This window comes from Rhinolophus sinicus, chromosome 15 (genome assembly GCF_057876585.1).
Source record: "Rhinolophus sinicus isolate RSI-liver-muscle chromosome 15, RSI-T2T, whole genome shotgun sequence".
In the NCBI taxonomy this organism is placed as follows: Eukaryota; Metazoa; Chordata; class Mammalia; order Chiroptera; family Rhinolophidae; genus Rhinolophus; species Rhinolophus sinicus.
The window spans coordinates 85,568,959-85,627,592 of NC_142515.1; the positions used below are offsets into that span (position 1 = coordinate 85,568,959).

The 58,634-nt window shown below is 40.4% G+C and overlaps 3 protein-coding genes and 1 pseudogene across 3 annotated transcripts; all 4 read right to left on the reverse strand.

Annotated features, from left to right (window-relative positions):
* Positions 1-7,288: 7,288 nt before the first annotated feature.
* LOC148755245 (olfactory receptor 7A17-like) lies at positions 7,289-8,236 on the reverse strand. The gene has a single exon (XM_088792669.1). The coding sequence runs from the start codon at positions 8,234-8,236 to the stop codon at positions 7,289-7,291; it is 948 nt and encodes a 315-aa protein (XP_088648795.1).
* Positions 8,237-20,839: 12,603 nt separating this feature from the next.
* On the reverse strand, positions 20,840-21,804 carry LOC148755246 (olfactory receptor 7A17-like; annotated as a pseudogene).
* An 11,086-nt stretch (positions 21,805-32,890) lies between these two features.
* On the reverse strand, positions 32,891-33,838 carry LOC148755247 (olfactory receptor 7A17-like). Its single transcript, XM_088792670.1, has one exon. The coding sequence runs from the start codon at positions 33,836-33,838 to the stop codon at positions 32,891-32,893; it is 948 nt and encodes a 315-aa protein (XP_088648796.1).
* A 7,196-nt stretch (positions 33,839-41,034) lies between these two features.
* On the reverse strand, positions 41,035-47,213 carry LOC141572811 (olfactory receptor 7A17-like). The gene is made up of 2 exons (XM_088792671.1): positions 46,306-47,213; positions 41,035-41,155 (listed from the first exon to the last, which is right to left on the reverse strand). The coding sequence occupies exons 1-2, from the start codon at positions 47,211-47,213 to the stop codon at positions 41,035-41,037; spliced, it is 1,029 nt and encodes a 342-aa protein (XP_088648797.1).
* Between the last annotated feature and the right edge of the window lie 11,421 nt (positions 47,214-58,634).

Below are 58,634 nucleotides of genomic sequence, written 5' to 3' on the forward strand. Positions count from 1 at the left end.
CTTTCACAATTTTTGCTACGATCATTAGTAGAGAAAAGACATATCTTTAAAAACCGAACTTGTATTAGAAAAATGGGCTCAGGGATGGACAGAAGGTGAACCACATTGGGCCTTATTGTCCCTCGTTTGTACTGCTGGTCTGGTGAACACTTTGAGTCTTGCTGAAATCCTCTTGAATCGATGGCCTGAGGGACATTTGTCTTGGGAGCTAAGAGCTGTGCTATACAACACAGCAGCCACTGGTACTTGTGACTATTTCAAAGTTATTATTAAAATTAAATAACACTTAAAATTCAGTTCCCCTGTCATAGTAGCGTCAAGTGTTCAACACAGCAGCTACCACATTAGACTGTGCAGACATAGACTATGTCCCTGCAGAAAGTTCTGTTGGACAGCTTTGCCTTAAAGTTCTTTCTGAAATCTCCAGATGTTGCTGGGCTGTTTCTCCACCACCCTAACCCTACCTCACTGAGCCCTCTCCTCCAATTTTATTACTATTTCAGGAACATTCTTGGTCTCCCCGCAGCTCCACATTGACCTTTGTGAAAACGGGAGCTGTGTTTTAAATCACCATTTACTAAGTGCCACGCAAAGGAACGTGAGGCACATATCACTCAAGTCTGACTGTGACTCCTTGTTTGCTGGCGCCACCCATTCTGCCTATTGAGTCCCAAAGGCCCTCTCGCTGATGATGCAGGAAGACACGGAGCCGCACGCAGACCCGCTGCTAATGAAGCTCTACGTTGGGCTTGCCCTCCATCGAGGCCTGTTTCTCATCTCGGGGTCGCACACGGGTGTTTTTGCCCCATCAGAGCTCCTTCCAGCAACTTGAGGGCAGTAACCCCCTGTATTTCTTCAGTACTTTTCACAAGTTGGTTTAGATGCTTTGTGATTATTGCTTTTATATAATAAGAAATTATACCAATGCGGGGAAAGGACTTTGCCTCAAAATTTTCCTCTGGGAAATCTGAATGTGAATTAAATATTAAATATATTGAAGTTCTTGAATATGTTCCCAAGTCCAACAGTGCTGACAGAGGAAAGTTGATATGAAACAACGCATGCGTAGCATTTCAATGAAGTGTCCTACCCTGTGCTTTGAAATGCTTCCTCGCAGAAACGTAATGCAGAGAAAGCGAATAATACAAATGCCATGTGTTAAATGAAGGTGATGAACATAGAGGTGATCACCGTACTATTCTTTCACTTTTTCTCTATGTTTAAAATTGTCATAATAAAGATGTTGAAAAATTACGTCACACCACCGGTATATCCCGTGAGCTTCAGTAGTTTTTTTTGTTTTTTGTTTTTTTTCAGTGGTTCATTACTTTTTATTGTTTATTGCTAAACAGTAGTCGACTGTATGGATACATCACATTTTGTTTATCTACTCACCAGTTTGTGGACATACAGAGGGTCCCCCAAAAATCTATACATATTAAGAAAGGAAAAAACAGTATTAAAATAGTAACACAATGAATGACACTAGCGCTCATTTGATTAACGCCATCTTTTGAGCGAAGGTCATACTACACGTTGCTACTACAAATCAATTCAACTTCAAAAAGTAATACAGAGATAACATCTCTTAAAATATGTACATTTTTTGGCACCCCTGTTCTCCCCCCAGTATGTATTCTTTGGAGTAACATGAATAAAGCTGCCTTGATTATTCGCATACCAGTTTATACAGGCTTCAACGGTTTTATAAATAAGCTTAAAGCATTAATAGTGTTTTTTTCTAAATGACTGCTAATCTGGCCGCATGTAGTAATGTTATGTTGAGCCTCAGGTTCAATAACTTTCAATAAAACCAGAAACACTAGAATTTTCAGAAAAGGTTTTTCTGGTTAATTTAGCTTTCTGGTGAAGTGAGGGTTTGATGACATGGTATCTTTTTGTTTTGTTTCAGTGTCCCCAAATTCTGCTTTTGCAAGCAAAGTACAATAAGCCTAACAATGTTTCACAGAAAATTAAAGGTTTTGCAGGGTCTCCTGATGACCAAACAGGGAGCTCAGTCCAGGACTGCAGAGAACAATGTCCAGCAGAATGCGATCTCTGGGCTTTGAATCTAGAACACAGCAGGAGGTTGCTTTTCAAGTAATTCCTTATGAGAGTTATTTTTGTAAAACCTGCTCCAAATGATCTCAGAACCATTTCTTTGTGCCTGACTACATGCGAGGCACTTTACATACCTTCATATTCCCCTAGGCTCACAGACTCCTGGCGGACAGATGTCACACCAGTGAAGCTGGTGGCCCTGCACTGCTCTGACCGCACAGCACACGCACCTGCATTGTAATCAGGTCTGTCTTCCAGGTCTGTTCCTTCTATTCTGCTGCTTGGTGCCAACCTGCACATGTAACGGCCTCTCTGAACAGATAATTCTGCAGACTCAGGAGTAAGCGATTTGATTTGTTTTCACAGTCTCCTAGCAGTGCCAGTTGATATGCTACCAAATTCCTACACTAATTTCTGGGAAGCAAGCTGAGTACCACCTATGTACACTTGTTCACCTCCTGAGCAGAATAATAATTGCAGCATTTATTGGGATATAATGTATGACAGATACTATTAAGCTATTTTTAATTATTTTCTCATTCATTCTTCTCAAATATCTATGGAAAAGGTAGTTTTATTATCCACATTTCACAACTGAAAAAACTGAAGTCTCAAGGAAGTGAAGTTGTCCACGGATGCAAAGGTTATTTCTATCGCATATTTTTAAATTGAGGAATATTGTCATTTCCTTTAAATATTGATCAAGAACACTGGTGGTTTAGAAACCAGGTCATTGTAGAAATTGAAGGAATTTATAATAATAATATTATGTTAAAATATTTTTTAAAATATTTTTATTTGCCTTAGCCAGCATCTTACATGAAACTACCTTGACCATGAAAGCCAGTGTTGTCCTTTCCTCAATTACCTCCTTGGATTATGAATTCATCTGGAGCCAAATCTACCAAGAAGAATTCCCAAATTGTGGAGAAAACAAATATACTTCTGTTGAGAAAAATCAAAGCTAGAAGGTTTAGCCATTAAATTGTTTCCCCCATGTCGCCTCAGCTCAAGTGACATCACTGCAGTGACTCAGGAAGGGCAGGCTCCCTTCTTCCGTATCACCCATCACAGGACACCTGTTGCCAAACAGCCAGCCAGGGCCTTGGACGGGACGCCACATAGAGGGAGACTTCGCTGTGTTTTAAGTTCACGTCTGGCTTATGAAGGAAAAAATATCTTCATTCATGAGTGACAAGGTAAACACTTTAGGATCACTTACCCCAAATCTACATTCTGCCGCCGCCCAAGGAAACACGCAAAGTCCCCTTCTACCTGAAGGCTGTGGGCCCCCCAATACTTGGCACTGTTATCCTCGGGTGTAAGTGCTTCTCATGGTTAACTTCTTCCCTGTCTTTGCGTGAAGCACAGTGATGCCAAGTCTCTCTCACAGTCAGAAATTCATGATATCATCCTTTCTTTAAGAATTTCACTCTGGGTGGTGAACACACAATGGGATTTATAGATGATGTAATACAGAATTGTACACGTGAAATCTATGTAACTTTACTAACAATTGTCACCCCAATAAATTTGAATTTAAAAAAAAAGAATTTCAACCGGGGGCCAGTCCGGTGGCTCAGGCGGTTTGAGCTCCGTGCTCCTAACACCACAGGTTGCCGGTTCGATTCCCAAATGGGCCTGCGGGTCTCAACTACAAAGTTGCTGGGTTCGACTCCCAAAAAGGATGGTGGGCTGCACCTCTGCAACTGAAAATGGCAACTAGACCTGGAGCTGAGCTCTCCCCACCACAACTAAGATTGAAAGGATAGCAGCTTGACTTGAAAAAGTCCTCAAAGTACACACTGCTCCCCAATGAAATCCTGTTCCCCTTCCCATATAAAATCTTTTTTTTAAAAAAAAGAATTTCAGCCAATCATATGGGTCTGAAAAATTCTTCCTTTTGCATTGATAGAAAACTGGGACTTTAAGGAAACTGTTCAGGCTGGGAGATCAAAGAGGGGAGATGAGTTCATGGAAGTTTATGAGCCCAATTAGTTGAACTCTGCAGTCCTACCTTCCTTTTCTAAAAAACTCTATGGTTCCTGTCTCCCATTTATATATATATATATATATATATATATATATATATATATATATACATACATACATACATAGATACATGCATACACACATACATATATATAGATAGATAGATACATACACACATATATATATACTATTTTAGAACACGTGGCTCACTGGGTCTCCATGTGTAGGGGCAGGGTGACATTATTAATGAGTCTGTGTGATGGTGTGTGTGTGTGTGTGTGTGTGTGTGTGTGTGTGTTACCTGAAATGAGTCAGGCAAAAAATGTATATATATGTATGTGTACATACACTGCTTACCTGAGAAAGAGTTCTTAGACTCACCAACTATTTCCAAACAGTGTATTTATTCTAACAGCATCCACCTGATTTAGCTTCATCAGCCCATATCACCATCAGTAATTTGGAATTTGGATCAGGTTGATTACATTATTTACAATCACATAACAAAATAATTAATTATATATTGATTACATATATGTTAATTATAAATATTTGTATAATTTATATATGTAATTATCTATAAATATATTTATACATAAATATATATATTCATGCAAAATGTATTCTTAATTTTTGTATGGCTCCTTTAATTCAGCCATGGATGCATTTGAAAGGAGATCAAATATGGAAATATATACTCCATTATTGGAAGAATTAATATTGTTAAAGTGTCCATACTACAGTTAAAGAGAAAATCACAAGCACAAAATGGCATCACTGGTGCTAAAAAGCCATGAGGCCAAACTTTGATTTCATATGGGACCTCTCGGCAGTTTCAACGTCTATTAGAAATGTAATCTTAATCAACCAGTCCTGAATTTTCTGTGAAAGCGCTCGTCACATGGACCCTCTCCATTCCCCATGGAAGGAATAGGGAATCTAGAGGATAAAACCATAGCTGTTCCCTTTCTCCTCCCCAAAACCCAGGTGTAAAATTCATGTTGTCTTTTTTCTTCTTGATAACTCTTCTCCCCACCCTTCTTCAATAAAAACCTTCCATTTTATACAACCACGGGCTGTTCCCTTCTGGTTGCTGGAAGGGACGCTGCCTTATTCATGAATCACTTATAAAGCTAATTACATCTCCAAATGTACTTGGTTGATTTTTGGTGTTTTGATAGGGATTGTATTAAGTCAATAGATTGCTTTGGGTAGTGAGGACATTTTAACGATGTTAATTTCTCCTGTCCGATACCACAATATAAGCTTCCATTTATTGTACATTCTACAATTTCTTTCTTCAGTGTCATGTACTTTTCTGAGTATAGGTCTATTCTCTTCTTGGTCCAATTTATTCTTAGGGATTTTTTTGATGCAATTGTAAATGAGATTGTTTTCTTTATTTCTCTTTCTGATAGTTCAGTATTACTCTATAAAAATTCAACTGATTTCTAAATATTAACTATGCATTTTTCACAAGACTAGAACAAATGATCTTAAAATTGATAAATTAAAAACAAAAGACCATGAATAACAACTTGAACTCTTGAGAAACAGCAAAGTTGGAGATATTATGTTACCTGATGTGAAGCTGTACTACAAGGTTACAGTGATGAAAACAGCACAATACGGGCATGAAAACAGACGCTTAGTTCGATGGAATAGAAAAAAGAGACCGGAAATAACCCACACTTACATGGTCCTTTGTCTATGACAACGAGACAAGAATATACAGTGAGGTAAAGAGAGTCTCTTCAATAAATGGTGTTGGGAAAACTTACATATATGGGAAAATATGAAATTGGAACACCTTCTTACACCATATACAAGAATAAACTCAAAATGGATGAAAGACTTAAATGTAAGTCTTGGAACCATAAAACTCCAAGAAGAAAACACAGGCAGTAATTTCTCTGACATTCCTCTTAGTAATATTTATTTGCTGACATATCTCCTTGGGCTGAGAAACAAAACAAAAAATAAACAAATGGAACTACATCCAACTAAGAGTTTTTGCACAGGAATAAAAACTATCAACATAAAGAAAAGACAACCTACTGATTGGGAGAAGACATTCGCCAATGATACATCGGATAAGGGTTATACACCAAATTTGTAAAGAATACATACAACTCAACCTCAAAACAACTAAAAATCCCATTTAAAAAAGGGCAGAGGACCTGAGTAGATGTTTCTCCAAAGAGGACATTCCGATGGCCAATAAGTATATAAAAAGATGGTCAAGGTCACTAATCATCAAATTAAAACCAAAATGAGATATCAAGTCATCCGTGTCAGAATGGCTGTGGTATATCAACAAGCAACAAGTGCTGGTGAGGATGTGGAGAAAAAAAGAACTCTCATGTACTGCTGGTGGGATTATAATCGGTGCAGCCAATGTGGAACACAGTATGGAGTGTCCTCAAAAAATTAAAAGTAGGACTACTGTATGAGCCAGCAATTCCCCTTCTGAGTAGTTATCCAAAGAAATCCAAAACACTAATTAGGAACAATATATACACCCCTGTGTTCACTGCAGCAGTATGTACAAGAGCCAAATATATAAGCAACCTAAGTGCTCATCAATTGACGACTGGATAAAGAAGATGTGGTACATATATACAATTGATTATTGTATAAAAAAGAATGAAATCTTACCATTAGTGACAACATGTGTAGACATGGAGGGTATTATGCTAAGTAAAACAAGTCAGACAGAGAAAGACAAATACCATATAATTTCACTTATACGTGGAATGTAAAGACAAAAATAAACAAAACGGAAACAGACTCATATTACAGAGAACGAATTCATGGTTGCCAGAGAGGTGAGGGTTGTGGGGCTGGGTAAAAAAAGTGAAAGGATTAAGAAATATAAATTGGTATTTACAAAATAGTCACAGGGATGTAAAGTACAGCATACAGAATATAGTAAATAACATTGCAACAACTACGCATAGTGCCAGGAGATACAGACTAATGGAGGATCACTACATAAATTATATAAATGTCTAACTAGTATAGTGTACACCTGAAACTAATAATAAATAATATTGAATGTCAACTGTAACGGAAAAGAAAACAATTTTTAAAAATTATGTAGGAAGTTGAACACAAACAAATGGAAATTCCAGAATATAAATAAAAGAAGGAAATTCTACAAACACAATCTGATTAAAGAATCATAATGTCTGGTGTTAGAATTGGAGCCATGAAATCAAGGGCACTTTTTCAGTCAGGACGATCCTCCCTTTAGTACTGTCATCTCAAATAATCTTTTCAGAGCTCCCTTTATATCTTTATTCCTGAGACTGTAGATGAAGGGGTTCAGCATGGGTGTGACCACTGTGTACAGGACCGAGGCTGTAGCACTAGAGTGTGCATTGTGGGTAGCAGGAGAGCTGAGGTACACTCCTAGGCTTGTTAAATAAAATAAGGAGACAACCGAGAGGTGAGACGCACAGGTAGAAAATGCTTTATACTTCCCCTGAGCAGATGAAATCGCACGTATGCAGGAAATGATCCTATAGTAAGAGCAAAGGATCCCAGTCAGGGAACCACCACCCACCAGCACAGCTACAAAATATAACACCATGTTGTTTAGAAAGGTGTCAGAGCAGGCAAGTTGGACCATCTGGTTGAGTTCACAGAAAAAGTGGGGGACTTGCAAGTCTGCACAGAAGGACAGTCTCAGCACCATTAGGCTATATAACAAGGAAATCAGGACACTCATGATCCAGGACAACAGAACCAACCGTCCACAGAGTCGGGGGTGCATGATGACCGTGTAGTGCAGGGGGTGACAGATGGCCACGAAGCGGTCATAGGCCATCACAGTCAGGAGGAAGTTATCCAACAATACAAAGAGTAGGAAAAAGTACATCTGTGTGATGCAGCCTCCATAGGTTATGAGTTTGCTCTGCGTCTGGATGTTCACCAGCATCTTAGGGACGGTGGTGGAGGTGAAACAGATGTCCACAAAGGACAGGTTGGAGAGGAAGAAGTACATGGGCGTGTGCAGGTGGGAGTCTGAGCTGACGGCCAGGACGATGAGCAGGTTTCCTAACACAGTGATCAGGTACATGGAGAGGAAAAGCCCAAAGAGGAGGGGCTGCAGGTCTGGCTCCTCTGAAAGTCCCAGGAGAACAAATTCTGAAACTCTTGTAAGATTCTCTGGTTCCATGAGGAAGACGTGACTTCCAAGACAGGAAAATCACAGGAGTAATTTTCATACAAATAGACTTTACTCAGATAGTTCTAATGCTACAATTTATATTTGTAGCCATGTGATTAATTTCAGTATCTTTGTATGGATCTTGTTCCTTGTACGGTTTCCTGCATCATCTCAGATTAGGAATTTTTATCCCCTTCTGCTTCTATCCAAAGGTGTCATATATTCCACAGTTTTCATGAGAAATTTTTGTGTATTTCAGGAATAATAATTGAGTCCTCACCATGTTTTAGGTACTGTCTAGTCTGTGAGTATTGGAGTGCTGTAAAACAACAGTACATACAGGTAAGTGAAAGAAAAATATGCAAGCTAATAATAAAAATATATAACATTTCATATGGTGACACGTCATATAAAGAAGGAAAACAAGTGTAAAACAAGATGGCAACTAGTGTTTTTATTTTGTTTTCCAATGGCATTTCGTTAAATCCTGCAAACGAGGTAACATTTAAACAGAGACCTCAGTGAAGAAAGCACGGAATACACAAGGTAATGTGGACACGTGTGTATCTAGAAGAAAGAATAGCCAGTAAAGGTCCTGGGGTGGAGCAGAAGGAGTTTAGAGATCTGTCCAAAATGAATATCACAATATCTGATGGGCCTTGATTGTAATTCTTTGCAGGTGGCTTCCCAGCAGTGTTTCACACCCAAAAATAATTTTGTGCCTGGGGTACCTGGCATTGCCTGAATGAATATTGATAACACCTACAATCCCCAGGAAAGCACTCACACCCAACCATTATTCAGCCCCCAAGTCAACAGAGAGAAGGTGAGCAAACCTAGTCAAGACCAGCACTTCAACCTGTCTGTGCCTACGATCAACAGCTTCCTACCAGACGGGAATCTGAGTCAGCAGGGCCTGGGGGCTCAGAGAGTCTGCATTTCTAACCAGCGCCCGGGGCTGTTGATGCTGCAGCTCCTGGTGTGTGGCCCCCGCTCTGAGGAGCAGGTGAGGTCCTGTGTCAGAGTCAGGGGCAGACAGTTTCAGGTTTTCTGAATCAAGTATTTCTTTGCATGTATTAATATTTAAAGCAAGTGTGTAGTCACTCATTCCAGAAACTATGATAAATTCTGCATTCATTTCTCTTATATAAGGGCCCCTGAGTGTATAATAGTACACTTTTAAGAGACTTTGTAGTGAGCAGAATAAGGGCCTTCAAAATATATCCACACTCTATATCCGGTGCCTTTGCATTTGATACTTTTATGGCAAGGGAGGATTAGGGTAGAAGATGGGACAGGCTTGCTAACCGGCTGACATTAAGAAGATGACCCAGTGTCATGCAGGTGGGAGGAACGTAACCACAATGGTCCTCTATGTAGAAGCGAGAGACAAGATGTAGAAGCTAAACTGCTGGCTTTGAAGGAGGAGGAATGGCCATGAGCCAGGAAAGGCTGTGGCCAGAATACAACAGAAAGAGGAAGGGAAACAGCATTTCACCTGAGCCTCTAGAAGGAACCCAGCTCTGCAGACATCTTGATATTAGCCCATGAGACTCATTTCGGGCTTCTGACATTTAGAACTTAACTGCAAATATTTGTTTCTGTTAATCAACTAATGCGGGAATATTTTACAGCAGCTAAAGACTCTGATACAGACATTTATTCAATAAAATTTGTTGAAGAAACTGACTTGAAGCCTCTCCATTCATTCATTAGTGTCCCCTGGATGAGGGCATTTGCTTTCAAAACCCACATGAAGTGGAAAAGAACTTTAAATCAAACTGGAGACCTCCCACCCCATTAGCAGGTGCACTGAAGCCCTCATTGCATAAATGTAAACGTGGTTTGAGATGCCTTTGTGGCATTAGATTTAAGGTACAACAGGTGACGTCTATTTCTCCACTGCCGAAGTGTTTTGTTTCAACAAACCTTTGCCTAAAATTTGGTCAATCCTCTATTTATACTCCAATGTATATGACAGAATTTCATTAAAAATATAGAAGACAATGACCACCAGGGGGAAAAGTTCAGTATGGGATAGAAATTCCTACTAACTATTCCAAAATAAAAGTAAACAAATAACAAACAGAAATATATGCAGCCTCACCAGGAATGAAATAATTCAAACTATTTGGTATTCCTCTTTCTATTTATTAAATAAGTTCTTCATGTGAATACCCAGCATGAAAAAAGATACTGCAATGCATTTCTCACAAATGTGTGTTGCAAGATAGTTCCTACCTCCACCGGCCTGGATCTTGTCAGTGAACACAAAACATGCTCAAATATACCCCATCTTAGAATTTTCACTTCAGTGCACCAGCCTCCACACCTAACACTATTTTCCTACTCCCCGAACAGCAAAAATCCTCAGATATGTTTTCATTGTACTGCAACCATTTCATGCATCTCACTCATTTTACAGGGTCACGTAAGGGCACATCCACGCATCACTCGATTTTAAATATGGTCCCTATACGGAAGAGTCAAGGATCCATATTAATGTATTAAATGAATTAGTTATAAATCAATATTATGCAGGGTGTCATGCGGGGTCTCTACTCTCGCTCCCTGCACAAGAACAAAGGACATAGTGAGGCCAAAAAGGAACACCCATGGAGCCACAGATACGGGAGTCGTGCCACTATATTCTCCCTGGCGGCTGGGATGGAGAGTCAGGAAGTAGGAGCCACGCGATCCGCAACCTGCCGTCTGCTTCTCTGCCAACCTACCAACCCCACTTGCTAGCTGCAATCCACCGTACTACCCGCATCTCGCACTTGCTAGCTCAGCCATAATCTGCTGCAAACGTAGCCATGGCGGTTATATTAGGGGCCAATTGCTCACTGGTTACAGGTGACTGCCAACTAGCCACAATTGATGGCCATCCAATCACAGTTAATGGCCATTTACAACGGGAGCCAGCATCTTTCCAAGTGAGGCCGAGGACCTGGAAACTGCACTCCTGGCTCTGTCCCCACACTCAGTTAATAACCCAAGAACAGACACGGAGATCTCTAGTCTCCTGGCAGGGCTGTTAGGGCCACAGTGACTCAGTTAAGTGTTCTCAGCTTCTGACCTCTCTGACCCTTTCCTTCAGTACCTGCTGGGCTCTCAGACTCACCTGGATGGGGTCTCTGAGAGCGAGGACTCTGTGTGGAAGCCAGAATTACTCCCTGGAAGGTTCATGATGGAGACTGAAGCTCTGTCCCCACACGAGACAGCAGGAAGGAGTGAAGCATCAGTTCACAGCCAGCTCAGGAGTCAAACGCAACACCCAGGTCCTGTCCACCAACGTGGTACAAGCTGAGGGACCGCACAGAGGAGCGTTACAGCGCTCTGTGTATCTGCTCATCAGGCACAGTTCCCTCTTCTTATTCCCTCTGCTGAGCATCCGATTTCCCCCGGGGCCTCTGGAATAAGCAGAAAGGAAATTTTTCCTAATGAGTCTCTGATCCCAGGAGACCGGGTTAGAATTCTCTATTTAATTTAGTTTTTATTTCTCCATGTTCATGATCTCCCTGAATTTAAAAGGACATCAGTCTGTGAATCTGCAAGTATCCTGTGCCTGAACCACATTTATTAGAATTACTCAATATGAATATTGAAAGCGTTAAAATATGATAAGTCTTCAAGTTGTGTGTGTTTTTTTTTAATTCAACACAAAAGGTACCAGGCTCCTGAAAAGACAAAGTCATTTAGGAAAGAAATTCTCCCCCAAAATAAATTTTTCATCTTTTAACTTTTTCCTTAAGGCAGCTGTCATATTTTTGTCTTACGAGCATTAGTAGAGAAGAGGCACATATTCAAAAACAGAACTTGTATTAGAAAAATGGTCTCAGGGATGGATAGAAGATGGACTGTATTGGGCCTTATGGTCCCCATTTGTACTGCTGCTGTGGTGAACACTGTGAGTCGTGCTGAAATCCTCTCGTATTTCAATGGCCTGAGGGACGTTTGTCTTGGGAGCTAAGACCTGTGCTGTCCACCTAAGTAGCCACTAGGTATGTGTGACTATTAAAAATTGTAATTAAAATTAAATAACATTTAAAATTCAGTTCCCCAGTCATACCAGCCTCAATACAGCAGCTACCACATTAGACAGGACAGACATAGAATATGTCCCTCGCAGAAAGTTCTGTTGGACAGCTTTGCCTTAATGTCTTTCAAAATCCCCAGGTGTTGACGTGAGCTGTTTCTCCACCACCCTAAGCTGACGTCACTGAGCCCTCTCCTCCAATTTTATTACTATTTCAGGAACATTCTTGCTCTCCCCGCAGCTCCACATTGACCTTTGTGAAAACAGGGCCTGTGTTTAAATCACCATTTACTAAGTGCCACGCAAAGGAACATGAGGCACATGTCACTCAAGTCTGATTGTGACTCCATGTTTGCTGGCGCCACCCATTCTGCCTATTGAGCCCCAAAGGCCCTCTCGCTGGTGATGCAGGAAGACATGGAGCCGCACGCAGACCTGCTGCTAATGAAGCTCTACGTTGGGCTTGCCCTCCATCGAGGCCCGTTTCTCATCTCGGGGTCGCACACGGGTGTTTTTGCCCCATCAGAGCTCCTTCCAGCAACTTGAGGGCAGTAACCCATGTATTTCTCCAGTACTTTTCACAAGTCAAGTGTCGGTTTAGATCCTTTGTGATAATTGCTTTTATATAATACGAAATTTTACCAACACGTGTACTGATCTTTGGATCAAACTTTCCCAAGGGGAAATTTGAATGCAAATTAAATATTAAATATTGGGAAGCTCTTGCCGATGTTCCCAAGTCTGGGAACATAGTGCTGACAGAGGAAAGTTGATAGGAAACAACGCATGCGTAGCATTTCAATGAAGTGTCCTATTGTGTGATTTCAAATGTTTCCTAGTAGAAATGTGATGCAGGTAAAACAAATAATACAAATGTTATGTGTTAAATGTACATGATGAACATAGAGGTGACCACTGTACGAGTCTTTCACTTTTTCTCTATGTTTAAAATAGTCATAGTAAAACTGTTGAAAAAATATGTCATGCCACTGGCATATTGTCAGTTTTGGTGGGTTTTTGTCTTTGTTTCTTTTAGTAGTTCATTTTTTTATTGTTTATTGCTAAATAGTATTTGATTGTATGGATATATCACATTTGGTTTATCTACTCACCAGTTTGTGGACATACAGAGAGGGCCAAAAATATGTACACTCGTTAAGAGAAGAAAAAACTGTATTCAAATAGGAATACAATGAATGACGGTAGTATTCGTTTACTTAACGCCATCTTTTGTGCAAACATCATACTACACATTGCTACTGTAATTCAATTCAACTTTGAAAAGCAATGCATAGATAAAAACTCTTAAAAATGCACATTTTTTGACAACCCCCTCGATACGTATTCTTTGGTGCGACAGGATTAATGTTGCCTTAATTATTCACATCCCAGTTTATGCAGCTTTAATGGTTTATAAATAAGCATAAAACATTACTAATGTTTTTTTTAGTAACTTGTGCTCTGACCACATGCAGTAATTTTATTGTTCAACCTCATGTTTATTGAATTTTAATAAAACCAGAAACCCTAGAATTATCAGAAAAGGTTCTTCTGGGTAATTTAGCTTTCTGGTGAAGTGAGGGTTTGATGACACGGTATCTTTTTGTTTTGTGTCAATGGGTCCCCAAATTCTGCTTTTGCAAGCATAGTACAATAAGCCTAACAATGTTTCACAGAAAATTAAAGGTTTGCAGGGTCTCCCGATGACCAAACAGGGACCTCAGTCCAGGACTACAGAGAACAATGTCCAGCAGAATGCGATCTCTGGGCTTTGAATCTAGAACACAGAATGAGGTTGCTTTTCAAGTAATTCCTTATATGAGGTATTTTTGTAAAATCTGCTCGTAATGATCTCAGAACCATTTCTTTGTCCTGACGACATGCGAGGCACTTTACATACGTTCATACTCTCCTAGGCTCACAGACTCCTGGCGGACAGGTGTCACACCAGTGAAGATGGTGGCCCTGCACTGCTCTGGCCACACAGCACACACTCCTGTGTTGTAATCAGGTCTGTCTTCCAGATCTGTTCCTTCTATTCTGCTGCTTGTTGCCAACCTGCACATGTAACGGCCTCTCTGAACAGCTAATTCTGCAGACTCAAGGAGTAAGTGATTTGGTTTGTTTTCACAGTCTCCTTCCAGGACCAGTTGATATGCTACCAAATTCCTGCACTGATTTCTGGGAAGCAAGCTGATTGCCACCTATGTACAATTGTTCACCTCCTGAGCAGAATAATAATTGCAGCATTTATTGGGACATAATGTATGACATACACCAATAGACTATTTTTAATGCTTTCTCATCAATCTTTTCAAAACATTTGTGGATTAGGTACTATATTCACCCACATTTCACAACTGAGAAAACTGAAGAGTCTCAAAGAAGTGAAGTTGTCCAGGGATGAAAAGATTATTTCTTTCATGTATTTTTTAATTGAGAAATAATTGTCATTTCCTTTACATATTGATCAAGAAAACTGGTGGCTTAGAAGCCAGGTCATTCCAGAAATTGAAAGAATTTACAACAATAATACTATTTAAGAACATTTTAAAAAAATTTTTATTTGCCTTAGTCAGCGGCTGACAAGAAGCTATGTTGACCTTGAAAGCCAGTGTTGTCCTTTCCTCAATCTCTTCCTTGGATCATGAATTCGTTTCGAGCAATGTCTTCCAAGAAAAAATCCCCAAATTGTGAAGAAAACAAATATACTTCTGTTGAGGAAAATCAAAGCTAGAAGGTTTAGCCATTAAAGAGTTTCCCCCATGTCGCCTCAGCTCAAGTGACGTCACTGCAGTGACTCAGGAAGGGGCAGGCTCCCTTCTTCCGTATCACCCATCACAGGACACCTGTTGCCAAACAGCCAGCCAGGGGCTTGGACGGGACGCCACATACGGGGAGACTTCGCTGTGTTCTGAGTTCACATCTGGTTTATGAAGGAATAAAATATCTTAATCCAGGAGTGACAACGTAAACACTTTAGGATCACTTCCTCCAAATCTACATTCTGCCGCAGTCCAAGGAAACACACAAAGTCCCCTTCTACCTCAAGGCTGTGGGTCCCCCAATACTTGGCACAGTTATCACAGGATGTAACTGCTTCTCATGGTTAACTTCTTCCCTGTCTCTGCGTGAAGCACAGTGATGCCACGTCTCTCTCACAGTCACAAATTCATGCTATCATCCTTTCTTGAAGAATTTTGTCCATCATATGGGTCTGCATTAATCCTTCCTTTTGCAAAGAGAACTGGGACTTTAAGGAAACTGATCAGGCGGGAGGTCAAAGGGGGAGGTGAGTTCATGGGAATTTATGAGCCCAGCTAGTAGAGCTCTATAGTCCTCACTTCCTTTTCAAAAAATCTCTATGGTTCCTGTCTCCCTTATGTGTACATCTACCATTTTAGAACACGTGGCTCAGTGGGTCTCCATGTGCAGGTGCAGGGTGGCAGCCATCTTTTTCCTTGTTCTTTCCTTTTCCCAAATAAACTTTTCTGATGATGAACTAATGAGTCAATATTATTTGTCAGCCAACAGCCTTGAGATAAGACTGTTGTTTCCCATATCAGTTTTATATGTTCTTATATGTTGTCAAAAACTATAAACACATTGAAATTAGAACATGAATTACTGGGAATCAAAAATAACACAGGACCAAAACATATGGGAGGTGGTCGTCAACGCCGTGGCTTACGTGCACATCACCCCACCGCAGCCTCTCCAGACGAAAGCTCAGGAAGCCACAGGAGCCACTGCGAAGCCCTCCAAGATCACATGGTCCTCGTGGTGCCACAGTCAAGTCTGAAACAGCAACCTCAGCCAAGACCAAGCTGGGTTGTTGGATCCAAAAGAAGCCCGTGTCTCTGCCATAGAATTTCTGTGGAGCTCAGCCCCTGATCGTGGGCTATGGTGGTGCAGGGCTGGGGACGTGGTTCCCTCAGCAGCAGAGTGATGTTTGGAGATTAATGTTGAAAGGGACCAGCTGAGAAGTCCAGTGAGTCCTGTTTTTGTTACTGCTTCTCCATGACGCTCCCACCTGCCAGAGGTCTCACCTGCCAGCACCTTATCCCAACCCTGAGTCAGAGTTCTCTCAAAAGTCTAAGACTGAGGACTCTGCCTTCACTGGCTCCCTTGGGTCCTCAAAGCACTGACTTGTGGGGGGACACAACCCCAACAAATGGAGGAATTCCTTATAAATGCAAACATCCCTTACACAGGGTACTTGGTGTTTCTTAAAAGTAACCAGCCTAAAATAATCCTTACACCAAATTGCCATATTTTAGGGTGACAAATTCTGTTCCCCTGCAGCTCCTACTCTACACACCTGTTCAGCATGTTACTACACTGAGCGCTGTCCGCAACTGAAACAGGATGGTAAGTATCCATGCAATGTGTTGCATCACGATGTTACCATGGCTACGATGCCACTAGGCGATAGGAGGTTTCAGCAACGTTAATATCACACGGAGCATCATTGTATATGAGGGTCCCTCCTGGACATAAGTGTGAGTATGTGGTGCATGACTGTATTCAGTCATCTCAGAGGTTATGATAAATTCTGTGTTGTTTCGTTTACACGGGAGCCCTTGAGCGTCACGAAATAACACAGTTCTGGAAAAGACTTTGTAGGCAGAATAATGGCCTCCAAAAGATGTCCACATCCTAGTCCCTGGAAACTGTGAATATACGATTTCTTACAGTAAGGGGAGGACTAAGGTAGCCCTTGGAATACGGTTGCAATCAGCAGGCTTTAAGATGTTTGGCCCTGATTATACAGGTGGGACTAATGTAATGACCGCAGCCCTAGGATGTGGAAGAAAAGGAGGAATAGTTGGAATGAGAGGGAGATTGGAAGATGCTCCAAGCTGCTTTAGAGATGGAGAGAGGGCAATGAGGCAAGAAATGCCTGTGGCCATGAGAAAGTGGAACAGGAGAGGAAAGGGACTCTCTCCTGGAGCCTCCAGAAGGAACCAACCTGCAGACATCTTGATTTTAGTCCATGGAGACGTGTTTCAGGGTTCTGAAATCTCAAATGGTAACTGCATGAATTTCTGCTACTGTTGTAATTTATTACGACAGGAATGTAATACATTTATCTAATAAATTTTTTGTTTTGGTAGGAGAGTAAATTTTAGCTTCACGGTTTATTTTATTTGCCTCCCTTGAGTAAGCACATTTGTGTGGAAATCCACCTTAAGCAAAAGAAGACATCTGAAGTTAGTTTGGGGAATTTGTTCCCTTAGCTGCTCCAATGAATTCTCCATTGCATAAAATAAATGTGGTTCTGACTTTGAAGCCTTTGTGCATTAAGATAGGAATGTATTCATTACTAAGATTAAGTTCAAACATTCTATTTTAAATCCATATGCCTAAAGTTCTAAGTCTTCTAGTTTCATGTTAATTTAACCATTCATTCTTTTAAATTCTATTCTCTCCAAATTTCTTTCCTGTTTCCTTTCACATGAAAGTGACATTATTAATGAGTCTGTGTGATGGTGTGTGTGTGTGTGTGTGTGTGTGTGTGATACCTGAAATAGAGTCAAGTAAAAATGTACATATATGTATGTGTACATACACTGCTTACCTGAAAAAGAGTTCTTAGACTCACCAACTATTTCCAAACAGTTTATTTATTCTAACAGCACCCACCTGATTTAGCTTCATCAGCCAATATCACCATCAGAAATGCAGAAATAGGATCAGGGTGATTACATTTTTTACAATCACATAACAAAGCAATTAATTATATATTGATTACTTATATATTAATTATAAATATTTATATAATTTACATATATAATTATCTATTAGTACATTTATAGATAAATATATATATATTCATGCAATAGGTATTCTTAATTTTTGTGTGGCTCTTTTAACTCAGCAATGGATGCATTTTAAAGGAGACTCGTATATGGAAATATATTCTGTGCTCAATTATTGGGAGAATTATTATTGTTTAAATGGCCACAGTATAGCTAGAGAAACTCACAGGCACAAAATGGCATCACTGGTGCTAAACACTCATCAGGACAAATTTAGATTTAATGTGGGACCTAATGGCAGTTTTGCCCTCTATTAGAAATGTAATCTTAATCAACCAGTCTTGAATTTCTGTGAAAGCACTGGTCAAATGGGCCCTCTCCATCACCCATGGAAGGTAGAGGGAATCTGTAGGATCAAAAACCTTGCATTTCCCTTCCTCCTCCCAAAAAAACCCAGGTCTGGAGTTAATCTTTCCTTTTCTGTTGTTAATAGGTCCTTGTCCCACCCTTCTTCCTATGAAAACCTTCCCTTTTGTACAACCACTGGCTGTTCCCTTCTGGTTACTGGAAGGGAACTACCTGAATACGAATCTCTTAATAAAGCCACTTACATGGCTTTATTTGGCCAAATGTACCTCACTAATTTTTGGTGTTTTGATAGGGATTGCTTTAAGTCAACAGATTGCTTTGGGTAGTGAGGACATTTTAACGATGTTAATTTCTCCTCTCCGATGCCACAATATAAGCTTCCATTTATTGTATCTTCTTCAATTTCTTTCTTCAGTGTCATGCACTTTTGTGTGTATAGGTCTACTCCCTCCTGGGTCAAATTTATTCCGAGGTACTCTTTTGATGCAACTGTAAATGAGATTGTTTTCTTTATTTCTCTTTCAGATAGTTCATTATTAGTGTATAAAAATACAACTGCTTTCTAAATATTAACATTGCATTTTTCACAGGACTAGAACAAATAATCTTAAAATTGATATGGTACCACAAAAGACCTTGAATAAACACAGCACTCTTGAGAAAGAACAGAAGAACAAAGAAGAGCACAGTACGTGCATAAAAACAGACACAAAATTCAATGGAATAGAATAAAGAGCTCAGAAATAAACCCACACTTATATGGTCCTTTGTCTATGACAACGAGGCAAGAACATGCAGTGAGGTAAAGACAGTCTCTTCAATAAATGGTGTTGGGAAAACTTACATGTATGGGAAACTATGAAACTGGAACACCTTCTTATACCATATACAAGAATAAACTAAAAATGGATGAAAGACTTAAATGTAAGACTTGGAACCATAAAACTCCTAGAAAAAAACATAGGCAGTAAATTCTCTGACATTGCTCTTAGTAACACTTGTTTTCTGATCTATCTCCTTGGGCAAGGGAAACAAACAAAAAATAAACACATGGAACTACATCAAACTAAAAAAATTTGCACAGCAATGAAAACCATCAACAAAAAGAAAGACAACCTACTGATTGGGTTGGACATTCGCCAGTGATACATCGGATAACGGTTATATCCCAAATTTATAAAGAATACATACAACTCCACATCAAAACAACAAACAATCCCATTTAAAAGGGCAGAGGACTGAACAGACACTTCTCCAAAGAGGACATACCAATGGCCAATAGGTATATAAAAAGATGGTCAAGGTCACTAATCATCAAATTAAAAGCACAATGAGATATCAACTCACACGTGTCACAATGGCTGTTGTACATCAATAAGCACCCAGTGCTGGTCAGGACGTGGAGAAAAATCAAACCCTCGTGTACTGTTGGTGGAATTGTAAACTGGTGCAGCCAATATGGACTATAGTTACTCCACTGCTGAGTAATTATCCAAAGAAAACCAAACACTAATTAGGAAAGATATATACACCCTATGCTACTGCAACACTATTTACAGTAGCTAAAATGTAAGCAACCTAAATGCTCATCAATTGACGACTGCGTGATGAAGATGTGGTACATATATAGAGTGGATTTTACCCAGTCATAAAAAAATCATGAAATCTTACAATTTGTGACAACATGGGTGGACCTGGAGGGTATTATGCTAAGTAAAACAAGTCAGACACAGAGGGTAAGGGGAATGGGGGGTGGGAGATGAGGGTAAGGGGGATCAAATATATGGTGATGGAAGGAGAACTGACTCTGGGTGGTGAACACACAATGGGATTTATAGATGCTGTAATACAGAATTGTACACCTGAAATCTATGTAATTTTACTAACAATTGTCACCCCAATAAACAAACAAACAAACAAACAAACAAACAAAAAACAAGTCAGACAGAGAAAGACAAATAACATATGATCTCGCTTATACGTGAAATGTAAAGACAAAAGTAAACAAAACAAAAACAGACTCACATTTACAGAGAACAAATTGATGGTTGCCAGAAAGGTGAGGGTCGTGGGGCTGGGTAAAAAAGTGAAGGGATTAAGAAATACAAATTGATATTTATAAAATAGTCCCAGGGATGTAGAGCACAGCATACAAAATATAGTAAGTAATATTGCAGCAACTATATACAGTGCCAGGAGGTACAGACTAATGGGGGGGTCACTACATAAATTATATAAATGTCTAACCACTATAGTGCACTCTGAAATTAATATAAAATAACATTGAATGTCAACTATAATGTAAAAAAAAAATAATTAAAAAAAATTATATACAGAAGTTGAACTCAAACAAATTGAAATTCCAGAATATAAATAAAAGAAGAACAAACACAATCTGATTAAAGAATAACAAAGTCTGGTTGTAGAAATGGAGCCATGAAATCACGGGCACTTTTTCAGTCAGGTGATTATCCTATTTGTACTGTCATCTCAAAGGATCTTTGCAGAGCCCCCTTTATATCTTTATTCCTGAGACTGTAGATGAAGGGGTTCAGCATGGGTGTGACCACTGTGTACAGGACCGAGGCTGTAGCACTAGAGTGTGCATTGTGGGCAGCAGGAGAGCTGAGGTACACGCCCAGGAATGTTAAATAAAATAAGGAGACAACCGAGAGGTGAGATGCACAGGTAGAAAATGCTTTATACTTCCCCTGAGGGGATGACATTCCACGTATGGAGGACACTATCCTGTAATAAGAGTAAAGGATTCCAGCCAGGAGACCACCACCCAGTAGCACAGCTACAAAACACATCACCATGTTGTTAAGAAAGGTGTCAGAACAGGCAAGTTGGATCATCTGGTTGAGTTCACAGAAAAAGTTGGGGATTTGCAAGTCTGCACAGAAGGACAGCTTCAGTACCATTAAGCTTTGTAGTAAGGAATTCAGGACACTGATGGTCCAGGACACCAGAACCAACAGTCCACAGAGTCGGGGGTGCATGATGACCGTGTAGTGAAGGGGGTGACCGATGGCCACGAAGCGGTCATAGGCCATCACGGTCAGGAGGAAGTTATCCAACATGCCAAAGACTAGGAAAAAGTACATCTGCGTGATGCAGCCTCCATAGGTTATGACTTTGCTCTGCGTCTGGATGTTCACCAGCATCTTGGGGACGGTGGTGGAGGTGAAACAGATGTCCACAAAGGACAGGTTGGAGAGGAAGAAGTACATGGGCGTGTGCAGGTGGGAGTCTGAGCTGACGGCCAGGACGATGAGCAGGTTTCCTAACACAGTGATCAGGTACATGGAGAGGAAAAGCCCAAAGAGGAGGGGCTGCAGGTCTGGCTCCTCTGAAAGTCCCAGGAGAACAAATTCTGAAACTCTTGTAAGATTCTCTGGTTCCATGAGGAAGAGGTGACTTCCAAGACAGGAAAATCACATGAGTAATTTTCATACAAACTTTACTCAGATTCTTTAATGCTACAGTTTACATTTTGCAGCCAAGTGATTAATTTCAATACTTTTATATGGATCTTATTCCTTCTAGAGCTTTCCTGTGCCATCTCAGATTAGGAATTTTTGTCCGTTCTCCTTCTTTCCAAAGGTGTCATGTATTCTACAGTTCTCATGAGAAATTCTTCATGTATTTCAGGAATATAAATTGAGTGCTCACCATGTTTTAGGTACTGTCTAGTCTGTGAGCACTAGAGTGCTGAAAAACAGAAGTTTACACAGGTCGATGAAAGATAAAACATATGCAAGCTAATAATAAAAGCATATAACATTTCATACGGCGACAGGTCATATGAAGAATAGGAGAGCAGATGGAAAGCAAGGTAGTGACTTGTGTTCTTATTTTTCAAGTTCATTTAGTCAAGTCCTGCAAACAAGGTGACATTTGAACAGAGACTGTAGTGAAGAAAGTGAAGGAGACGCAAGGAAATGTGGGCGTGTGTACTTGGAAGAAGCAAAGACCCTTTGTTGGAGCAGAAGGGCTTTAGTGATCTGTCCAAAGTGAATATCAGAGTATCTGATAGGCCTTGATTATAATTATTTCAGATTATTTCCTGGCAGTGTTTCTCACGCAGAAATGATTTTGTGCCTGGGGTACCTGGCATTCCCTGAAGGAATACTGATAACACCTAAAATCCCCAGGAAAGCACCCATACCAACCATTATTCAGCACCCAAGTCAACAGAGAGAAGGTGAGCAAACCTAGTCAAGACCAGCATTCAACCTGTATGTGCCTACGATCAACAGCCTCCTACCAGACGCGGAATCTGAGTCAGCAGGGCCTGGGGGCTCAGAGAGTATGCATTTCTAACCGGCTCCCAGGGCTGTTGATGCTGCAGCTCCTGGTGTGTGGCCCCTGCTCTGAGGAGCAGGTGAGGTCCTGTGTCAGAGTCAGGGGCAGGCAGTTTCAAGGTTTCTGAATCAAATATTTCTTTGCATGAATTATTAAAGCAATTAGTGTGCTCACTCATTCCAGAAACTGTAATAAATTCTGGGCTCATTTCTCTTATGTGTGGGCCCCTGAGTGACACATAATACTTCCCTTTTTTTTTCTTTGTAAGGATGGTGCACCAGGGATCGAACCGGATATCTTGGTATTATTAGCACAATGCTCTAACTAACTGAGCTAACCGGCCACCCCAATAATACACTATTAACAGACTTTGTAGTGAGCAGAATAAGGACCTCAAAAATATGTCCACACCCCATCTCCAGTGCCTTTGCATTTGATATTTTTATACCAAGGGAGGATTAGGGTAGGAGATGGGACAGGCTTGCTAACCGGCTGACGTTAAGAATATGACCCAGTGTCATCCAGGTGGGAGGAACGTACCCACAATGGTCCTCTAGGTAGAAGCGAGAGACAAGATGAAGAAGCTAAACTGCTGGCTTTGAAGGCGGAGGAATGGCCATGAGCCAGGAAAGGCAGGGGCCAGAATACAGACTGAAATAGGATGGGAAACAGCATTTCACCTGAGCCTCTAGAAGGAACCCAGCTCTGCAGACACCTTGATATAAGCCCCTGAGACTCATTTCGGGTCTCATCCAGAACTGTGAGAGCATATGTTTGTTTGTTTTAATCAACTAGTACGGGAATATTTTACAGCAGCGAAAGACTCTGATACAGACATTTATTCAATATTTGCTGAAGGAACTGAGTTGAAGCCTCTCCAATGATTTATTAGCTTCCCCTGGGCGAGGGCATTTTAGTTTGAAAACCCACATGAAGTAGAAAAGAACTTTTAAATCAAATTGGAGATATTTTACCCCATTAGCAGGTGCCCTGAAGTCCTCATTGCACAAATGTAAACATGGTCTGAAATGCCTTTGTGACATTAAGATTTAAGGTACAACGGGTGACGTTTATTTCTCCACCACCGAAGTGTTTTGTTCTCAGCACTGTGTCGTCTTTGCCTGAAAGTTGGTCAATCCTCAGTTTATACTCCCCAGTGGATGACAGAATTTCATTAAAAATATGGAAGACAATGACCACCAGGGGGAAAAAGCTCAGTGTGGGATAGAAATTCCTAACTGTTCCAAAATAAAAGTAAACAAGTAACAAACCAAAACAATGCACCCTTGCCAGTAATGAAATAATACAAGGAAACTATTTAGTGTTCCGTTTTAGACTTATTACATAATTTTTTCATCTAAGTACCCAGCATGAGAGAAGATACTACAATGTTTATCTCACAAATGTGTGTTGCAAGGTAGTGCCTACCTCCACTGGCCTGGATCTTGTCAGTGAACACAAAACATGCTCAAATGCACCCCATCTTAGAATTTTCACTTCAGTGCACCGGCCTCCGCACCTGAAGCTATTCTCCTACTCCCCGAACAGCAAAACCTTCAGATACGTTTTCATTGTACTGCACCCATTTCATGCATCTCATTCATTCTACAGGGTCACCTAACGGTATTCCCATGCCCATCATTTAATTGTTAAATATGGACTCTGTTTGGAAGATTCAAGCATCCTTATTAATGTATTAAATGAATTAGTTATAAATCTATGTCATGCAGGGTGTCATGCGGAGTCTCTACTCTCGCTCCCTGCACAAGAACGAAGGCCACAGTGAGGCCAAAAAAGAACACCCATGGAGCCACAGATAGGGGAGCCGTACCACTATATTCTCGCTGGCGGCTGGGATGGAGAGACAGGGAGTAGGAGCCATGCGATCTGCAACCTGCCCTCTGCTTCTCTGCCAACCAACCAACCCCACTTGCTAGCTGCAATCCACACTTGCTAGCTCAGCCACCATCCGCTGCTAGCGTAGCCAGGGTGATTATATTAGGGGCCAATGGCTCACTGGTTATAGCTGACAGCCAACTAGCCACAGCTGTGTCCGTCCAATCATAGTTGCTGGCCATTTACTATGGGAGCCAGCACCTTTCCAAGTGAGGCTGAGAGCCTGGAAACTGCACTCCTGGCTCTGTCCCCATAATCAGTTAATAACCCAAGAACAGACACGGTAATCTTTAGTCACCTGGCTGGGCTGATTAGGGTCATAGTGACTCAGTTAAGTGTTCTCAGCTTCTGACCTCTCTGACCCTTTCCTTCAGTACCTGCTGGGCTCTCAGACTCACCTGAATGGGGTCTCTGAGAGCGAGCACTGTGTAACAAAGTCAGAATTACTCCCTGGAAGGTTCATGACGGAGACTGAGCTCTGTCCCCACACGAGACAGCAGGAAGGAGTGAAGCATCAGTTCACAGCCAGCTCAGGAGTCAAACGCAACACCCAGGTCCTGTCCACCAACGTGGTACAAGCTGAGGGACCGCACAGAGGGGCGTTACAGCGCTCTGTGTGTCTGCTCATCAGGCACAGGTCCCTCTTCTTAGTCCCACTGCTGAGCATCCGATTTCCCCCGGGGCCTCTGGAATAAACAGAAAGGAAATTTTTCCTAATGAATCTCTGATCCCAGGAGACCTGGTTAGAAGACAGTGAATTTGGTTTTTATTTCTTCATGTGCTTGATCTCCCTGTTTTAAAAGGACATTAATGTGAGTATCCTGTGTCTCGACCACATTTATTAGAATTACACGATATGAATATTGGAAGCCTTCAAAGATGACAGGTCTTGGTTTTGTTTTTTTAAATTCAACTTACAAGGTACCAGCCTCCTGAAAAGACAAAACCACTTAGGAAAGTGGTTCTCCCCAAAACAGGAAGTTTTCATCTGTTCAGTATTTCCTTAAAACAACTTTCACAATTTTTGCTACGATCATTAGTAGAGAAGAGACATATCTTTAAAAACCGAACTTGTATTAGAAAAATGGGCTCAGGGATGGACAGAAGGTGAACCACATTGGGCCTTATTGTCCCTCGTTTGTACTGCTGGTCTGGTGAACACTTTGAGTCTTGCTGAAATCCTCTTGAATCGATGGCCTGAGGGACATTTGTCTTGGGAGCTAAGAGCTGTGCTATACAACACAGCAGCCACTGGTACTTGTGACTATTTCAAAGTTATTATTAAAATTAAATAACACTTAAAATTCAGTTCCCCTGTCATAGTAGCGTCAAGTGTTCAACACAGCAGCTACCACATTAGACTGTGCAGACATAGACTATGTCCCTGCAGAAAGTTCTGTTGGACAGCTTTGCCTTAAAGTTCTTTCTGAAATCTCCAGATGTTGCTGGGCTGTTTCTCCACCACCCTAACCCTACCTCACTGAGCCCTCTCCTCCAATTTTATTACTATTTCAGGAACATTCTTGGTCTCCCCGCAGCTCCACATTGACCTTTGTGAAAACGGGAGCTGTGTTTTAAATCACCATTTACTAAGTGCCACGCAAAGGAACGTGAGGCACATATCACTCAAGTCTGACTGTGACTCCTTGTTTGCTGGCGCCACCCATTCTGCCTATTGAGTCCCAAAGGCCCTCTCGCTGATGATGCAGGAAGACACGGAGCCGCACGCAGACCCGCTGCTAATGAAGCTCTACGTTGGGCTTGCCCTCCATCGAGGCCTGTTTCTCATCTCGGGGTCGCACACGGGTGTTTTTGCCCCATCAGAGCTCCTTCCAGCAACTTGAGGGCAGTAACCCATGTATTTCTTCAGTACTTTTCACAAGTTGGTTTAGATGCTTTGTGATTATTGCTTTTATATAATAAGAAATTATACCAATGCGGGGAAAGGACTTTGCCTCAAAATTTTCCTCTGGGAAATCTGAATGTGAATTAAATATTAAATATATTGAAGTTCTTGAATATGTTCCCAAGTCCAACAGTGCTGACAGAGGAAAGTTGATATGAAACAACGCATGCGTAGCATTTCAATGAAGTGTCCTACCCTGTGCTTTGAAATGCTTCCTCGCAGAAACGTAATGCAGAGAAAGCGAATAATACAAATGCCATGTGTTAAATGAAGGTGATGAACATAGAGGTGATCACCGTACTATTCTTTCACTTTTTCTCTATGTTTAAAATTGTCATAATAAAGATGTTGAAAAATTACGTCACACCACCGGTATATCCCGTGAGCTTCAGTAGTTTTTTTTGTTTTTTGTTTTTTTTCAGTGGTTCATTACTTTTTATTGTTTATTGCTAAACAGTAGTCGACTGTATGGATACATCACATTTTGTTTATCTACTCACCAGTTTGTGGACATACAGAGGGTCCCCCAAAAATCTATACATATTAAGAAAGGAAAAAACAGTATTAAAATAGTAACACAATGAATGACACTAGCGCTCATTTGATTAACGCCATCTTTTGAGCGAAGGTCATACTACACGTTGCTACTACAAATCAATTCAACTTCAAAAAGTAATACAGAGATAACATCTCTTAAAATATGTACATTTTTTGGCACCCCTGTTCTCCCCCCAGTATGTATTCTTTGGAGTAACATGAATAAAGCTGCCTTGATTATTCGCATACCAGTTTATACAGGCTTCAACGGTTTTATAAATAAGCTTAAAGCATTAATAGTGTTTTTTTCTAAATGACTGCTAATCTGGCCGCATGTAGTAATGTTATGTTGAGCCTCAGGTTCAATAACTTTCAATAAAACCAGAAACACTAGAATTTTCAGAAAAGGTTTTTCTGGTTAATTTAGCTTTCTGGTGAAGTGAGGGTTTGATGACATGGTATCTTTTTGTTTTGTTTCAGTGTCCCCAAATTCTGCTTTTGCAAGCAAAGTACAATAAGCCTAACAATGTTTCACAGAAAATTAAAGGTTTTGCAGGGTCTCCTGATGACCAAACAGGGAGCTCAGTCCAGGACTGCAGAGAACAATGTCCAGCAGAATGCGATCTCTGGGCTTTGAATCTAGAACACAGCAGGAGGTTGCTTTTCAAGTAATTCCTTATGAGAGTTATTTTTGTAAAACCTGCTCCAAATGATCTCAGAACCATTTCTTTGTGCCTGACTACATGCGAGGCACTTTACATACCTTCATATTCCCCTAGGCTCACAGACTCCTGGCGGACAGATGTCACACCAGTGAAGCTGGTGGCCCTGCACTGCTCTGACCGCACAGCACACGCACCTGCATTGTAATCAGGTCTGTCTTCCAGGTCTGTTCCTTCTATTCTGCTGCTTGGTGCCAACCTGCACATGTAACGGCCTCTCTGAACAGATAATTCTGCAGACTCAGGAGTAAGCGATTTGATTTGTTTTCACAGTCTCCTAGCAGTGCCAGTTGATATGCTACCAAATTCCTACACTAATTTCTGGGAAGCAAGCTGAGTACCACCTATGTACACTTGTTCACCTCCTGAGCAGAATAATAATTGCAGCATTTATTGGGATATAATGTATGACAGATACTATTAAGCTATTTTTAATTATTTTCTCATTCATTCTTCTCAAATATCTATGGAAAAGGTAGTTTTATTATCCACATTTCACAACTGAAAAAACTGAAGTCTCAAGGAAGTGAAGTTGTCCACGGATGCAAAGGTTATTTCTATCGCATATTTTTAAATTGAGGAATATTGTCATTTCCTTTAAATATTGATCAAGAACACTGGTGGTTTAGAAACCAGGTCATTGTAGAAATTGAAGGAATTTATAATAATAATATTATGTTAAAATATTTTTTTAAATATTTTTATTTGCCTTAGCCAGCATCTTACATGAAACTACCTTGACCATGAAAGCCAGTGTTGTCCTTTCCTCAATTACCTCCTTGGATTATGAATTCATCTGGAGCCAAATCTACCAAGAAGAATTCCCAAATTGTGGAGAAAACAAATATACTTCTGTTGAGAAAAATCAAAGCTAGAAGGTTTAGCCATTAAATTGTTTCCCCCATGTCGCCTCAGCTCAAGTGACATCACTGCAGTGACTCAGGAAGGGCAGGCTCCCTTCTTCCGTATCACCCATCACAGGACACCTGTTGCCAAACAGCCAGCCAGGGCCTTGGACGGGACGCCACATAGAGGGAGACTTCGCTGTGTTTTAAGTTCACGTCTGGCTTATGAAGGAAAAAATATCTTCATTCATGAGTGACAAGGTAAACACTTTAGGATCACTTACCCCAAATCTACATTCTGCCGCCGCCCAAGGAAACACGCAAAGTCCCCTTCTACCTGAAGGCTGTGGGCCCCCCAATACTTGGCACTGTTATCCTCGGGTGTAAGTGCTTCTCATGGTTAACTTCTTCCCTGTCTTTGCGTGAAGCACAGTGATGCCAAGTCTCTCTCACAGTCAGAAATTCATGATATCATCCTTTCTTTAAGAATTTCACTCTGGGTGGTGAACACACAATGGGATTTATAGATGATGTAATACAGAATTGTACACGTGAAATCTATGTAACTTTACTAACAATTGTCACCCCAATAAATTTGAATTTTAAAAAAAAGAATTTCAACCGGGGGCCAGTCCGGTGGCTCAGGCGGTTTGAGCTCCGTGCTCCTAACACCACAGGTTGCCGGTTCGATTCCCAAATGGGCCTGTGGGTCTCAACTACAAAGTTGCTGGGTTCGACTCCCAAAAAGGATGGTGGGCTGCGCCTCTGCAACTGAAAATGGCAACTAGACCTGGAGCTGAGCTCTCCCCACCACAACTAAGATTGAAAGGATAGCAGCTTGACTTGAAAAAGTCCTCAAAGTACACACTGCTCCCCAATGAAATCCTGTTCCCCTTCCCATATAAAATCTTTTTTTTAAAAAAAAGAATTTCAGCCAATCATATGGGTCTGAAAAATTCTTCCTTTTGCATTGATAGAAAACTGGGACTTTAAGGAAACTGTTCAGGCTGGGAGATCAAAGAGGGGAGATGAGTTCATGGAAGTTTATGAGCCCAATTAGTTGAACTCTGCAGTCCTACCTTCCTTTTCTAAAAAACTCTATGGTTCCTGTCTCCCATTTATATATATATATATATATATATATATATATATATATATATATACATACATAGATACATGCATACACACATACATATATATAGATAGATAGATACATACACACATATATATATACTATTTTAGAACACGTGGCTCACTGGGTCTCCATGTGTAGGGGCAGGGTGACATTATTAATGAGTCTGTGTGATGGTGTGTGTGTGTGTGTGTGTGTGTGTGTGTGTGTTACCTGAAATGAGTCAGGCAAAAAATGTATATATATGTATGTGTACATACACTGCTTACCTGAGAAAGAGTTCTTAGACTCACCAACTATTTCCAAACAGTGTATTTATTCTAACAGCATCCACCTGATTTAGCTTCATCAGCCCATATCACCATCAGTAATTTGGAATTTGGATCAGGTTGATTACATTATTTACAATCACATAACAAAATAATTAATTATATATTGATTACATATATGTTAATTATAAATATTTGTATAATTTATATATGTAATTATCTATAAATATATTTATACATAAATATATATATTCATGCAAAATGTATTCTTAATTTTTGTATGGCTCCTTTAATTCAGCCATGGATGCATTTGAAAGGAGATCAAATATGGAAATATATACTCCATTATTGGAAGAATTAATATTGTTAAAGTGTCCATACTACAGTTAAAGAGAAAATCACAAGCACAAAATGGCATCACTGGTGCTAAAAAGCCATGAGGCCAAACTTTGATTTCATATGGGACCTCTCGGCAGTTTCAACGTCTATTAGAAATGTAATCTTAATCAACCAGTCCTGAATTTTCTGTGAAAGCGCTCGTCACATGGACCCTCTCCATTCCCCATGGAAGGAATAGGGAATCTAGAGGATAAAACCATAGCTGTTCCCTTTCTCCTCCCCAAAACCCAGGTGTAAAATTCATGTTGTCTTTTTTCTTCTTGATAACTCTTCTCCCCACCCTTCTTCAATAAAAACCTTCCATTTTATACAACCACGGGCTGTTCCCTTCTGGTTGCTGGAAGGGACGCTGCCTTATTCATGAATCACTTATAAAGCTAATTACATCTCCAAATGTACTTGGTTGATTTTTGGTGTTTTGATAGGGATTGTATTAAGTCAATAGATTGCTTTGGGTAGTGAGGACATTTTAACGATGTTAATTTCTCCTGTCCGATACCACAATATAAGCTTCCATTTATTGTACATTCTACAATTTCTTTCTTCAGTGTCATGTACTTTTCTGAGTATAGGTCTATTCTCTTCTTGGTCCAATTTATTCTTAGGGATTTTTTTGATGCAATTGTAAATGAGATTGTTTTCTTTATTTCTCTTTCTGATAGTTCAGTATTACTCTATAAAAATTCAACTGATTTCTAAATATTAACTATGCATTTTTCACAAGACTAGAACAAATGATCTTAAAATTGATAAATTAAAAACAAAAGACCATGAATAACAACTTGAACTCTTGAGAAACAGCAAAGTTGGAGATATTATGTTACCTGATGTGAAGCTGTACTACAAGGTTACAGTGATGAAAACAGCACAATACGGGCATGAAAACAGACGCTTAGTTCGATGGAATAGAAAAAAGAGACCGGAAATAACCCACACTTACATGGTCCTTTGTCTATGACAACGAGACAAGAATATACAGTGAGGTAAAGAGAGTCTCTTCAATAAATGGTGTTGGGAAAACTTACATATATGGGAAAATATGAAATTGGAACACCTTCTTACACCATATACAAGAATAAACTCAAAATGGATGAAAGACTTAAATGTAAGTCTTGGAACCATAAAACTCCAAGAAGAAAACACAGGCAGTAATTTCTCTGACATTCCTCTTAGTAATATTTATTTGCTGACATATCTCCTTGGGCTGAGAAACAAAACAAAAAATAAACAAATGGAACTACATCCAACTAAGAGTTTTTGCACAGGAATAAAAACTATCAACATAAAGAAAAGACAACCTACTGATTGGGAGAAGACATTCGCCAATGATACATCGGATAAGGGTTATACACCAAATTTGTAAAGAATACATACAACTCAACCTCAAAACAACTAAAAATCCCATTTAAAAAAGGGCAGAGGACCTGAGTAGATGTTTCTCCAAAGAGGACATTCCGATGGCCAATAAGTATATAAAAAGATGGTCAAGGTCACTAATCATCAAATTAAAACCAAAATGAGATATCAAGTCATCCGTGTCAGAATGGCTGTGGTATATCAACAAGCAACAAGTGCTGGTGAGGATGTGGAGAAAAAAAGAACTCTCATGTACTGCTGGTGGGATTATAATCGGTGCAGCCAATGTGGAACACAGTATGGAGTGTCCTCAAAAAATTAAAAGTAGGACTACTGTATGAGCCAGCAATTCCCCTTCTGAGTAGTTATCCAAAGAAATCCAAAACACTAATTAGGAACAATATATACACCCCTGTGTTCACTGCAGCAGTATGTACAAGAGCCAAATATATAAGCAACCTAAGTGCTCATCAATTGACGACTGGATAAAGAAGAGGTGATACATATATACAATTGATTATTGTATAAAAAAGAATGAAATCTTACCATTAGTGACAACATGTGTAGACATGGAGGGTATTATGCTAAGTAAAACAAGTCAGACAGAGAAAGACAAATACCATATAATTTCACTTATACGTGGAATGTAAAGACAAAAATAAACAAAACGGAAACAGACTCATATTACAGAGAACGAATTCATGGTTGCCAGAGAGGTGAGGGTTGTGGGGCTGGGTAAAAAAAGTGAAAGGATTAAGAAATATAAATTGGTATTTACAAAATAGTCACAGGGATGTAAAGTACAGCATACAGAATATAGTAAATAACATTGCAACAACTACGCATAGTGCCAGGAGATACAGACTAATGGAGGATCACTACATAAATTATATAAATGTCTAACTAGTATAGTGTACACCTGAAACTAATAATAAATAATATTGAATGTCAACTGTAACGGAAAAGAAAACAATTTTTAAAAATTATGTAGGAAGTTGAACACAAACAAATGGAAATTCCAGAATATAAATAAAAGAAGGAAATTCTACAAACACAATCTGATTAAAGAATCATAATGTCTGGTGTTAGAATTGGAGCCATGAAATCAAGGGCACTTTTTCAGTCAGGACGATCCTCCCTTTAGTACTGTCATCTCAAATAATCTTTTCAGAGCTCCCTTTATATCTTTATTCCTGAGACTGTAGATGAAGGGGTTCAGCATGGGTGTGACCACTGTGTACAGGACCGAGGCTGTAGCACTAGAGTGTGCATTGTGGGTAGCAGGAGAGCTGAGGTACACTCCTAGGCTTGTTAAATAAAATAAGGAGACAACCGAGAGGTGAGACGCACAGGTAGAAAATGCTTTATACTTCCCCTGAGCAGATGAAATCGCACGTATGCAGGAAATGATCCTATAGTAAGAGCAAAGGATCCCAGTCAGGGAACCACCACCCACCAGCACAGCTACAAAATATAACACCATGTTGTTTAGAAAGGTGTCAGAGCAGGCAAGTTGGACCATCTGGTTGAGTTCACAGAAAAAGTGGGGGACTTGCAAGTCTGCACAGAAGGACAGTCTCAGCACCATTAGGCTATATAACAAGGAAATCAGGACACTCATGATCCAGGACAACAGAACCAACCGTCCACAGAGTCGGGGGTGCATGATGACCGTGTAGTGCAGGGGGTGACAGATGGCCACGAAGCGGTCATAGGCCATCACAGTCAGGAGGAAGTTATCCAACAATACAAAGAGTAGGAAAAAGTACATCTGTGTGATGCAGCCTCCATAGGTTATGAGTTTGCTCTGCGTCTGGATGTTCACCAGCATCTTAGGGACGGTGGTGGAGGTGAAACAGATGTCCACAAAGGACAGGTTGGAGAGGAAGAAGTACATGGGCGTGTGCAGGTGGGAGTCTGAGCTGACGGCCAGGACGATGAGCAGGTTTCCTAACACAGTGATCAGGTACATGGAGAGGAAAAGCCCAAAGAGGAGGGGCTGCAGGTCTGGATCCTCTGAAAGTCCCAGGAGAACAAATTCTGAAACTCTTGTAAGATTCTCTGGTTCCATGAGGAAGACGTGTCTTCCAAGACAGGAAAATCACAGGAGTAATTTTCATACAAATAGACTTTACTCAGATAGTTCTAATGCTACAATTTATATTTGTAGCCATGTGATTAATTTCAGTATCTTTGCATGGATCTTGTTCCTTGTACGGTTTCCTGCATCATCTCAGATTAGGAATTTTTATCCCCTTCTGCTTCTATCCAAAGGTGTCATATATTCCACAGTTTTCATGAGAAATTTTTGTGTATTTCAGGAATAATAATTGAGTCCTCACCATGTTTTAGGTACTGTCTAGTCTGTGAGTATTGGAGTGCTGTAAAACAACAGTACATACAGGTAAGTGAAAGAAAAATATGCAAGCTAATAATAAAAATATATAACATTTCATATGGTGACACGTCATATAAAGAAGGAAAACAAGTGTAAAACAAGATGGCAACTAGTGTTTTTATTTTGTTTTCCAATGGCATTTCGTTAAATCCTGCAAACGAGGTAACATTTAAACAGAGACCTCAGTGAAGAAAGCACGGAATACACAAGGTAATGTGGACACGTGTGTATCTAGAAGAAAGAATAGCCAGTAAAGGTCCTGGGGTGGAGCAGAAGGAGTTTAGAGATCTGTCCAAAATGAATATCACAATATCTGATGGGCCTTGATTGTAATTCTTTGCAGGTGGCTTCCTAGCAGTGTTTCACACCCAAAAATAATTTTGTGCCTGGGGTACCTGGCATTGCCTGAATGAATATTGATAACACCTACAATCCCCAGGAAAGCACTCACACCCAACCATTATTCAGCCCCCAAGTCAGCAGAGAGAAGGTGAGCAAACCTAGTCAAGACCAGCACTTCAACCTGTCTGTGCCTACGATCAACAGCTTCCTACCAGACGGGAATCTGAGTCAGCAGGGCCTGGGGGCTCAGAGAGTCTGCATTTCTAACCAGCGCCCGGGGCTGTTGATGCTGCAGCTCCTGGTGTGTGGCCCCCGCTCTGAGGAGCAGGTGAGGTCCTGTGTCAGAGTCAGGGGCAGACAGTTTCAGGTTTTCTGAATCAAGTATTTCTTTGCATGTATTAATATTTAAAGCAAGTGTGTAGTCACTCATTCCAGAAACTATGATAAATTCTGCATTCATTTCTCTTATATAAGGGCCCCTGAGTGTATAATAGTACACTTTTAAGAGACTTTGTAGTGAGCAGAATAAGGGCCTTCAAAATATATCCACACTCTATATCCGGTGCCTTTGCATTTGATACTTTTATGGCAAGGGAGGATTAGGGAAGAAGATGGGACAGGCTTGCTAACCGGCTGACATTAAGAAGATGACCCAGTGTCATGCAGGTGGGAGGAACGTAACCACAATGGTCCTCTATGTAGAAGCGAGAGACAAGATGAGGAAGCTAAACTGCTGGCTTTGAAGGAGGAGGAATGGCCATGAGCCAGGAAAGGCTGTGGCCAGAATACAGACTGAAATAGGAAGGGAAACAGCATTTAACCTGAGTCTCTAGGAAGACCACAGCTCTGCAGACATCTTGATATTAGCCCATGAGACTCATTTCGGGCTTCTGACATTTAGAACTTAACTGCAAATATTTGTTTCTGTTAATCAACTAATGCGGGAATATTTTACAGCAGCTAAAGACTCTGATACAGACATTTATTCAATAAAATTTGTTGAAGAAACTGACTTGAAGCCTCTCCATTCATTCATTAGTGTCCCCTGGATGAGGGCATTTGCTTTCAAAACCCACATGAAGTGGAAAAGAACTTTAAATCAAACTGGAGACATCCCACCCCATTAGCAGGTGCACTGAAGCCCTCATTGCATAAATGTAAACGTGGTGTGAGATGCCTTTGTGGCATTAGATTTAAGGTACAACAGGTGACGTCTATTTCTCCACTGCCGAAGTGTTTTGTTTCAACAAACCTTTGCCTAAAATTTGGTCAATCCTCTATTTATACTCCAATGTATATGACAGAATTTCATTAAAAATATAGAAGACAATGACCACCAGGGGGAAAAGTTCAGTATGGGATAGAAATTCCTACTAACTATTCCAAAATAAAAGTAAACAAATAACAAACAGAAATATATGCAGCCTCACCAGGAATGAAATAATTCAAACTATTTGGTATTCCTCTTTCTATTTATTAAATAAGTTCTTCATGTGAATACCCAGCATGAAAAAAGATACTGCAATGCATTTCTCACAAATGTGTGTTGCAAGATAGTTCCTACCTCCACCGGCCTGGATCTTGTCAGTGAACACAAAACATGCTCAAATATACCCCATCTTAGAATTTTCACTTCAGTGCACCAGCCTCCACACCTAACACTATTTTCCTACTCCCCGAACAGCAAAAATCCTCAGATATGTTTTCATTGTACTGCAACCATTTCATGCATCTCACTCATTTTACAGGGTCACGTAAGGGCACATCCACGCATCACTTGATTTTAAATATGGTCCCTATACGGAAGAGTCAAGGATCCATATTAATGTATTAAATGAATTAGTTATAAATCAATATTATGCAGGGTGTCATGCGGGGTCTCTACTCTCGCTCCCTGCACAAGAACAAAGGACATAGTGAGGCCAAAAAGGAACACCCATGGAGCCACAGATACGGGAGTCGTGCCACTATATTCTCCCTGGCGGCTGGGATGGAGAGTCAGGAAGTAGGAGCCACGCGATCCGCAACCTGCCGTCTGCTTCTCTGCCAACCTACCAACCCCACTTGCTAGCTGCAATCCACCGTACTACCCGCATCTCGCACTTGCTAGCTCAGCCATAATCTGCTGCAAACGTAGCCATGGCGGTTATATTAGGGGCCAATTGCTCACTGGTTACAGGTGACTGCCAACTAGCCACAATTGATGGCCATCCAATCACAGTTAATGGCCATTTACAATGGGAGCCAGCATCTTTCCAAGTGAGGCCGAGGACCTGGAAACTGCACTCCTGGCTCTGTCCCCACACTCAGTTAATAACCCAAGAACAGACACGGAGATCTCTAGTCTCCTGGCAGGGCTGTTAGGGCCACAGTGACTCAGTTAAGTGTTCTCAGCTTCTGACCTCTCTGACCCTTTCCTTCAGTACCTGCTGGGCTCTCAGACTCACCTGGATGGGGTCTCTGAGAGCGAGGACTCTGTGTGGAAGCCAGAATTACTCCTTGGAAGGTTCATGATGGAGACTGAAGCTCTGTCCCCACACGAGACAGCAGGAAGGAGTGAAGCATCAGTTCACAGCCAGCTCAGGAGTCAAACGCAACACCCAGGTCCTGTCCAGCAACGTGGTACAAGCTGAGGGACCGCACAGAGGAGCGTTACAGCGCTCTGTGTATCTGCTCATCAGGCACAGTTCCCTCTTCTTATTCCCTCTGCTGAGCATCCGATTTCCCCCGGGGCCTCTGGAATAAGCAGAAAGGAAATTTTTCCTAACGAGTCTCTGATCCCAGGAGACCGGGTTAGAATTCTCTATTTAATTTAGTTTTTATTTCTCCATGTTCATGATCTCCCTGAATTTAAAAGGACATCAGTCTGTGAATCTGCAAGTATCCTGTGCCTGAACCACATTTATTAGAATTACTCAATATGAATATTGAAAGCGTTAAAATATGATAAGTCTTCAAGTTGTGTGTGTGTTTTTTTTAATTCAACACAAAAGGTACCAGGCTCCTGAAAAGACAAAGTCATTTAGGAAAGAAATTCTCCCCCAAAATAAATTTTTCATCTTTTAACTTTTTCCTTAAGGCAGCTGTCATATTTTTGTCTTACGAGCATTAGTAGAGAAGAGGCACATATTCAAAAACAGAACTTGTATTAGAAAAATGGTCTCAGGGATGGATAGAAGATGGACTGTATTGGGCCTTATGGTCCCCATTTGTACTGCTGCTGTGGTGAACACTGTGAGTCGTGCTGAAATCCTCTCGTATTTCAATGGCCTGAGGGACGTTTGTCTTGGGAGCTAAGACCTGTGCTGTCCACCTAAGTAGCCACTAGGTATGTGTGACTATTAAAAATTGTAATTAAAATTAAATAACATTTAAAATTCAGTTCCCCAGTCATACCAGCCTCAATACAGCAGCTACCACATTAGACAGGACAGACATAGAATATGTCCCTCGCAGAAAGTTCTGTTGGACAGCTTTGCCTTAATGTCTTTCAAAATCCCCAGGTGTTGACGTGAGCTGTTTCTCCACCACCCTAAGCTGACGTCACTGAGCCCTCTCCTCCAATTTTATTACTATTTCAGGAACATTCTTGCTCTCCCCGCAGCTCCACATTGACCTTTGTGAAAACAGGGCCTGTGTTTAAATCACCATTTACTAAGTGCCACGCAAAGGAACATGAGGCACATGTCACTCAAGTCTGATTGTGACTCCATGTTTGCTGGCGCCACCCATTCTGCCTATTGAGCCCCAAAGGCCCTCTCGCTGGTGATGCAGGAAGACATGGAGCCGCACGCAGACCTGCTGCTAATGAAGCTCTACGTTGGGCTTGCCCTCCATCGAGGCCCGTTTCTCATCTCGGGGTCGCACACGGGTGTTTTTGCCCCATCAGAGCTCCTTCCAGCAACTTGAGGGCAGTAACCCATGTATTTCTCCAGTACTTTTCACAAGTCAAGTGTCGGTTTAGATCCTTTGTGATAATTGCTTTTATATAATACGAAATTTTACCAACACGTGTACTGATCTTTGGATCAAACTTTCCCAAGGGGAAATTTGAATGCAAATTAAATATTAAATATTGGGAAGCTCTTGCCGATGTTCCCAAGTCTGGGAACATAGTGCTGACAGAGGAAAGTTGATAGGAAACAACGCATGCGTAGCATTTCAATGAAGTGTCCTATTGTGTGATTTCAAATGTTTCCTAGTAGAAATGTGATGCAGGTAAAACAAATAATACAAATGTTATGTGTTAAATGTACATGATGAACATAGAGGTGACCACTGTACGAGTCTTTCACTTTTTCTCTATGTTTAAAATAGTCATAGTAAAACTGTTGAAAAAATATGTCATGCCACTGGCATATTGTCAGTTTTGGTGGGTTTTTGTCTTTGTTTCTTTTAGTAGTTCATTTTTTTATTGTTTATTGCTAAATAGTATTTGATTGTATGGATATATCACATTTGGTTTATCTACTCACCAGTTTGTGGACATACAGAGAGGGCCAAAAATATGTACACTCGTTAAGAGAAGAAAAAACTGTATTCAAATAGGAATACAATGAATGACGGTAGTATTCGTTTACTTAACGCCATCTTTTGTGCAAACATCATACTACACATTGCTACTGTAATTCAATTCAACTTTGAAAAGCAATGCATAGATAAAAACTCTTAAAAATGCACATTTTTTGACAACCCCCTCGATACGTATTCTTTGGTGCGACAGGATTAATGTTGCCTTAATTATTCACATCCCAGTTTATGCAGCTTTAATGGTTTATAAATAAGCATAAAACATTACTAATGTTTTTTTTAGTAACTTGTGCTCTGACCACATGCAGTAATTTTATTGTTCAACCTCATGTTTATTGAATTTTAATAAAACCAGAAACCCTAGAATTATCAGAAAAGGTTCTTCTGGGTAATTTAGCTTTCTGGTGAAGTGAGGGTTTGATGACACGGTATCTTTTTGTTTTGTGTCAATGGGTCCCCAAATTCTGCTTTTGCAAGCATAGTACAATAAGCCTAACAATGTTTCACAGAAAATTAAAGGTTTGCAGGGTCTCCCGATGACCAAACAGGGACCTCAGTCCAGGACTACAGAGAACAATGTCCAGCAGAATGCGATCTCTGGGCTTTGAATCTAGAACACAGAATGAGGTTGCTTTTCAAGTAATTCCTTATATGAGGTATTTTTGTAAAATCTGCTCGTAATGATCTCAGAACCATTTCTTTGTCCTGACGACATGCGAGGCACTTTACATACGTTCATACTCTCCTAGGCTCACAGACTCCTGGCGGACAGGTGTCACACCAGTGAAGATGGTGGCCCTGCACTGCTCTGGCCACACAGCACACACTCCTGTGTTGTAATCAGGTCTGTCTTCCAGGTCTGTTCCTTCTATTCTGCTGCTTGTTGCCAACCTGCACATGTAACGGCCTCTCTGAACAGCTAATTCTGCAGACTCAAGGAGTAAGTGATTTGGTTTGTTTTCACAGTCTCCTTCCAGGACCAGTTGATATGCTACCAAATTCCTGCACTGATTTCTGGGAAGCAAGCTGATTGCCACCTATGTACAATTGTTCACCTCCTGAGCAGAATAATAATTGCAGCATTTATTGGGACATAATGTATGACATACACCAATAGACTATTTTTAATGCTTTCTCATCAATCTTTTCAAAACATTTGTGGATTAGGTACTATATTCACCCACATTTCACAACTGAGAAAACTGAAGAGTCTCAAAGAAGTGAAGTTGTCCAGGGATGAAAAGATTATTTCTTTCATGTATTTTTTAATTGAGAAATAATTGTCATTTCCTTTACATATTGATCAAGAAAACTGGTGGCTTAGAAGCCAGGTCATTCCAGAAATTGAAAGAATTTACAACAATAATACTATTTAAGAACATTTTAAAAAAATTTTTATTTGCCTTAGTCAGCGGCTGACAAGAAGCTATGTTGACCTTGAAAGCCAGTGTTGTCCTTTCCTCAATCTCTTCCTTGGATCATGAATTCGTTTCGAGCAATGTCTTCCAAGAAAAAATCCCCAAATTGTGAAGAAAACAAATATACTTCTGTTGAGGAAAATCAAAGCTAGAAGGTTTAGCCATTAAAGAGTTTCCCCCATGTCGCCTCAGCTCAAGTGACGTCACTGCAGTGACTCAGGAAGGGGCAGGCTCCCTTCTTCCGTATCACCCATCACAGGACACCTGTTGCCAAACAGCCAGCCAGGGGCTTGGACGGGACGCCACATACAGGGAGACTTCGCTGTGTTCTGAGTTCACATCTGGTTTATGAAGGAATAAAATATCTTAATCCAGGAGTGACAACGTAAACACTTTAGGATCACTTCCTCCAAATCTACATTCTGCCGCAGTCCAAGGAAACACACAAAGTCCCCTTCTACCTCAAGGCTGTGGGTCCCCCAATACTTGGCACAGTTATCACAGGATGTAACTGCTTCTCATGGTTAACTTCTTCCCTGTCTCTGCGTGAAGCACAGTGATGCCACATCTCTCTCACAGTCACAAATTCATGCTATCATCCTTTCTTGAAGAATTTTGTCCATCATATGGGTCTGCATTAATCCTTCCTTTTGCAAAGAGAACTGGGACTTTAAGGAAACTGATCAGGCGGGAGGTCAAAGGGGGAGGTGAGTTCATGGGAATTTATGAGCCCAGCTAGTAGAGCTCTATAGTCCTCACTTCCTTTTCAAAAAATCTCTATGGTTCCTGTCTCCCTTATGTGTACATCTACCATTTTAGAACACGTGGCTCAGTGGGTCTCCATGTGCAGGTGCAGGGTGGCAGCCATCTTTTTCTTTGTTCTTTCCTTTTCCCAAATAAACTTTTCTGATGATGAACTAATGAGTCAATATTATTTGTCAGCCAACAGCCTTGAGATAAGACTGTTGTTTCCCATATCAGTTTTATATGTTCTTATATGTTGTCAAAAACTATAAACACATTGAAATTAGAACATGAATTACTGGGAATCAAAAATAACACAGGACCAAAACATATGGGAGGTGGTCGTCAACGCCGTGGCTTACGTGCACATCACCCCACCGCAGCCTCTCCAGACGAAAGCTCAGGAAGCCACAGGAGCCACTGCAAAGCCCTCCAAGATCACATGGTCCTCGTGGTGCCACAGTCAAGTCTGAAACAGCAACCTCAGCCAAGACCAAGCTGGGTTGTTGGATCCAAAAGAAGCCCGTGTCTCTGCCATAGAATTTCTGTGGAGCTCAGCCCCTGATCGTGGGCTATGGTGGTGCAGGGCTGGGGACGTGGTTCCCTCAGCAGCAGAGTGATGTTTGGAGATTAATGTTGAAAGGGACCAGCTGAGAAGTCCAGTGAGTCCTGTTTTTGTTACTGCTTCTCCATGACGCTCCCACCTGCCAGAGGTCTCACCTGCCAGCACCTTATCCCAACCCTGAGTCAGAGTTCTCTCAAAAGTCTAAGACTGAGGACTCTGCCTTCACTGGCTCCCTTGGGTCCTCAAAGCACTGACTTGTGGGGGGACACAACCCCAACAAATGGAGGAATTCCTTATAAATGCAAACATCCCTTACACAGGGTACTTGGTGTTTCTTAAAAGTAACCAGCCTAAAATAATCCTTACACCAAATTGCCATATTTTAGGGTGACAAATTCTGTTCCCCTGCAGCTCCTACTCTACACACCTGTTCAGCATGTTACTACACTGAGCGCTGTCCGCAACTGAAACAGGATGGTAAGTATCCATGCAATGTGTTGCATCACGATGTTACCATGGCTACGATGCCACTAGGCGATAGGAGGTTTCAGCAACGTTAATATCACACGGAGCATCATTGTATATGAGGGTCCCTCCTGGACATAAGTGTGAGTATGTGGTGCATGACTGTATTCAGTCATCTCAGAGGTTATGATAAATTCTGTGTTGTTTCGTTTACACGGGAGCCCTTGAGCGTCACGAAATAACACAGTTCTGGAAAAGACTTTGTAGGCTGAATAATGGCCTCCAAAAGATGTCCACATCCTAGTCCCTGGAAACTGTGAATATACGATTTCTTACAGTAAGGGGAGGACTAAGGTAGCCCTTGGAATACGGTTGCAATCAGCAGGCTTTAAGATGTTTGGCCCTGATTATACAGGTGGGACTAATGTAATGACCGCAGCCCTAGGATGTGGAAGAAAAGGAGGAATAGTTGGAATGAGAGGGAGATTGGAAGATGCTCCAAGCTGCTTTAGAGATGGAGAGAGGGCAATGAGGCAAGAAATGCCTGTGGCCATGAGAAAGTGGAACAGGAGAGGAAAGGGACTCTCTCCTGGAGCCTCCAGAAGGAACCAACCTGCAGACATCTTGATTTTAGTCCATGGAGACGTGTTTCAGGGTTCTGAAATCTCAAATGGTAACTGCATGAATTTCTGCTACTGTTGTAATTTATTACGACAGGAATGTAATACATTTATCTAATAAATTTTTTGTTTTGGTAGGAGAGTAAATTTTAGCTTCACGGTTTATTTTATTTGCCTCCCTTGAGTAAGCACATTTGTGTGGAAATCCACCTTAAGCAAAAGAAGACATCTGAAGTCAGTTTGGGGAATTTGTTCCCTTAGCTGCTCCAATGAATTCTCCATTGCATAAAATAAATGTGGTTCTGACTTTGAAGCCTTTGTGCATTAAGATAGGAATGTATTCATTACTAAGATTAAGTTCAAACATTCTATTTTAAATCCATATGCCTAAAATTCTAAGTCTTCTAGTTTCATGTTAATTTAACCATTCATTCTTTTAAATTCTATTCTCTCCAAATTTCTTTCCTGTTTCCTTTCACATGAAAGTGACATTATTAATGAGTCTGTGTGATGGTGTGTGTGTGTGTGTGTGTGTGTGTGTGTGATACCTGAAATAGAGTCAGGTAAAAATGTACATATATGTATGTGTACATACACTGCTTACCTGAGAAAGAGTTCTTAGACTCACCAACTATTTCCAAACAGTTTATTTATTCTAACAGCACCCACCTGATTTAGCTTCATCAGCCAATATCACCATCAGAAATGCAGAAATAGGATCAGGGTGATTACATTTTTTACAATCACATAACAAAGCAATTAATTATATATTGATTACTTATATATTAATTATAATTATTTATATGATTTATATATAATTATCTATAAATGTATTTATATATATATATATATATATATATATATATATATATATATATTCATGCAATAGGTATTCTTAATTTTTGTGTGGCTCTTTTAACTCAGCAATGGATGCATTTTAAAGGAGACTCGTATATGGAAATATATTCTGTGCTCAATTATTGGGAGAATTATTATTGTTTAAATGGCCACAGTATAGCTAGAGAAACTCACAGGCACAAAATGGCATCACTGGTGCTAAACACTCATCAGGACAAATTTAGATTTAATGTGGGACCTAATGGCAGTTTTGCCCTCTATTAGAAATGTAATCTTAATCAACCAGTCTTGAATTTCTGTGAAAGCACTGGTCAAATGGGCCCTCTCCATCACCCATGGAAGGTAGAGGGAATCTGTAGGATCAAAAACCTTGCATTTCCCTTCCTCCTCCCAAAAAAACCCAGGTCTGGAGTTAATCTTTCCTTTTCTGTTGTTAATAGGTCCTTGTCCCACCCTTCTTCCTATGAAAACCTTCCCTTTTGTACAACCACTGGCTGTTCCCTTCTGGTTACTGGAAGGGAACTACCTGAATACGAATCTCTTAATAAAGCCACTTACATGGCTTTATTTGGCCAAATGTACCTCACTAATTTTTGGTGTTTTGATAGGGATTGCTTTAAGTCAACAGATTGCTTTGGGTAGTGAGGACATTTTAACGATGTTAATTTCTCCTCTCCGATGCCACAATATAAGCTTCCATTTATTGTATCTTCTTCAATTTCTTTCTTCAGTGTCATGCACTTTTGTGTGTATAGGTCTACTCCCTCCTGGGTCAAATTTATTCCGAGGTACTCTTTTGATGCAACTGTAAATGAGATTGTTTTCTTTATTTCTCTTTCAGATAGTTCATTATTAGTGTATAAAAATACAACTGCTTTCTAAATATTAACATTGCATTTTTCACAGGACTAGAACAAATAACCTTAAAATTGATATGGTACCACAAAAGACCTTGAATAAACACAGCACTCTTGAGAAAGAACAGAAGAACAAAGAAGAGCACAGTACGTGCATAAAAACAGACACAAAATTCAATGGAATAGAATAAAGAGCTCAGAAATAAACCCACACTTATATGGTCCTTTGTCTATGACAACGAGGCAAGAACATGCAGTGAGGTAAAGACAGTCTCTTCAACAAATGGTGTTGGGAAAACTTACATATATGGGAAACTATGAAACTGGAACACCTTCTTATACCATGTACAAGAATAAACTAAAAATGGATGAAAGACTTAAATGTAAGACTTGGAACCATAAAACTCCTAGAAAAAAACATAGGCAGTAAATTCTCTGACATTGCTCTTAGTAACACTTGTTTTCTGATCTATCTCCTTGGGCAAAGGAAACAAACAAAAAATAAACACATGGAAGTACATTGAACTAAAAAATTTTGCACAGCAATGAAAACCATCAATGAAAAGAAAGACAACCTACTGATTGGGTTGGACATTCGCCAGTGATACATTGGATAAGGGTTATGTCCCAAATTTATAAAGAATACATACAACTCCACATCAAAACAACAAACAATCGCATTTAAAAAGGGCAGAGGACTGAATAGACACTTCTCCAAAGAGGACACACCGATGGCCAATAGGTATATAAAAAGATGGTCAAAGTCACTAATCATCAAATTAAAACCACAATGAGATATCAACTCACACGTGTCACAATGGCTGTTGTACATCAATAAGCAACAAGTGCTGGTGAGGACATGGAGAAAAATGAAACCCTCGTGTATTGTCGGTGGAATTGCAAACTGGTGCAGCCAATATGGACTATAGTTACTCCACTGCTGAGTAATTATCCAAAGAAATCCAAACACTAATTAGGAAAGATATATACACTCTATGCTACTGCAAAACTATTTACAATAGCTAAAATGTAAGCAACCTAAGTGCTTATCAATTGACGACTGCGTGATGAAGAGGTGGTACATATATAGAGTGGATTTTACCCAGTCATAAAATATCATGAAATCTTACCATTTGTGACAACATGGGTGGACCTGGAGGGTATTATGCTAAGTAAAACAAGTCAGACAGAGAAAGACAAATAACATATGATCTCGCTTATATGTGAAATGTAAAGACAAAAGTAAACAAAACAAAAACAGACTCACATTTACAGAGAACAAATTGATGGTTGCCAGAAAGGTGAGGGTTGTGGGGCTGGGTAAAAAAGTGAAGGGATTAAGAAATACAAATTGATATTTACAAAATAGTCCCAGGGATGTAAAGCACAGCATACAGAATATAGTAAATAATATTGTAGCAACTATATACAGTGCCAGGAGGTACAGACTAATGGGGTGATCACTACATAAATTATATGAATGTCTAACCACTATAGTGCACTCCCGAAATTAATGTAAAATAACATTGAATGTAAACTATAATGTAAAAAAAAAATAATTAAAAAAATTATATACAGAAGTTTAATTCAAACAGACTGAAATTCCAGAATATAAACAAAAAAAGAACAAACACAATCTGATTAAAGAATAACAAAGTCTGGTTGTAGAATTGGAGCCATGAAATCAAGGGCACTTTTTCAGTCAGGCGATTGTCCTATTTGTACTGTCATCTCAAAGAATCTTTTCAGAGCCCCATTTATATCTTTATTCCTGAGACTGTAGATGAAGGGGTTCAGCATGGGTGTGACCACTGTGTACAGGACCGAGGCTGTAGCACTAGAACGGGCATTGTGGGCAGCAGGAGAGCTGAGGTACACGCCCAGGAGAGTTAAATAAAATAAGGAGACGACCGAGAGGTGAGACGCACAGGTAGAAAATGCTTTATACTTCCCCTGAGCAGATGACATTGCACGTATACAGGAAACGATCTTGGAGTAAGAGTAAAGGATTCCAGCCAGGGGACCACCACCCAGCAGCACAGCTACAAAATACATCACCATGTTGCTAAGAAAGGTGTCAGAACAGGCAAGTTGGACCATCTGTTTGAGTTCACAAAAAAAGTTGGGGATTTGCAAGTCTGCACAGAAGGACAGTCTAAGCACCATTAAGCTTTGTAATAAGGAATTCAGGGCACTGACGGTCCAGGACACCAGAACCAACCGTCCACAGAGTCGGGGGTGCATGATGACCGTGTAGTGCAGGGGGTGACAGATGGCCACGAAGCGGTCATAGGCCATCACGGTCAGGAGGAAGTTATCCAACCCTGCAAAGAGTATAAAAAAGTACATCTGTGTGATGCAGCCTCCATAGGTTATGACTTTGCTCTGCGTCTGGATGTTCACCAGCATCTTAGGGACGGTGGTGGAGGTGAAACAGATGTCCACAAAGGACAGGTTGGAGAGGAAGAAGTACATGGGTGTGTGCAGGTGGGAGTCTGAGCTGACAGCCAGGACGATGAGTAGGTTTCCAAACACAGTGATCAGGTACATGGAGAGGAAAAGCCCAAAGAGGAGGGGCTGCAGGTCTGGCTCCTCTGAAAGTCCCAGGAGAACAAATTCTGAAATTCTTGTAAGATTATCTGGTTCCATGAGGAAGATGTGACTTCAAGACAGAAATATCACATGAGTAATTTTCATACAAACAAACTTTACTCAGATGCTCTAATGCTACAATTTATATTTTGCAGCCAAGTGATTAATTTCAATACTTTTATATGGATCTTCTTCCTTCTAGAGCTTTCCTGTGCCATCTCAGATTAGGAGTTTTTGTCCGTTCCCCTTCTTTCCAAAGGTGTCATGTATTCTACAGTTTTCATGAGAAATTCGTCATGTATTTCAGGAATATAAATTGAGCTCTCACCGTGTTTTAGGTACTGTCTAGTCTGTGAGCACTAGAGTGCTGAAAAACAGAAGTTTATACAGGTCAATGAAGGAGAAAACATATGCAAGCTAATAATAAAAGCATACAACATTTCATACGGTGACAGATCATATGAAGAATAGGAAAGCAAGTGTCAAGCAAGGACGTGACTCGTGTTCTTATTTTTCAAGTTCATTTACTCAAGTCCTGCAAACAAGGTGACATTTGGACAGAGACCTCAGTGAAGAAAGTGAAGGAGACACAAGGAAATGTGAGCGTTTGTTCTTGGAAGAAGGAATGACCAGTACAGAGGCCCTGGGGTGGAGCAGAAGGGCCTTAGTGATCTGTCCAAAGTGAATATTGGAGTATCTGATGTTTCTTGATTATAATTATTTTCAGGTTGATTCCCAGCAGTGTTTCTCACCCAGAAATGATTTTGTGCCTGTGGTTCCTGGCATTGCCTGAAGGAATCCTGATAACACCTACAATCCACAGGAAAGCACCCACACCCAACCATCATTCAGCCCCCAAGTCAACAGAGAGAAGGTGAGCAAACCCAGTCAAGACCAGCACTTCAACCTGTATGTACCTACGATCAACAGCATCCTACCAGACGCGGCATCTGAGTCAGCAGGGCCTGGGGGCTCAGAGAGTCTGCATTTCTAACCGGCTCCCGGGGGCATTGATGCTGCAGCTCCTGGTGTGTGACCCCCGCTCTGAGGAGCAGGTGAGGTCCTGTGTCAGAGTCAGGGGCAGGCAGTTTCAGGTGAGCAGAATAAGGGCCTCTAAAATACGTCCACACCCTATCTCCAGTGCGTTCGCATTTGCTATTTTTATAGCAATGAGGGATTAGGGTAGAAGATGGGACAGGCTTGCTAACTGGCTGACGTTAAGAAGATGTCCCAGTGTCATCAAGGTGGGAGTAACGTAACCACAATGGTCTTTGTGTAGAAGCGAGAGACAAGATGAAGAAGCTAAACTGCTGGCTTTGAAGGCGGAGGAATGGCCATGAGCCAGGAAAGGCAGGGGCCAGAATACAGACTGAAATAGGAAGGGAAACAGCATTTCACCTGAGCCTCTATAAGGAACCCAGCTCTGCAGACACCTTGATATTAGCCCCTGAGACTCATTTCGGGCTTCTCACATTCAGAACTGTGAGAGCATATGTTTGTTTGTTTTAATCAACTAGTACAGGAATATTTTACAGCAGCGAAAGACTCTCGTATAGACATTTATTCAATATTTGCTGAAGGAACTGAGTTGAAGCCTCTCCATTGATTCATTAGCTTCCACTGGGTGAGTGCATTTTAGTTTGAAAACCCACATGAAGTAGAAATGAACTTTTAAATCAAATTGGAGATATTTCACCCCATTAGCAGGTACATTGAAGTCCTCATTGCATAAATGTAAACATGGTCTGAAATGCGTTTGTGACATTAAGTTTTAAGGTACAACGGGTGACGTTTATTTCTCCACCACCGAGGTGTTTTGTTCTCAGCACTGTGTCCTCTTTGCCTAAAACTTGGTCAATCCTCAGTTTATACTCCCCAGTGGATGACAGAACTTCATTAAAAATATAGAAGACAATGACCACCAGGGGGAAAAACCTGAGTGTGGGATAGAAATTCCTATTAACTGTTCCAAAATAAAACAAGTAACAAACCAAAACAATGCACCCTTGCCAGCAATGAAATAATACAAGGAAACTATTTAGTGTTCCGCTTTAGACTTATTAAATAATTTTTTCATCTAAGTACCCAGCATGAGAGAAGATACTACAATGTTTATCTCACAAATGTGTGTTGCAAGGTAGTGCCTACCTCCACTGGCCTGGATCTTGTCAGTGAACACAAAACATGCTCAAATGCACCCCATCTTAGAATTTTCACTTCAGTGCACCAGCCTCCGCACCTGAAGCTATTCTCCTACTCCCCGAACAGCAAAACCTTCAGATACGTTTTCATTGTACTGCACCCATTTCATGCATCTCATTCATTCTACAGGGTCACCTAACGGTATTCCCATGCCCATCATTTAATTGTTAAATATGGACTCTGTTTGGAAGATTCTAGCATCCTTATTAATGTATTAAATGAATTAGTTATAAATCTATGTCATGCAGGGTGTCATGCGGAGTCTCTACTCTCGCTCCCTGCACAAGAACGAAGGACACAGTGAGGCCAATAAAGAACACCCATGGAGCCACAGATAGGGGAGCCGTACCACTATATTCTCGCTGGCGGCTGGGATGGAGAGTCAGGGAGTAAGAGCCACGCGATCTGCAACCTGCCCTCTGCTTCTCTGCCAACCTACCAACCCCACTTGCTAGCTGCAATCCACACTTGCTAGCTCAGCCACCATCCGCTGCTAGCGTAGCCAGGGTGATTATATTAGGGGCCAATGGCTCACTGGTTATAGCTGACAGCCAACTAGCCACAGCTGATGTCCGTCCAATCACAGTTGCTGGCCATTTACTATGGGAGCCAGCACCTTTCCAAGTGAGGCTGAGAGCCTGGAAACTGCACTCCTGGCTCTGTCCCCACAATCAGTTAATAACCCAAGAACAGACACAGTAATCTCTAGTACCTGGCTGGGCTGATTAGGGTCACAGTGACTCTGGTAAGTGTTCTCAGCTTCTGACCTCTCTGACCCTTTCCTTCAGTACCTGCTGGGCTCTCAGACTCACCTGGATGGGGTCTCTGAGAGCGAGGACTCTGTGTGGAAGTCAGAATTACTCCTTGGAAGGTTCATGATGGAGACTGAAGCTCTGTCCCCACACGAGACAGCAGGAAGGAGTGAAGCATCATTTCACAGCCAGCTCAGGAGTCAAACGCAACACCCAGGTCCTGTCCACCAACGTGGTACAAGCTGAGGGACCGCACAGAGGAGCGTTACAGCGCTCTGTGTATCTGCTCATCAGGCACAGTTCCCTCTTCTTATTCCCACTGCTGAGCATCCAATTTCCCCCGGGGCCTCTGGAATAAGCAGAAAGGAAATTTTTCCTAATGAATCTCTGATCCCAGGAGACCGGGTTACGTTCAAGTGAATTTTGTTTTTATTTCTTCATGTGCTTGATCTCCCTGTGTTAAAAGGACATCAGTCTGAGTATCCTGAGGCTCGACCACATTTATTAGAATTACACGATATGAATATTGGAAGCCTTCAAAGATGACAGGTCTTGGTTTTGTTTTTTTAAATTCAACTTACAAGGTACCAGCCTCCTGAAAAGACAAAACCACTTAGGAAAGTGGTTCTCCCCAAAACAAGAATTTTCATCTGTTCAGTACTTCCTTAAAACAGCTTTCACAATTTTTGCTACGATCATTAGTAGAGAAGAGACATATCTTTAAAAACCGAACTTGTATTAGAAAAATGGACTCAGGGATGGACAGAAGGTGAACCACATTGGGCTTTATTGTCCCTCGTTTGTACTGCTGGTCTGGTGAACACTTTGAGTCTTGCTGAAATCCTCTTGGATTTCGATGGCCTGAGGGACATTTGTCTTGGGAGCTAAGAGCTGTGCTATACAACACAGCAGCCACTGGTACTTGTGACTATTTCAAAGTTGTTATTAAAATTAAACAACATTTAAAATTCAGTTCCCCTGTCATACCAGCCTCAAGTGTTCAATACAGCAGCTACCACATTAGACAGTGCGGACATAGAATATGTCCCTCGCAGAAAGTTCTGTTGGACAGCTTTGCCTTAAAGTTCTTTCTAAAATCTCCAGATGTTGCTGGGCTGTTTCTCTACCACCCTAACCCTACGTCCATACGTCACTGAGCCCTCTCCTCCAATTTTATTACTATTTCAGGAACATTCTTGCTCTCCCGGCAGCTCCACATTGACCTTTGTGAAAACGGGGGCTGTGTTTTAAATCACCATTTACTAAGTGCCACGCAAAGGAACATGAGGCACATGTCACTCAAGTCTGACTGTGACTCCATGTTTGCTGGCACCACCCATTCTGCCTATTGAGCCCCAAAGGCCCTCTCGCTGATGATGCAGGAAGACACGGAGCCGCACGCAGACCCGCTGCTAATGAAGCTCTACGTTGGGCTTGCCCTCCATCGAGGCCCGTTTCTCATCTCGGGGTCGCACACGGGTGTTTTTGCCCCATCAGAGCTCCTTCCAGCAACTTGAGGGCAGTAACCCATGTATTTCTTCAGTACTTTTCACAAGTTGGTTTAGATGCTTTGTGATGATTGCTTTTATGTAATAAGAAACTATACCAACGCGGGGAAAGGACTTTGTCTCAAAATTTTCCTCTGGGAAATCTGAATATGAATTAAATATTAAATATACAGAAGTTCTTGCCGATGTCCCCAAGTGCAATAGTGCTGACAGCAAATATATGGTGATGGAAGGAGAACTGACTCTGGGTGGGGAACACACAATGGGATTTATAGATGATGTAATACAGAATTGTACACCTCAAATCTATGTAATTTTACTAACAATTGTCACCCCAATAAATTTAAAAAAAAATAGTGCTGACAGAGGAAAGTTGATATGAAACAACGCATGCGTAGCATTTCAATGAAGTGTCCTACCCTGTGCTTTGAAATGCTTCCTCGCAGAAACGTAATGCAGAGAAAGCGAATAATACAAATGCCATGTGTTAAATGAAGGTGATGAACATAGAGGTGATCATCGTACTATTCTTTCACTTTTTCTCTATGTTTAAAATTGTCATAATAAAGATGTTGAAAAATTACGTCACACCACCGGTATATCCCGTGAGCTTCAGTAGTTTTTTTTCAGTGGTTCATTACTTTTTATTGTTTATTGCTAAACAGTAGTCGACTGTACGGATACATCACATTTTGTTTATCTACTCACCAGTTTGTGGACATACAGAGGGTCCCCCAAAAATCTATACACATTAAGAAAGGAAAAAACAGTATTAAAATAGTAACACAATGAATGACGCTAGCGCTCATTTGATTAACGCCATCTTTTGAGCGAAGGTCATACTACACGTTGCTACCACAAATCAATTCAACTTCAAAAAGTAGTACATAGATAACATCTCTTAAAATATGTACATTTTTTGGCTCCCCTGTTCTCCCCCCAGTATGTATTCTTTGGAGTAACATGAATAAAGCTGCCTTGATTATTCGCATACCAGTTTATACAGGCTTCAATGGTTTTATAAATAAGCTTAAAGCATTAATAGTGTTTTTTTCTAAATGACTGCTAATCTGGCCGCATGTAGTAATGTTATGTTGAGCCTCAGGTTCAATAAATTTCAATAAAACCAGAAACACTAGAATTTTCAGAAAAGGTTTTTCTGGTTAATTTAGCTTTCTGGGGAAGTGAGGGTTTGATGACATGGTATCTTTTTGTTTTGTTTCACTGTGTCCCCAAATTCTGCTTTTGCAAGCATAGTACAATAAGCCTAACAATGTTTCACAGAAAATTAAAGGTTTTGAAGTGTCTCCTGATGACGAAACACGGAGCTCAGTCCATGACTGCAGAGAACAATGTCCAGCAGAATGTGATCTCTGGGCTTTGAATCTAGAACACAGCATGAGGTTGCTTTTCAAGTAATTCCTTCTATGGGTTATTTTTGTAAAACCTGCTCCAAATGATCTCAGAACCATTTCTTTGTGCCTGACGACATGCGAGGCACTTTCCATACGTTCATACTCTCCTAGGCTCACAGACTCCTGGCGGACAGGTGTCACACCAGTGAAGCTGGTGGCCCTGCACTGCTCTGGCCACACAGCACACGCTCCTGTGTTGTAATCAGGTCTGTCTTCCAGGTCTGTTCCTTCTATTCTACTGCTTGGTGCCAACCTGCACATGTGACGGCCTCTCTGAACAGGTAATTCTGCAGACTCACGGAGTAAGTAATTTTTTTTATTAGTTTCAGGTGCACAAGACAAAGCAAAACTTAGACGTTTGTCATTTATATCCCTCACACTGTGTGAACTCCCCTCCCCCCATCCACTATCCCTCTCTACGTTCCCCAAATTAATTTTCAAACCCCCATGACCATCTTGTGGTTACTGACTATTTTTCAAAACCTCTCACCTTCTCCTTATCCCCACCCCTCCCGCCCCTCTAGCAACCCTCAGTTTTTCCTCCAGGTTTCCAAAACTGTCTCTGATTAGTTCATTCACTTATTCTTTTCTTTAGATTCCGCATATAAGTGAGATCATATGGTATTTGTCTTTCTCTTTCTGACTTATTTCACTTAACATAATGTTCTCTAGGTCCATCCATGTTGTTGCAAATGGTAAGATTTCTTTCTTCTTTATGGCTGCGTAATACTCCATTGTATAAATGTACCACAGTTTCTTAATCCAGTCATCTACTGATGCGGAGTAAGTAATTTGATTTGTTTTCATAGTCTCCTTCCAGGGCCAGTTGATATGCTACCAAATTCCTGCACTAATTTCTGGGAAGCAAGCTGCTTGCCACCTATGTACACTTGTTCATCTCCTGAGCAGAATAATAATTGCAGCATTTATTGGGACATAATGTATGACAGATACTATTAAGCTATTTTAAATTATTTTCTCATTCAATCTTCTCAAATATCTATGGAAAAGGTAGTTATATTATCCACATTTCACAACTGAGAAAACTGAAGAGTCTCAAGGAGGTGAAGTTGTCCACGGAGGCAAAGGTTATTTCTTTCGTATATTTTTAAATTGAGGAATAATTGTCATTTCCTTTAAATATTGATCAAGAACACTGGTGGCTTAGAAACCAGGTCATTGTAGAAATTGAAGGAATTTACAATAATAATATTATTTAAAAATATTTTTAAAAATATTTTTATTTGCCTTATCCAGCATCTTAAATGAAACTACCTTGACCATGAAAGCCAGTGTTGTCCTCTCCTCAACTACCTCCTTGGATTATGAATTCATCTGGAGTCAAGTCTTCCAACAAAAGCCCCCAAATTGTGAAGAAAGCAAATACTTCTGTTGAGAAAAATCAAAGCTAGAATGTTTAGCCATTAAAGTGTTTCCCCCAAGTCGCCTCAGCTCAAGTGACGTCACTGCAGTGACGCAGGAAGGAACAGGCTCCCTTCTTCCGTATCACCCATCACAGGACACCTGTTGCCAAACAGCCAGCCAGGGGCTTGGACGGGATGCCACATAGAGGGAGACTTCGCTGTGTTCTGAGTTCACGTCTGGCTTATGAAGGAAAAAAATATCTTCATTCAGGAGTGACAACGTAAACGCTTTAGGATCACTTACCCCAAATCTACATTCTGCCACAGTCCAAGGAAACACACAAAGTCCCCTTCTACTTGAAGGCTGTGGGCCCCCCCAATACTTGGCACTGTTATCCTCAGGTGTAAGTGCTTCTCATGGTTAACTTCTTCCCTGTCTCCTGCGTGAAGCACAGTGATACCAAGACTCTCACAGTCACAAATTGATGCTATCATCCTTTCTTTAAGAATTTCACTCTGGGTGGTGAACACACAATGGGATTTATAGATGATGTAATACAGAATTGTACACGTGAAATCTATGTAACTTTACTAACAATTGTCACCCCAATAAATTTGAATTAAAAAAAAAAAGAATTTCAACCGGGGGCCAGTCCGGTGGCTCAGGCGGTTTGAGCTCCGTGCTCCTAACGCCACAGGCTGCCGGTTCGATTCCCAAATGGGCCTGCGGGTCTCAACTACAAAGTTGCTGGGTTCGATTCCCAAAAGGGATGGTGTGCTGCACCTCTGCAACTGAAAATGGCAACTAGACCTGGAGCTGAGCTGTCCCCGCCACAACTAAGATTGAAAGGATAGCAACTTGACTTGAAAAAGTCCTCGAAGTACACACTGCTCCCCAATGAAATCCTGTTCCCCTTCCCCAATAAAATCTTTTTTAAAAAAAGAATTTCAACCAATCATATGGGTCTGAAAAATTCTTCCTTTTGCATTGATAGAAAACTGGGACTTTAAGGAAACTGTTCAGGCTGGGAGATCAAAGAGGGGAGATGAGTTCATGGAAGTTTATGAGCCCAATTAGTTGAACTCTGCAGTCCTACCTTCCTTTTCTAAAAAACTCTGTGGTTCCTGTCTCCCATATATATATATATATATATATATATATATATATATATATATATATATACATACATACATAGATAGCTACATACACACATACATATATATATAGATAGATACATACACACATATATATATATACTATTTTAGAACACATGGCTCACTGGGTCTCCATGTGTAGGGGCAGGGTGACATTATTAATGAGTCTGTGTGATGGGGTGTGTGTGTGTGTGTGTGTGTGTGTGTGTGTGTTACCTGAAATGAGTCAGGCAAAAAATGTATATATATGTATGTGTACATACACTGCTTACCTGAGAAAGAGTTCTTAGACTCACCGACTATTTCCAAACAGTTTATTTATTCTAACAGCATCCACCTGATTTAGCTTCACCATCTCATATCAGCATCAGAAACGCGTAAATAAGATCAGGGTGATTACATTTTTTATAATCACATTACAAAGCAATTAATTATATATTGATTACATATATATTAATTATAAATATTTATATAATTTACATATATAAATATCTATTAGTATATTTATAGATAAATATATGTATATATATATATATATATATACTCATGCAATATGTATACTTAATTTTTCTATGGCTCTTTTAACTTAGCAATGGATGTATTTTAAAGGAGACTCGTATATGGAAATATATTCTGTGCTCAATTATTGGAAGAACTATTATTGTTAAAATGTTCATACTACAGTTAAAGAGAAAAATCACAGGCACAAAATGGCATCAATGGTGCTAAACACTCATGAGGCCAAACTTGGATTTAATATGGGACCTAATGGCAGTTTCGACCTCTATTAGAAATGTAATCTTAATCAACCAGTCTGGAATTTTCTGTGAAAGCACTGGTCACATGGGCATTCTCAATCCCCCATGGAAGGTAGAGGAATCTGTAGGATAAAAAACCTTGCTGTTCCCTTCCTCGTCCCCCCCAAAAAAATCCAGCTCTAAAATTAATCTTTTCTTTTGTTAATAGCTCCTCGCCCCAACTGTCTTCCTATGAAAACCTTCCATTTTGTACAACCACTGGCTGTTCCCTTCTGGTTGCTGGAAGGAATACTGCCTCATTCACGAATCACTTAATGAAGCTAATTAGGTCTCCAAAAGTACTTGCCTAATTTTTGGTATTTTGATAGCGATTGCATTAAGTCAATAGATTGCTTTCAGTAGCGTGCACATTTTAACGATATTAATTTCTCCTGTCTGATACCACAATATGGCCTTCCATTTTTTGTATCTTCTTCAATTTCTTTTCATTGTCATGTACTTTTCTGTATATAGGTCTATTCCCTCCTTGGTCAAATTTATTCCAAGGCATTTTTTGATGCAATTATAAATGAAATTGTTTTCTTTATTTCTCTTTCTGATAGTGAAGTATTACTGTATAAAAATACAACTGATTTCTAAATATTAACTTTGCATTTTTCCCAAGACTAGAACAAATCATCTTAAAATTGAGGAACCACAAAAGACCATGAATAACCACAGCACTCTTAAGAAAGAACCAAGTTGGAGATATCATGTTACCTGATATCAAGATATACTACAAGGTTATAATGACGAAGACAGCATGGTATGGGCCTAAAAACAGACACCTAATTCGATGGAATAGTATAAAGGGCCCAGATATAAAACCACATTAGATGGCCCTTTGTCTATGACAGCGAGGCAAGAATATACAGTGAGGCAAAGACAGTCTCTTAGATAAATGGTGTTGGGAAAACAGTACATATACATGCAAAAATATGAAACTGGAACACCTTCTTAAACTATATACAAGAATAAACTCAAAATGGATGAAAGACTTAAATGTAAAGAGTTGGTACCATAAACTCCTAGACGAAATCACATGCAGTAAATTCTCTGACATTGCTCTTAGTAGCATTTGTTTTCTGATATATCTCCTTAGGCAAGAGAAAAAAAACAAAAAATAAACAAGTGGAACTACATCCAACTAAAATTTTTTGAACAGCAATGAAAACCATCAACAAAAAGAAAAGACAACCTACTGACTGGGAAAAGACATTCACCAATGGTATATCGGATACGGGTTATATCCCAAATTTATAAAGAATACATACAACTCAACCTCAAAACAACAAACAATCCCATTAAAAAAGGGCAGAGGACTGAACAGACATTTCTCCAAAGAGGACATACAGATGGCCAATAGGTATATAAAAAGATGGTCAAGGTCACTAATCATCAAATTAAAACCACCATGAGATATCAACTCACACGTGTTACAGTGGCTGTTGTAAATCAATAAGGAACAAGTGCAGGTGAGGACGTGGAGAAAAAAGGAACTCTCCTGTACTGTTGGTGGGATTGCAAATTGGTGCAGCAAATATGGACCACAGCAATTCCACTGCTGAGTAATTACCCAAAGAAATCCAAAAACCTAATTGGGAAAGATATGTGAACCCCTATGTTCACTGCAACACTATTTACAAGAGCCAAATATGTAGGCAACTTAAGGGCTCATCAATTGATGACTGGATAAAGAAGATGTGGTGCATATATACAACGGATTATTACACGGTCATTAAAAAGAATGAAATCTTACCATTTCTGAAAACATGGGTGGACCTGAGGGAATTATACTAAGTAAAAAACGTCAGGCAGAGAAAGACAAATACCACATGATCTCACTTATGCATGGTATGTAAATAGAAAACTAATCAAAATAAAAACAGACTCATATTTACAGAGAACAAATTGATGGTTGCCAGAAAGGTGAGGGTTGTGGGGCTGAGTAAAAAAGAGAAGGGATTGAGAAATACAAATAGATATTTACAAAACATTTTCAGGGATGTAGAGCACAGCATACAGAATATAGTAAGTAATATTGCAGCAGCTGTATATAGTGCCAGGAGGTACAGACTAATGGGGGGATCACTACATAAATTATATAAATGTCTAACCACTATAGTGCACTCCGAAATTAATATAAAACAATATTGAATGTTAACTATAATGTAAAAAATAAATAATTTTAAAAAATTATATTCAGAAGTTGAAATCAAACAAAAGGAAATTCCAGAATATAAATAAAAGAAGGAAATTCCACAAATACAGTCAGATTAAAGAAT

Coding starts and splice junctions, on each gene's coding strand:
- LOC148755245 (XM_088792669.1), bottom strand. CDS start 8,236: ATGGAACCAGAGAATCTTACAAGAGTTTCAGAATTTGTTCTCCTGGGA.
- LOC141572811 (XM_088792671.1), bottom strand. CDS start 47,213: ATGGAACCAGATAATCTTACAAGAATTTCAGAATTTGTTCTCCTGGGA. Junction 41,156..46,305: donor ATAAATGGGGCTCTGAAAAG/ATTCTTTGAGAT, acceptor CTCACCTCCCCC/TTTGACCTCCCGCCTGATCA.
- LOC148755247 (XM_088792670.1), bottom strand. CDS start 33,838: ATGGAACCAGAGAATCTTACAAGAGTTTCAGAATTTGTTCTCCTGGGA.